Source organism: Vulpes lagopus, chromosome 5, assembly GCF_018345385.1.
Source record: "Vulpes lagopus strain Blue_001 chromosome 5, ASM1834538v1, whole genome shotgun sequence".
Classification (NCBI taxonomy): Eukaryota; Metazoa; Chordata; class Mammalia; order Carnivora; family Canidae; genus Vulpes; species Vulpes lagopus.
In genome coordinates, this window is record NC_054828.1 from 62151016 (window position 1) to 62204506 (window position 53491).

The 53491-nt window shown below is 41.1% G+C and overlaps 1 protein-coding gene across 1 annotated transcript; it reads left to right on the forward strand.

The window, feature by feature from the left end:
* Window positions 1–814: 814 nt before the first annotated feature.
* GNS (glucosamine (N-acetyl)-6-sulfatase) lies at window positions 815–53205 on the forward strand. Its single transcript, XM_041755394.1, has 14 exons — window positions 815–1147; window positions 6176–6235; window positions 7809–8015; window positions 10142–10207; window positions 10869–10967; window positions 12490–12657; window positions 14361–14443; window positions 16020–16138; window positions 17571–17674; window positions 24457–24558; window positions 45236–45343; window positions 46262–46372; window positions 47743–47903; window positions 50507–53205. The coding sequence occupies exons 1-14, from the start codon at window positions 959–961 to the stop codon at window positions 50583–50585; spliced, it is 1656 nt and encodes a 551-aa protein (XP_041611328.1). The 5' UTR covers window positions 815–958; the 3' UTR covers window positions 50586–53205.
* Window positions 53206–53491: the final 286 nt, after the last annotated feature.

Genomic DNA, 53491 nt, shown 5'->3' on the forward strand with positions numbered 1-53491 from the left:
TTGGAAACCAACTTTAAACTTAACAGGTGAGTCGTAGAGAAAAATCAGAAAAATTTAGTACAAGGCTACCTTTTTTTTTTTTTTTTTAAGATTTTATTCAAGAGAGACAGAGAGAGGAGCAGAGACATAGGCAGAGGGAGAAGCGGACAGAAGTGGGCAAGGGGAGGAGCAGGCAGGGGTAGGAGCGGGCTGGGGAGAAGCAGGCAGGGGTAGGAAGGGGCGGGGGCAGGGGGAGGAGGGGGCGGGGGAGAAGCGGGCGGGGGGGAGGAGGGGCAAGGGGAGAGGCGGGCGGGGGGAGGAGGGGGTAGGGGGAGGAGGGGGCAGGGGGAGAGGGGGGAGGAGGGGGCAAGGGGAGAGGCGGGCGGGGGGAGGAGAGGGCAAGGGGAGAGGCGGGCTTAGGGAGAAGCGGGCTCCCCGCAGGAGCCAACGCGGCAGTCGATCCCGGGTCCCCAGGGTCCCCACCAGGCCCTGCAGGCGTCCGCTGCCTCGGGGATAAAATCCGGCGGAGACGAGACTTCGCCCGCAGCCGACGTCGCGATCCGGCGGGTACAAGGTCGGCCGGCGCCCCCGCTTGCCGTGAACCGACCCTTCTCCCCACTGTCTCCTCGCACCAGGCGCCCAGATTCAGGCCGCCCGAGGACCCAGCCACCCGGACGCGGGGCCGGCCGCCAGCGCACAGCACCCCCGCTGCCCCCGCCCGGCGCCCACTTCCGGCTTCCGGCCGGCCGTCCCGGCCTCCCTCCCTTTCCGCCCGCAGCCCCGCCCCGCCTGCTGTCACGTGACCGCGCGGCGTGCCCCGCCCCCTGCCCCGGTTCACGTGACCGTGCTTAGGGGAGAAAGCGCCTGACCCCGGCCCCGGCCTCCGCGGGCGAGCCTCTTCCTCCGGCCGCCGTCCCTCCGCCGCTTGCCCTTCAGACGCCGGCGCCGCCGTCAGCTCGGGCCCGGAGCGCCGTCCGCCATGCGGCTCCTGCCCCCGGCCCCAGGCGGGCCGCGGCGGAACCAGCCGGGTCACCTGCGCCCCTGCGGCCCCGCGCTGCTGCTCCTGCTGGGCGGCTGCCTGGGGGCCTCGCGGGCGGCGGCGGGCTCCCGGAGGCCCAACGTGGTGCTGCTGCTCACCGACGACCAGGACGAGGTGCTCGGCGGCATGGTAACGCTTCTGCCCCGCCCCGCCCCTCCGACTCCCGGGCCGCCCCCCGCCCCCCGCAGGTGTCTGGGCCGCTTTCCCCTTCCCTGCCTCGGCTCCGCGGCTCCGAGGTCCTGGCGAGCTGCGCCTCTGCCGCCGCCGGCCCCGTAGGCGAGCTCCGGGGGCCGCGGGACTCCGTCTCCCCCTCCTCCGCCCTCTCCTGGGCGGACCCCGGTGCACGCACCGCGCCGAGCTTCCAGGTCGGACCTCGGGCTGCGCCCCGAGGCGTGGACGCCAGCTAGGGGTGGGCTGGGCCGCCGGCGCGCACGCCCGGCTTCTCTCTTGCACCAGCCCCGCCGTGTCTTTGAAGGAAGGACCTAGGCCGGCTCCGCGTGCACAGGGCTGCGCTGGGTATCTTAGAAAATAAGTGCTGGAACGGCCTGGTCCGGTAGGTGGTCGTCGGGCGGCTCAGGGTGTGCGTTGGCCGGACACGCAGCAGGAGAGTTCAGTCAGCCCGATCGAGCCCCTGGATGATGCTTGCTGCTGCTGATGCTGATGATGCTGATGCCGATGCGTTGGCTCCTGCGGCCCGTGTTCCATTTTATTTATTTATTTATTTATTTATTTATTTATTTATTTATTTATTTATTTATTTATTTTACTGTGTCTCAGGCTTCTTTAAGAAAGTGATGAGTGATGTGGGGATTAAAAACAAGAGCTTCTTGAACTTCACCTTATCTCCAACCAGTCCCGTTTTAAATGTGTTTTGTCAGGCGGCTTCGCTCTTGCCCAGAGTGAGCGTTGCTTCTGTATCTTAGAGTTCTGGAATTTATGACCTTCAGGAGCGCTCACCCAGGCTCCTGCTGATGGAGGCCCCGGAACGTGGCTTCCCCGAGGCGCTTAAGTAGTCGAAGCAGATAGGAATCCAGCAGGTGCTCTGATGCTGGGTCTGGCATTTCTCTTCTTTCAATATACAAGGGTATGTACACACACACACACACACACACACACACACACACACCTTGTTTCTTCGTTTCAGTTCTCTCTTTGCTTTCAGCTAAACGCTGAGTCTATGAAAACCCTTCCCAGAAGTTCCTGCTACTGTATGTGAACACTCTTCCTTAATGTCCTTCAGACTGATTTCAACCCATCCGTGAGCTGTGAAATCAGCTCAGTGAGCAGCTACCAGCATTTTTTTACTTTCCTGTGGAATAGAGTAGAAAATGTTGGTGTAAAAAAAAAAAAAAGAAAGAAAAAGAAAATGTTGGTGTGATAGATGTGGGACGTATGGTAAAGGTTCACGTAAACCAGATATGTAATTCTGGATTATGAATTAAAATGTAGTTCTGACTCAGGACTGTGTTCACAATTGTGAGAATCTTTTCTCTTTTTTTTAAAATTTTTTTTTTGTTTTTCAAAGATTTTATTTATTAATGAGAGACAGAGACAGAGAGAGGCAGAAACACAGGCAGAGGGAGAAGCAGGCTCCATGCAGGGAGCCCAATGTGGGACTCGATCCCAGGTCCCCAGGATCACGCCCTGGGCTGAAAGCAGGTGCTGAACCACTGAGCCACCTGCACTGCCTTAAGAATCTTTTCTAGTTAATGTTTAAGATGCTTGCATTTTGACTCCACGCTTCTTCCTGCCACACAGGCCTCATTGCCTTTTACCTTCTACTCCACCACATTGACATTGAAGAGTCTTGACTTAATTGCCCTCCTGGAATTTACTTCGTTTTTCCCGTTCTCATCACTACACTTAACTTTCCTCACAAAATTCTTTAAAAAAAAAAAAAAGGTTTTTGTGTGTGTGTGTGTGTGTGTGTATGTGGTCATTGAAAAGTGTTTTGTCTAGGGGCCCCTGGGTGGCTTAGTCAGTTAAGCATCTGCCTTCGGCTCAGGTCATGATCTCAGGGTCCTGGGATTGAGCCCCTGCTCAGCGGGGAGCCTGCTTCTCCCTCTCCCACCTGCTTGCATGTGCTCGCTTTCACTTGCTCTCTCACTCTCATAAATAAAATCTTTAAAAAAAGTGTTTAGAAAAAGCAAGCCATCTCATATCAAAAATTAGCAATAGTGACTAAAACAATTAAAAGGTCAAACTTTTACATTTCTGTTGAAAACAAAAATTTATCACTGAAATACCAGGTGTTCAGAACTGAGTTTCTTAGTTCTTAGAGATCGATGTGGTCTGTGTAGATCTGAGGTATCTTCCCCTTAACATGTTCATTGTATTTGGTTCTTTAAACCAGTAGCAGATTCTTTTTTATAGGTGTTTACACTAAAGAGAAAAACCAAAATTGATACTCGGGGACACCAGTGGGGTCATGGAAGTCCTTAATTTATATGTAATACTCTGTATTTTACCTTCATTTTTTGTAGAGAGAGTGAGGTTTCTGACCCAAAAAAGGGGGTCAGATTGCTTACTGATTGCTGCCATAGTTGGCAAAAGAAACGGTGGTCCAATCCACCACACTAGCTCAGGTCGAAGAATTATAAGTGTTTGTGTGATTGCTGCTTCTCATAGAATCTTTCAGTCACCTTTGAAATTGTCTTTGATGCATCATCTTTGTTGCAGGCATCATCTGAGGGACTTTAGTTTCTTGGCTTAGGGAACAGTTCCTATTTCTTGATTTTACTTGGATGTTTTCATGGTGGGATGGACACACTGTTCACAGAAGCACAGGCTGCTCTTTTTAAAATCATTCACTTTAGAAAAAGTGACATTTGGTCAAAACTTTTAAGGAAATGAGAGACGGAGCCATGATGAAATGTAGGGCAAGAATAGATGATGTCTTTGCCTAAAGCATAGTGATCTTTCACCGTTAAAAGAAAAATTAGCCATAGATTATTAGAATTGTTAAAACTTTATTTCAGAGCAGCTATATACATGGGAGCCAAAAAAGTAAATGACTCCTTAGGATTTTTATGGAAGGGATGTGCTTTGGATGAGTAAAGTTACCCATATTTGGGTGTTAAGACTGGCTGCTGCTTAAGCAGCGTTGCACAGCCCTGACCTGACCAGCCTTGCAGCTGTCTTTGCTTACATCTTAAAAGATCAATGTTAACGTTCAGGTTAGCATGGACACACACATTTTCAGTACACTGTGTTTTCTTGTATAAGATTTGTTTAAGCATAGATTATGGTTATCGCTGTCCCGGTGTTAGCAGTATGAAAATGACTGTCATTGATGTAGATTTCTTACTTACACTAAAATCTGTGTTCCCATGCAGCCCTGCATCATCTGCTGGCTCTTGCCTAACGCTTTGACCTTAACTCACCCCACAGTCTCCTTTACTTGCTGTGCTGCTCCTACATTTGCCTTTTTTCCTTTCCTTACGTGCGCCTCTTTCCTTCTCTGGCCGCCCTTGTCCTTGCTGTTACTCACTCAGCCTGGACACATCGTCTCCTGGATCTTTGCATGGCTGACCTCTTCATCATGTGACTCTGAGTATCACAGTTACCTCCTGAGAGAGGCCTCTCCTGACCACCTATCTAGAGTAGTTTCTCCCTCTCCTCCCACCAGCTGTAAGCATGGTGATGCATAGCTCATCCTGATTTATTCTGTTGATAGCACTTCACTGCCTGAAATGATTGTTTACCTGTTACTTGTTTAAATTCCCGAGTACAAAGGTCATGAGATCAAAGACCACCTGTTTTTTGCCACCTTTGCCTAGATCAGTGCCTGGCATACATTAAGTGGTTAACAAATGGGTTATGATCACACAGTATAGTCTTCTGTAAATCAGAAACTTCAGTAGTTTTGCCTATTTGCCATTTTGAGGATTAAGTCCCATATAATCAACTAACATTAACTCACTTTCCCCACTTACACTTTGTATTCTCGTTTCCCCTCCCTGTGTGTCATCATACCTCAGATTTTTTGGTCAAACCAGTGTTTCACTCAGCCTAATATTCTTTACCTAACGGTAGCACCCAATGATGTTTTGCGGAGTATCATAGTTGGTGACATTACTTGTGAAGATTAGCGAAGACCTTATATATCTACCTATAGCATCTCCTGGGAACCTATTATGGATCTATTCGTGAAATTATGAAATGTCTTCTTAAATAAGTTAGGATTCTCATCCTTTTGAGCTTAGGGGTTCCTTAGGTTTTTTACTATCTATATAAAACAGTGAGGGGAAGTCATTTATACAGTATTATAAATAAGACCCTTGTTAACATAGTTAGATACTTAGATTTTCTTTAAGGAATTATTGCACAATAAGATATACTTAAAACTGCACTGAATATGGTCTTAAATTTTTTTTTTTTTTTTGGTCTTAGATTTCAAAGGTACTTCAAAAATCATCATGAACTGATTAATATAATACAAATAAAATTAGAGTCTCTTCAGTGGTCCTTTGTTACTGTCTGGAATCTGAGTAAAGATTATTAGTGTTCACTTTATTTGTATTTAAACGACATTCTTCATACTTTTATCTCATTCTAGGATTTGAGGTCAGTTCTCATCTGTACTGTTTGCCATCTGGTTCAAGTCCTTACCTGAGGTGGTGATTGGTCTAGTGCACAGGTTTTGGGCATATAGTTGAAAACTGTACATTTGGATTCCACCACTGGATGTGTGATAATCGAGTTGTTTTCTGGGCCTCCTGACCTTATCTGGCTTTCAGAACCTGAGTGTTATTTCTGTTTTAAAGGGTGGAAGGCTCCTTTCATCTCTTATCCCACTTCCTGCTTCTAAAGATGAATTTATGGAGATTTGCCATATCTATCTTGTAAGGGGGCTAGTGACAAAAGAGAGCACCAAAATTTAGTTACTTTAAAATCAGCACTGCTAGAATAGTGCTGTCAGCTCTGAACTTTCCCTTCCTGCGGGCATTATGACCCTTTTGATCTTTTGCATGGGACATAACTAATTGTAACCAAACCTGTTTGGTTCATCTCCAGAATCACACAGGACTCTTTTGACATTTCTTAGTGTCAAATGGAGCTGATCATTACGAGTAAGATGCAAAAAACATGAGTTTTGGTCTGCGTGTTTTTGTTTATTGGAGGAAATGGATTAACACATAATTATTTATTTCACAGACACCACTAAAGAAAACCAAGGCTCTCATTGGAGAAATGGGGATGACTTTCTCCAGTGCTGTAAGTTTTGAAGCTGACTTACTTTTGTGAGACTTTCTGTTCATATTCCAAGAAGTAGCACTCTTTTTGGGGTAGTCTAGTGTAATCTGTATGGTTTTTTAATTTCCTAGTTAGATGCCTGATCTAAAGGAAGGACTTTATTTAAAGTGACTTAAATTCTTTTAATTGAAATATTAATTTTTACTAATTGAACCTTAATTGTAGGTATTTTCTAAGCCAGTTTGATTTATAGCTCAGAACTAGATAATTAAAAAAAAACAAAAAACAACCTCACTGTTTGAGGTTTGAAAATGGATTGTAAGAATTAAGTAACATTCATTTCTATGGAAAGACACAAGGTTAATCAGAATCCGAACAGGATTTTTTTTTAGGCCGGGTAAAGTGATTCCAGATTTATCTGGAATTAGAAGTAGGTTAGAACAATCAAGATAATTTCTTAAAGGAGGAAATTGCCTTTCCAAATAATAAAATGCAATATGAAGATACAGTAAACATTGTGACAATGACCAAAAAATAGGCCAGCAGACAAAAAAGCAAAAGGTTTAAAAGGGTTGCCAATATCTAACAAACTTTAAAAAGCAAAAGTAAAAAATGGCAAGTATTTGTAACATGACTGAATCCTTCCTTAACTCAGATTTTCAGTTATAAGAAGCTGATGCCCCAGGAGGAAAAAATATACAAAATGCATGAACAAATCATTCACATAAACAGTTGGTCAGTGTGCATGTGGAGAATGTTCATCCTCAACAGTATTTAAAAATGCCAAATCCAATTTGAAAGGCCAAAGAAATGCCAAGTATTTAAGAGGGATACTATGTAGTTTTGGCAAGAGCATGCTTGCATGAGCATTCCTTCCCTGCTGGTGTGAGTATAAACTAGTATCATTCTCCATAAGGTGGCTTGGCAACATGTACTAAGACCTATACAAATATCAGGTAGAAGGGGCTCAGCTATTTGAAGTGCAGTTAGAGTAGAAAAAAAATAATCTGTATCCAGTGTATTAAGTGATTTAGGAAATGTATAAAGCTACAGGTTTTCCTGAAAATGAACCTGTATCTCTCAGCTACATTAGATTCAAGTAGTATTCTTTATCTTTGGTTAAGACCTAGCTCCTAGGGGCACCTAGGTGGCTCAGTTGGTTAAGCATCCATCTCCTGATCTCAGCTCAGGTCTTGATCTCAGGGTTTTGAGCTCAAGCCCCACTTTGGGCTCCAAACTGGGCATGGAACATACTTTAAAAAAAAAAAAAACTAATTTCTACCACAAAAATATTTCTTTAGCAGATGAGATTGGAGTAACTCTTATTCTGCAGAAAGAAACCAACTGAAAAAGAAATCTGTTCTCTTGGTTTATCTGGTTTACTGTCTCCACTATGTGACTTAAAGCAGCTCTAAAGTGTGTCATATGTTACCAAAAAAAAAAACAAAAAACAAAAACGCAAAAAACTCTATTCCGTGGGAAACTAGAAATTCAAAGTTAGAGTATTAAGCAGCTTTGTTTGCTCTTTTTAGAAATGATGAGAAATCCATCTTTCTTGTGTAACTAGGTTTTTTTGCTTCTGTTCCCTTTGTAGTATGTGCCAAGTGCTCTTTGCTGTCCGAGCAGAGCCAGTATCTTGACAGGGAAGTACCCACATAATCATCACGTTGTTAACAACACTTTAGAGGGAAACTGCAGTAGTAAGTCTTGGCAGAAGATCCAAGAACCAAATACTTTCCCAGCAATTCTCAGATCGATGTGTGGTTATCAGACCTTTTTTGCAGGGAAGTACTTAAATGAGGTATGTTGAATGATTTAATTATTCCTTTAGGAAAAAAAAGCTTGATAAATGTGAATTAATATAATTCATGTCATTTTTTAATTATTATCCATTTGAGTCATGTTAAAATGTTTTTGGTGTATGTTTTCTCCTAATTTGCTCTTCGAACAATTTACTTACATGAATATATTTATATGATTTAAGTACTGTAGTTTTTCTTCCTCTAAATGGCCTCACAGCATTTATTTAAAAATTGTCCTGTGACTGCTGCTGTCTGATGCATCTTTCCCTTTTTCTTCAAGAATTTTGCATGTCATGTGGCTGTCGTGGTATCTTTTTCTCCATTTCCCCTTTATTAGGATGAGAATGAAGAAGTTTTTCCTCCTGCCACCTTTCCTGCACCATAACAGCTTAAGACTTCATTTTCTAACCTAAAAAAATGTAAAGAGATCAGTGGTAAAGGGAAAGCACCCAGAGCATGGGCTGTTTGGGCCATTAAAGCATATGGCTTAGTGGTTGATGTGCTGGCCTGTTGTGCATCTGGGTGGAGGGACACCCATTACAGCCCACCAAGGTTAGATTTCACCACACTAGCCCTAGCTTTTAGTCAAACTTAAGGGAAATAGTTTGAGAGTATCTAGGTTATATCTTAGAGTAAAATTGGGAATACAGGATAAAGATACACATTTTCTTATATACTTTATCCACACTTGCTAGAGATACTAATATCTGATCTGAATTTTCTGTTCATACTTTCTCTCCCCACAATAATTGGGAGAATTTGCAGCCTTGTGAGGTTGAAGGAAGATAAGTCAGTTTGAAAAGGATCATGAGAAATAAGTATAAATACTAGGTTATTGAGACAAGTCTGTGGGTCATAAACAGAATTTATACTACGCATCTGAAAGACCATTTAATGTGTATACAGAATTAAGAGAAATTCATTAAAATACAGAGATTTCTCATGGGTTAAATTCTTCCTTAAATGGGCAATACTAAACCTGATTGAGATAAAATGCAATAGTTCTGGGGTCACTTATTCATCTCATCAAATAAATTGAGCTCTAAAAGTAGAATTCATCATCAGGACAACTGAAGTTATAGGCTGAGAGCTCATAATCTGATTATTTTGGCTATCGTTAGGTACAAGGTCAGTTGGAGTATTCAGTTTGTGCCATCAGTAGCTCAGGAAATGAACCTTCTGGCCCAAGCCATGCAGACTTTTTCTGGAAGGGACTAGAGGTAAATATTTTGGGTTTTACAGGCCATACATCTCTTTTGTGATGACAGTAGTTTCCCCCTTGCCTACCTTATCCATGGGGGATACTTTCCCAAACCCTCAGTAGATGCCTGAAACCAAAGGTAGTACTGAACTCTATATATACTATGTTTTTACCTGTGTATTTATACCTGTGATAAAGTTTAACTGGTAAATTTGGCACAATAAGGGATTAACAACTAGTAATAACAAAATAGAACAGTTAAAACCATATAATGCAATAAAAATTGTGAATGATGTCTCTTTCAAAATATTGCACTGTACTTTATGTGATGGTGTGAGATGATATAATACCTACCTGATGAGATGAAGTGAGGTGAATGACAGACATTGCAATGTAGCGTTAGGCTACTACAGACCTTCTGACAGGAGTTCCTCTGCTTCTGGGCTACGGTTGACCCGTGGTTAACTAAAACCACGGGAAATGAAACTGCAGATAAGGGGGGATTCCTGTATTGGACTCTGCCATTGTAGCATGAAAGCAGTCATAGGCATTACACAAACCAAAATGAGTGCACCTGTTCCAAAAATCCCTCATCACTGAAATGCCAATTTCCTCTGTCACAAAATATTCCTCTATTGATTGCTGTTGTTTTTTTTAATGGTTGGGAAAAAAAATCCTTAGCTTGCTAACCATACGTAACAGTTGGCAGGCTAGATTTGGTTTGCTGGCCATAGTTTGCAAACTCCTGCTTCAGAAGTTCCTAGGATTATAGTGTTCTTTACTTGTTGACTGGGTTTTATGTGTTTGGGAAAATAGAGCACCTTGTTTCAGGCCCTGATCAAAAAGGATTCTAAAAGTTTCCTCTTTTTTTCTGATTTGGTCAAGTCTGAGTAATTCTGACGTCCTACTTGTCTTGCTTTTCAGTATGGAGCCCCAGATGCAGGTGGACTAGAACATGTTCCTCTAGGCTGGAGTTATTGGTATGCCTTGGTGAGTGATTATTGAAATCAGCGACAATTATACACAGCCCTGCAGATGTAAAATATGTTTACTCTCTAATTTAGCTCTAATTTTGACATGAGTTGCTTTGCGTTTATGATTAGCTATTTTATCTCCTTAAAGTCTATTGATCTGTGAGTCACTCCTCTGGGGGATGCTTTTCCTGCATCACATAAGGTTTAGTTACGTATTTTGCTGTTTTCTTAACCACTCATGGCTCTTCAAACTAGGACATATGATTGAAACTATGTTAGTAGTTAATAAAACTCTAGTCAAAAAATCCAATGCAAAAAAAAAAAAAAAAATCCAATGCAGTACTAACTTGAGTAATTATCTTTTTTTTAAAAATGCCTCCTTTTTTCTTTAAAGATTTATTTGACCCAGGGTTAGAGAGAGGGGTGGTGTGGGCAGAGGGAGAGTCTCAGGCCGACTCCACGTTGAGCGTGGAACCTGATGCAGGACTCAGTCTCATCACAATCCTGAGATCACAACCTGAGCCAAAATCAAGAGTCAGATGCTTAACCAGCCACTCCACCTAGGTGTCCCAGATTGTCTTGTCACTATTTAAACAGTATGGTTTAGCCCAGCATGATTTCTGACTTTTCATTTGGTATGCTGATCTCTTAACAAATCTTACTTTCCTGTCTAATAGGAAAAGAATTCTAAATACTATAATTATACGCTCTCTATCAATGGGAAGGCACGGAAGCATGGTGAAAACTACAGTGTGGACTACCTGACAGATGTTCTGGTGAGTTATCAAAGCTCTGTCCTCGCAGGTGTGGCTCACAGTTGTTGAAACCTCTGCCTAGAAACCTGTTGGACTTGGTCATGTTCACTAACGTGAATGAATAATAACTTCATTTAACTGCCAAAGAATATTTCCAACTGATTAAAGACTCCTGAGGGTGTTTTTCTTTGTATATAAGCTAGGCTCAGAGCTAATGTTCTTGAAATTCCACCAACAAATCCTTTTCCAAAGGCTAATCTCTGAGACTGTAGAGATTATTTTGAAGAGGTCTTACTTTAGAGGTTCTTACTCTTGACCCCAGTTTCACTCACAAGCTATGAGATGCGGCTTCACTGTGAGGGTGGGGAGCTAGGGACTGGGAGTTCCTAAGGCTTAAGATTTATATCTGAATTTTTATTTATATATATAAATACATAATAATATAAATTTTATTTATAAATATATATAAATATTTTTATTTTTATACATAAAAATTACTGAAACTGGGTGAATTTAGGACTTCCCTTTCCTGTGTAAGGTGTTCCTAATGACAGCCCTTCACAGAGTATTCATTCACCAAATTTTTTAGCACCCAGCATAGCAGGTGTTCAGTGAATGAAGTAAAGTCCCTCTGGGTGATCAGATAGAGAAATAAGACAGGGCATGGGAGTTACTTAGATAATGTTTAAAGAGGTGCGAGTGAGCTGTGTAGATCAAGGGAAAGGGTCCACAGAGAGAGCTACAGGTTGTGGGGGCACTGAGGCAAAAGTGTGCCCAGCATTTGGGGGAATGCACAGCTACTGACATTGCTAGAGTAAGCAGGTGGGTGGGATGGTGAAAGGAGATTGGTTCAGTCAGTATCCTTTGAGTGTAGTGATGGGAATAAGTGAAGCTGTAAATCAACTAGAACAATTAAACATGTAGCATGTGTGTGGGATGCTTTCATTTTGATAACATATCTCCAGATAAGCAAATGATGAATGTAAGTCGATATAAATTAAAATCCTGGTGTGATGGATTTGGATTTAGTTTAGCTGTTTTAGCTGGTGTAACTTGGGATGTCTACACTGCATGTATTTTTATAAGATTAAGATAACTTAATCCACTGGTCCCACTGGGTGAATTACATTGACTCTCTTTCTATATATTTTATATACTTTCAGGCATCAGAGGCAGTTGTATTAATGCAACCTAATCCTTAAAAGGTCAAATTACTATTTTTTCCTTTATGAGAAGCATTAACAATTGTTAGATAGTGTATAAGATCATTACAATCTTATTTGTTTTCCTAAGATTTTATGCTTTTCCCCTTTTTTTAAATAAGTTTTGCCTAAAACCCAAATATATGTTCCTACAATACACTTGTAAATAACTGTGATGTAGGTTGTGTTAATATTAAGATTGTTAAAAGTGGTTAAAATTTTTAAGATTGTTTAAAAGCGGATATGACCCTGTGCCGCCTCCTGTATACCTGAGAATGTGCATCTCTCAAGTTCTCCACTGTTGGGTAGAGTAGAAGATAACAGATCTTTGTGTATCTCAGGCTAATATCTCTTTGGGCTTCCTGGACTACAAGTCCAACTCTGAGCCATTCTTCATGATGATCTCCACACCAGCACCTCATTCTCCTTGGACAGCCGCACCTCAGTACCAGAAGACCTTTCAGAACGTCTTTGCACCAAGAAATAAGAACTTCAACATCCATGGAACGGTAGCTTCCCCTAATCCTTGAATGAAGCCATACTTGATATAAGTAACTGTATATTATCTTGTCAGGGAACCTTTGAGCCACGTACTTGATTTTCCTTCCAGACCTTCTAAAGGTAATTTTACCTGTCTTAAGTATAAAGATAGTATAACCTTGCTTCAGAAGTATAGATAAGCTTCCTGCCACACATCCAGTTAGCAACTAAGAGAGTCCAGAGGAAATATTAAAGCAGCGCCATCTTTCCTGACTACAGGCTCTCCTGCTAATCTCTGTGCTGGCTCTCCTCCTGCGTGGCGGTGGCTGACACCTAGGCCTTGGGGCTGAGCGAGGCCTGCAGCAGCCTCCTGTGGGTGGCCCTTGCCGTGCCTTAGGCATAGGAAAGAGGCAGTGACCTAGTGCAATATGACTGGAAAGGGAAGTTGAATGGAGAAATGAGCCAGAGCGGGGAATATAATTGAGGGCCACAGCCTAAATATTTGCCTCCTACACCAGTTACTTATACTTCCCTTGGCACACAGGGTGGGCTGTTCACTGATTCAAAAGCAGAAGTTCTCTATTGCCTCATGTGTGTTGCCCAGAAATCTTCATTGCTTGTGAGATGGTAGACAGAATGAGTCTGGGATTAGACTCAGCACTGCCACTTCTGAGCCGAGTGACCTGACCTTGGGCAAGATGCTTAACTTCTGCTTTTTTATCTAAAGTGAGAGATCTAAATAAATAAGATGGGAGGTCTTACTTCTTCGTACAGCTACAATGTGGACTAAGGAGCATAGAAATATGCAGCATGTTGCCTGGCACACTGTAAGCAAGTGCTTAAGTAGGATTTTAAAGGCTGAGAGAACTGAGTTTTGAATTAGAGGGCCTTTCTCTGTGTTCCAAAAGAAATTAATAGGATTTCCTATGAGCAAATAAGTAGAAATTTTAAATCAGTCACTCTGTTACAGAATTTCTTAGAGTTATTCCTGTTCCAAGATGAATTTCCAACAGGAGGATATACTGTATAACATTTCTCAAACAATACTAAGTAAGAACCCTTTGAGACTGATAGTTTGGGAGATGGTGGCTTAGGACTTTATGAATAGGGAGGAGAAAATTAATGATGTATGGGAATGTTTTTGGTTTTTTTATTTATTTATTTGTTTTTGGTTTTTTTAGAACTGCAAGTGATTTAAATGAGAAGAACCCTCTAGATTTGAGCTTGAGGTTTTAGGAAATTGTAATGATGAGTTTTTTCCCAAAGTTCTAGGACGATCAGTATCTTGGGCAGGAAAATAGAGGGTGATAAGAATGGTCGCTTATTAGGGCAATACTTAATGGAAGGTAAAATTAGTATTTACCCTTTTGTGGTTCGGGTAGTAGATCCAAAGCATAGACTCAATGTTAATAAACTTAGTCTCCTTTTAGCCAATAGTCCTCTAATATCTTTCACTAAATCTTTTAATGCTGATTAATGCTGCTAACAAGGAGCCCAGGCCTTGTTTCATTAGAGAGCTACTGGGAAGAACCTAAGAATGAATGATAATCTATAGAAAGTGTTTTTAGGAATATATGAAGCAGGGGAGGGGAGGTCTGAAGTTGTTCAGATGCTCTGGTGAATTCCTTTTTGGTAGAAGTATAAAATGCTGCTTTTCATTATGTATTCTGGTAGTAGTTTATTTGATTGTAGTGACTTGGTGCTAACATTTTTTTTTTCTTCTAAATTTTAGAACAAGCACTGGTTAATTAGGCAAGCCAAGACCCCAATGACCAATTCTTCAATACAGTTTTTAGATAGTGCATTTAGGAAAAGGTAAGAGCTACTTTCTCAATCTGGATGGATGTTAAGGACCTTCCAAGTCAGCCCATGAACAGGGGGACTGCACAATATGGTACCTTTCAATACCTTTGAAACAAAATCAGAAGGTAGCAGGTTGGTGGGAGAGACTCTTTGATTGGGAGTCTGCTCCCCCAGAGGTATAGGAGATGGTCTTTGGACTTCAGGACTAATACAACAATTCATTTGTATAACTTGTTAAAACATAATTGCGAACTGGAGCCATTTGGTACAAAAAATTTTTCCCTGTGTCTGAAGAAAAGATCACTTTGTGAAAAATCAGACTCAATATTTGTATAAGACCCAAAGGCTTAGGGCAGCCGTGGTGGCCCAGCGGTTTGGTGCCGCCTGCAGCCCAGGGCGTGATCCTGGAGACCCGGGATCGAGTCCCATGTCAGGCTCTCTTTGTGGTGCCTGCTTCTCCCTCTGCCTGTGTATCTGCCTCACTCTCTCTCTCTATGAATAAATAAATAAAATCTTAAAAAAATAATAATTAAATTAAAAAAAAAAAGACCCAAAGGCTTAGAATAGAACAGAATATTTGCACTTGCTTTTTGGAATATTAAGGAATTTCCTTAAGTCAGTTCTTAAAAATCCATTACACTCTCTTAAGATGTATTTAGATTATACCAGGAGTGAGGAAACTTCTATAAAGGGCCAGACAGTAAATATTATAGCCTGACAAGCCAAATGGTCTTTGTCACAGTTGCCCAGCTTTGCTGTTGGAGCAAAACTAGGCAATATATGAATGAACAATATAAAAACAGTGACTTATTTAATGGGTACAGAGTTGCAGATTTGCAAGACAAAGTTCTGGAGATCTGTTTCACCTTGTGAATATACTTAATACTAATGATTGTACCCTTAAAATTTGTTAAGATGGTAAATTACATCTTGTGTGTTTTTTACAATTTAAAAACAAACCTAGGGCAGCCCCAGTGGTTCAGCAGTTTAGCGCTGCCTTTGGCCCAGGGTGTGATCCTGGGGACCTGGGATCGAGTCCCATGTCGGGCTCCCTGCGTGGAGCCTGCTTCTCCCTCTGCCTGTGTCTCTGCCTCTCTCTCTCTCTCTCTCTCTGTCATGAATAAATAAATAAAATCTTTAAAAAAAATACAATAAAAATAAAAACAAACCTAAATAGTGGACAGGCTGTGGCCCATCGCTAATTGCTTGCCCACCCCTAGTTTAGATCCTGAAATGTAGTGTGGGTCTGTCTGAATTAATCTGTGTTAATCAGTACTGAATTGGCAGCTTTCCCTTCCAGTTGTTTCTGCTCTCATCACTCATTTTAGTAAAGCTAACTGGTTATTAAAAGCCTCACTTCTTTAGAAATGGTTAAATTTGGAATGAACTAATTGTGTTCTGGGATTTTTCTAATTTTTTTTCAGTGAGGGGTCTGAGGAAAGGACATTTGGGTTTTGAGCTTTCTGGGAGTGTGGTTTGGGGGCTTTTGTATTATTTTGATTTGAATTTCACTCCTGCTCTGTTGGCAAGATACATTCTCTCAGCCATTGTTTCTGAAGTCCCCTTGTCACCCTCTGTGTACATCCAGGTGGCAAACTTTACTGTCAGTTGATGACCTTGTGGAGAAACTGGTGAAGAGATTGGAATTCAATGGGGAACTTAACAACACATACATCTTTTATACGTCAGATAATGGCTATCACACAGGTAAGGGACGGACTGGGGTATTTCTGTGACCTTGATGATGTGCCTTTTTCACCTAGTCAGTAGCACTGGCAGGGAGCTCTAGTTCTGTTGTAGCGGTGGACAGACCAAAGGGAGGGTGCCCCCTTCAGGACCCCTGTGATTAGAGGGCCAACACATTCGCACGTAGAGAGACCAGGTTTCATTATTTGCTATTTCACATGCTAAATTACATGATGTTCAAGGAGTTGGGAGCAGAGTGAGCTTGCTAGATTGGAGGCAGGCAGAAGTAAGAAACTTAACTAGATTTAAAGGGCAAATAGACTTTATAGAATGGAGGTAAGAGATTTTTTTAAGTACTCAAAATAGAGACTGATAAAATAATCTCCATTATCCAGCTTCGATTTTCAGCTACCTATGGCCAGTCTTTTGAATTTTTCCTGCCTTCCCCATGTTTTTGGTTTTTAGCTAGGCAGTATTGGAGAAACTTCAGACATTGTGATTCTGTACATCAACACTGCATTGTCCATCTGACTAGTTTATTATGTATCAGAATCTAGACAAAGTCCACATCCTACCTGTTTTTTATGTTCCCTGAGGCTGTTACTGCCACTGACTTATTGGAAAAGGGGTTTGTTGTTGTTCTTTAGAATATCTCACATTCTCAAAAAAAAAAAAAAAAATTCACATTCTCGATTTGGCTAATCCCAGTCTTGTGATGCCTTGTGTACTTTTAGTCAGCATTTTCTATAGATTGATAGTTATAGTGTCTGAACAGAAATTCATATTTTCAGTGAGAATCCTTTCTTGGTGATACCAATTTGTAGTTCCTATCACATCACTTCATGATGGTGTCTGGCTGACCCATTTAGCAATGCTGCTATTAATTGATGGCTCATGTGGTGTCAGTCTGAGCCTGTCCTATGAACCTTTTGTGGCTGAAGCTTCTGTTGATGACTGTTGCTTTAATCCCCTATTCTTTCAAAAATGGCAAAATGTTGACTTCATAACTTTGTCCTTCCTTTTGCATTTATTAGTTGGAACTCCTTAGAGAAGAACTCAACTGTTTGGTTATCTTGAAATGCAGATATAAGAAAGCCTGGATAAATGTTTTTGTCCCTTTATTTACACTTTTCTGAGTAACCTCATTCAATTGTGGTCAGATTGAGTGTCATCCATAAATTATGTATTTGTGTTTCAGTACTTTCCAGTCATTGTTTTTGCCAAATTTGTCCTATCATAAACCAGAGGAATTCCCCTAGGCATTTGTTTAAAGATGATAAACTCATATCCTGCCTTGTAGTAATAAGAAACCCAAGCAATTGTAAACTTTCCATTAAGGCACCATAAATAGTAGAACAAAGTTGTTTTCATTCTTATTATCGATTAAATGAATGAATGTGTGAGTGACATTTCTATCCTGGCTCCATCTTTACCCTCTGTATTTTGTTTTCAGGACAGTTTTCTTTGCCAATAGACAAAAGACAGCTGTATGAGTTTGATATCAAAGTTCCACTGCTGGTTCGAGGACCTGGGATCAAACCAAATCAGACAAGCAAGGTAGGTGCCTGAGAAACTGATGGTGTTTACAGGTAGCACTTGCCTGAGAAACGAAGGCTGGAAAGGAGGCTGACTAGATTTCTCCTCATATGAGGATGACATCTGATTGGCTTAAGATCTTGTAAGTGTGTATGTATAAGCCTTGGAAATACTGGTTTCCTTTCTTATTTTTATTTTTTTAACCCTTGGCCACGTTCTATTAACTGTATTTCCCCCCTCCTCCCATATGTGTATCCTATCATATCAGTATAAGTATCATATCAGTATAAGTAGTTTTTACTTGACCTTGAAGCAGTGACTCCACCGTGGTCCTCATCAACATCACCTTCTGAAACTGTGAAAGGTTCAACATCCAGAATGGTTCTAATGGACTCACTTGGACTAAAATGGGGACCCAGCCTCTGCTTTTTTCCTTCAATCACAGATGATTCTGAGTGGCCACCCAGTTTGGTGCCTACTACCCTGTAGGTCAGAGCTCCTTAGGTGGATCCCCTTGGGTCCTTGTTAAAATTCAGATTCTGAGTCTGCATTTCTGACCTCCCAGCTGATAGCTGCTGCCGATCTGACTCCACTTTGAGTATAAGGCTATAGAAAGCATGTCTTCTGAGGATTTCATCCCTCTCTTTTGGGACTCTTCCTACTAATGCATTTCTGTTTTACTGATTCTCTCTCCAAAAGTATCATAATATACCACTTTTCTTTTGGAAATGTTGCCATTTCCATTTGATTTCCGTGTCTTTTTCCAAACTTATTATCTAATATTGAGGCACTTTGTTCCTGGAGATTGTGGGCACTCTGAACCAAAACACTTTGGTCTAATGCTTAGAAGATAAGAATTGATAAACTCTACTAGTTATGTTCTCTTTTCTGATAACACAAATCAGTCCCAGCTCTGTGAGACAAAAAAAATGAGCAAATACGTCATTTAAGCTAAAATTGAAAAATGGGCCAGACTTTCTGGGTATACTGGGTACTTCAGTTTAATTTTGGGGTTTAATGTTTACTTTGTTTAAAAGTCTGCAATTCACTTATATCCTTTTGTAATGCTCATGATAGAATTCTGTTGAAATTCTTTCAGAAAGGTAAAATGGCCTTCATAATTTCCCTTTGAGTTTTCTTTTTCTCTTAAGACCTGCTACAGGGGATCCCTGGGTGGCTTAGCGGTTTAGCGCCTGCTTTCAGCCCAGGATGTGATCCTGGAGTCCCAGGATTGAGTCCCACACTGGGCTTCGTGCATGAAGCCTGCTTCTCCCTCTGCCTGTGTCTCTGCCTCTCTCACTCTCTGTGTCTCTCATGAATAAATAAATAAAATCTTTTTAAAAATAAATAACCTACATTTCTAAAGCCAGTCACTTCCCACTATAAATTCAATACCCTGTAAATGGGCCTCTCCTTCAAAGGGCATAGGTGGGTTTGGAGGACCATTAAGTCTAAAAGTGTTATATTGATCTTGGTTTTGGGAGTTGACTCAAGAGAACGTGTCAGCAGCTCTGCATTTCCAAGGAGCAGGGCTACCTAGGGCCACTTTTAACCAGTGTAGGGAAGGAGGCTGAATGAGAATAGAATGGAATGTGTCAGCCAGCTGCCCATCGAACAGACTGTTCCTTTTGTCTTCAAGATAACAGTGGCATGTAAATGTTAACATCAGAAAAGTTCACCTATAAACAGTCTAAATAAAACCTGGTTCTTAGGAAACCATTTCAATAATAATATCTATATAATATTCAAGGCAGCCTGGGTGACTCAGTGGTTTAGTGCCGCCTTCAGCCCAGGGTGTGATCCTGGAGACCCGGAGTTGAGTCCCACGTTGGGCTCCATGCAGGAGCCCTCTGCCTGTGTCTCTGCCTCTCTTTCTGTGTCTCTCATGAATAAATAAATAAAATCTTTAAAAAATATATCTATATAATCAACAATATCAAAATATCTATTGGATGCTTAGCTTGTGACAGGTGCTGTTCTAAGTGTATTAGCTATATCAACTCATTTAACTTCACAACCGTATAAGATATAGGTACTGTTATCACCCTGCCCCCTCCCAAAAAGATATTGTTATCCCCATTTTACAGATGAGGACACTGAGGTACAGAAGTTAAATGATTTGCCCAAGATAATGTAGCTAAAAAGTATCAGTCTGGCTGCAGAGTCTATACTTAACCATTATAGTATAACTCAGGAAGCATTTAAGTATCTTCTTGTGCCAGCAGCCTTGGATACACAGCATCCAAAGGAGGATTGGTTCTTAACATGTCAGGAGAGCCAGATATTTTAGCTACAGTTGTCAGTGAAAGCCTCTGAGGTATTTGAAAGGAGACCTTGGTGTTGAGAAGGATTTAGTCCCACAGAGATCTGTGGGAGGGCATTCTGAGCAGAACAATAAATGTGAAGGCACAGATCTGAGAATGAGCTTGGCTTGTTCAAGGAACAGAATGTGGCAACTGCACTGAACTACTTTCAGTAGTTCACTTCTAAGGGAACCATCTCTCTCACCTGGCCTTTGTATGGCTGATTGCTCTTTCTGTTTAGATTGCTTCCCCTTCCCATGCCCCTTCCTCCTCACCGATTGTCCTTTAGAGCTTTGGTTGTGGGCTTCTGTCTGGAAAGTCACTACAGACCCCTGCCCCCACTTGGAGTAGGTGCTCTTCCCGTGTTCCTGGTGGGCCTCACACTTATCACACCCTACTGGGTTTGTGCTAAAAGGAATTCCTCAATGGCTAAGCTTAGAATACCCAGCCCTTAATAAACATCAGACATCCATGTTGCTTGAATTATCACCACTAGGGTCACATAGTGGCAGAACCAGGACTGAAAATTAAGAGTGTCTGTTCTCAAAATCCATGTGTGTTGCGCTGCTGTGCTGACAGATATAGCTTGAGAAGTGTGAAATGCTCGGCCTCCACCTAGCACAAAAAAACGTCAGAGATGGGTGAATCTTCATGTGTTGGCAGCATAGCCGTCTCAGCGCCAGTTGTCCTATGCGAGTGGCACGGGGTTATGAGTTGGGCATAATAAGCTGAGCTGTCAAAAGATGACAGCCCAAACAGGACCTGTTTTGACCAGCGGGCTTAGCTTTGTGTTAGCTGTTGGAGAGCAAAAGCAGGTGGTTTGTGTGGATGCCAAAGACTGGCTTATCGAGGTTTCCCCCCTGACTGGAAGTTAATCTAGCTTTAGATTTGGTGGTAGAAATTCTTCAAAAAGAGTTTTAAGAAAGAAAAAGGTTAGTAGGGAAAAAAATGACCCAGCATGATCTGGGTGAAATAGAACTGTACTAGGGGGCCAAGAAGACAGCATATTGGCTTTAAGACAGGCCGAATAAGCCTGGTTTCCCTATGTGAAAGTGGGAGAATGGTTAAGTGGAAAATTCTCCAGTGTAACTTGGTGACACCCTGGCTTCTTCCTTGTAGGGCATTAATCCAGGTGAAGTAGCCCTAGATGTGGGGAGTCCTCTGTCTTCTTATGCAGTTCCACTGCTTTTCACCACATGGATTTTCCGCTGTGCTTGGAGTCTTTCCTTTGATAACTCTACATGAATTATTATTATTTTTTTTTATGATAGTCATAGAGAGAGAGAGAGAGAGAGGCAGAGACATAGGCAGAGGGAGAAGCAGGCTCCATGCACCGGGTGCCCGACGTGGGATTTGATCCCAGGTCTCCAGGATCGCGCCCTGGGCCAAAGGCAGGCGCCAAACCGCTGTGCCACCCAGGGATCCCTCTACATGAATTCTTTAAGATCAAGGCTTAAATGTCTATTTGGAAACCTGATGTATCCTGCTGAGAGCAGTCTTATTTTTTTCTCAGTAATTCTGTAGCGCTGTCATTCTTCTAGAGCTAACGAGCAGCTCCAAGGCACGATATCTCTTGATATCATGCCCCAGAATTTTCTAAGAGGTTTTATTTGATGAGAATACCTACATACATAAATCCTGAGAACATTCCCAAACATCTGGGAGCCTGTGGTTTATGAAATAATTTACTTTTGGTCTTGTTAGTGCTTTTCAAAAAGTCCCAATCCATAAATGAATCTTTAAGTTTATACTTCGTGGTAAAAGCAGTACCATTTTAGGAACTTGAATTGCTAGTATTTCTAGAAGTCCTTATGATCATGGGTCTGTAGTATCCATTCTAATTCTTGTTTGTAAAAACCAGACAGTTAGAAATCTCTGAGTTATTTTTTTAAAAAGATTTTATTTATTTATTCATGAGAGAGACTGAGGGAGAAGCAGGCTCCATGCAGGGAGCCCAATGTGGGACTCGATCCCAGGTCTCCAGGATCACGCCCTGGGCCAAAGGCGGCACTAAACCACTGAGCCACTCAGGCTGCCCTGTGAGTTCTTATACTCCGTATCCACTAGAAGTCTCCTATCTTCTGACCTAGCATTCTAATTTTGAGATTCTTCTTATTCAAACCAAAGACTAGAAGGGAAGAGAATTTGTTATTTTTAGGGAAAATGTTATTATTGCAGATATCTGGGAACAAAGAGTCCTGGGATAGTGTTTATGGTAGTTGGGACAAATCTTAGTGATCTTGACTCGTACTGAAACTTACAGACCTTACCCCTCATAGGGGGGACTGCCATTGGAGAGAGCCTCCCATCATACAGCTAATGGCTCTTGAGGCAACTCCTAGTGAAATAGGCAGTCACCATTTTATGTCTCTGTGGGTTTTGTTATTTTGGTGTTTCCTTTTTTTTTTTTTTTCTTATAAAACTGCTTTGGACAGTTTGGATCTTAGTAATACCTGTGGATCTGGCCTCATTCATGTTCTAGACCTGACTGAAGATCTTTTAGCGACACATCAGGGTCTTATTACCTTGATCTGATTCTGGAGATTGTCTCTGCTTGTCTCTTCTTGCCTGTGTGATCTTTTCTGTATTCATACCTACTCTGTGAACTATATTCAAAGTGGCTCAGCTTGCCTGGGAGACTTGGAATTAGGAAGATATCTCTTACTCTGGGTCCTGTATAATCCCTAGAGACAACGTTTTTGTGGGGGTTTTCTCAGTAACTTTTATACTTAGTGATAAAAGCAGTACCATTTTAGGAATTTGAATTACTTACTAGTGTCTCTAGAAGTCATTATGATCATGGGCCCATAGTATCCATTCTAATCCTTTAATCTAGAATTAGAAATCTAATTCTAATTTTCTCACTTTTATCACTTAAGTATAAAGGTAAGAGAGGATTGCTTTTCCTGTGAGAGGCTTGCCACTGAATAATTTCTGACAGCTGCAAGGTTACCCTAATTGATTCAGACCCCAGATAAGTTTATTGTGCCTTATAAGAGCCATCGTAGCTGCCAGGAAACCTGACCCCTGATGAACAGTGCTCTAAAGATGTATTCTTGCCTTTTATGTCTGTGCTTTTGATTTTGTTTTTAAATGAAAAGTTCCTGAGTTAAGTTTTATTTTTTTAATCTCCCCTTGGCCTTGCCTAAGGTGCTCTGAGTTTTCTCAATAGTCCTGAAGACTGTTAAATCCTTTCAGTAAATGGTAGCTTTTCAATTTTAAGCCATTGATTTTGTTTCTGTTACTTCTCTTTCATTTCCTCATCTTTAAAATGGAAATACTGCATCCTAGGGTCATGGTGAGGATTAACGGATAAACCATAAGGACTGGCCCAGAATAGATGCTCAGTAAACATTAGTTCCCCTGGTTTCCTTGGTGGATTGTCTTCACCACTCTGAAAGCTTTTTTACTAACCTGTGATTTAAATGACTTTAAGTGTATGCTTAGGTCCTATGTATGTCTGCACTACACTATAGTGGCCACCAGCTACCGTGCCTGTTGAGCCAAAACATATGGGATAGTCCAAACTGAGATGTCTTCTAATTATAACATTCCAGATTTCAAAGACTTAGTTCAAAAATAAAAGATAAAATCTCATTAAGTTTTTTATATTGCTTACATTTGAAATAGTGCCATTTTTGACATATCAAGTTAAATATACATAGTGAATTTCTGCCCCTTTTTCTTTTGACTTTATGTGGTCACTGGACAATTTTAAATTACATATGTGGTCCCATTATATTTCTATAGGACTCTACTGGTTTAAGTCCCAAACAGGATTTGTATATAGAAGGAAAATCATCTCATAAATGAAAGGAATAAGGCCAGGTATAAATGCAGGACAGTAACCTTAATTTCTAGAGTTTATTTAGCACATCTAAATTTTGTGCTCTTTAAGGAAACTTTTATCGATGCAGTGTTGGAATGAGTTTTCTCCGGTCTCCAAAGCCATTTGCAGACATTTTTTTTAATCCTCCTCTTCTACCCGGTATTGCAAACATTTTTTAGTAGTGTTATTACTTTGAGAAACTAAAAAAAGGGCTAATATCCTCCTTGGTAAGAATCATTCAGCCTTCTAGGATTTCAAAAATATCAGGAGCCCATTTGAAATCAAGTTTAGTGAACTGTAGAAATACAGGCTGTAAATACTTTGTATAAAATAACTAGCCCAACATTTTCTCCAGATCCATCAGACTTCAGGCAGTCCCAAAGAAATTTCGAAAAATGTTTTGATCAATAACAGTATGGGTTGAATAGGTACACAACTTCCCAGGGGCATGTATTACAAGTCTTATAAACCTTTATGTTTTGTTTTTTGAATTACTATATTTGAATCAATGAATCAGTAACACCTCAGTAAGTCGGGACTGTACAAAAAAAAATAATAATAGTAAATAATAGTTTGTCTCATGGGGTGGGGGGAAGAGCTTTATTATAGATAGAAAAGGAAAGCCAGACCACCTGTGTATTAGATATCTTGTTTTTTCCACATTCTCATAGATGCTCGTTGCCAACATTGACTTGGGTCCTACTATTTTGGATATTGCTGGATATAACCTGAATAAGACACAGATGGATGGGATGTCTTTATTGCCCATTTTGGTGAGTATAAAGCCCTCAATCATGCCTGAGCCAAGACTCTGAAATAAATTCCACATTGTACAAATTTAGAATTAAAAATTTAAATTTTAAACTATGAAATTTGGGGAACAGAGAAAGAATTTTTCTCTGTGGTGGGAAGGAGTCTTCTAAAAGACTGGACCACATATAAACAGATATGTATCCTCCCTTCTTTCTCTTTACCCCTCCTAAAAACCTATCCTAAACAAAGTGAGTGCAGGTGACAAATGGGAAAATATTTGAGACATATATGAAAAAGGGTACTTGGTCATAATAGATGAGTTCCTAGAAAGCAAAGCTTAATATCCCAGTAGAAAAATGAGCAAAAAAGAAAGGAACTAATCAACTCACAGAGGATTTAGAAATGGCCGCAGTGAATGCAAAAAGAGCTGATCAAAGAAATGCTTAACTGAAGGAGGCCTTTATTACCTTCAGAACTGGCAAAGACTAAAAAGGTTTATACTCAAGTATTTGCCAGAGTCTGAGAAAATGAAAACTACTCAGTCTGGGTTCATTAAAGTGTAATCAGTATGAGCTATCAGGAGGCTAATTTGACAAGACCTTTCACTTTAGAATTCATATCTTAAGGGGCACTTGGCTGGCTCAGTTGGTAGAGGATATGATTCTTGATCTTGGGCTTGTGGGTTCAGGTTCCATGCTGGGTGTAGAGATTACTTAAAAATAAAATCTTAGGGGCGCCTGGATGGCTCACTTAATTAAATGACCAGATCTTGATTTCGGTTCAGGTCATGAACTAAGGGTCCTGGGATTGAGCTTGATGTAGGGCTCTGTGCTCAGTGGAAAGTCTGTTTCTCCCTTTTCCTCTGTCCCTCCCCCTGTTCTTTCTCTCAAATAAGTAAATCTCTAAAAAATTAAAATCTTAAAAAAAAAAAAGAATACATATATTAAGCGGTTCCATCTGGAAATTCATTCTAAAGAAAATTAACTCAGGAAATACTTGAGTATCTACTGTGTGCCTCGCACCGCACAGAACTAAGGATCTGTGAAAGGATCAATATTCACTTGAAAGGATCAATATTAAAATACGATAGCCTGGGATCCCTGGGTGGTGCAGTGGTTTGGCGCTTGCCTTTGGCCCAGGGCGTGATCCTGGAGACCCGGGATCGAATCCCACATCAGGCTCCCGGTGCATGGAGCCTGCTTCTCCCTCTGCCTATGTCTCTGCCTCTCTCTCTCTCTCTCTCTGTGACTATCATAAATAAATAAAAAATTTATAAAAAAAAAATTTTTTTTAAAAATAAATAAATAAAATAAAATACGATAGCCATTTATGGTGACTCATTATAGGTGACTATTATTGATTTGTCAATCTGTTAGAATTTATTATTCTATGTTCATGTTCACATGTTCACAGATGCCTAATAATCCATTGTATGAACGCACACAACTTAATTATCTGTTTTCTTGTCAGTCAATAGACCTTTCTGTTGTCCTAGTTTTGTTTTAGGAACAGTGCCGTTAGAGCATTTTTATACATGTCTTTCAGTGTACGTGTGTGTATACCGAGGTACAGGAACTGCACATTGTTCATTTCTACAGATATTTCCAAGTTATTTTTATAAAATGGTCATCAATTTACACTCCCACGAGCAATGTATGAGAATTCCCCTTGTTCTCTATAAGAAACTTTCAGACAACTTAATTTTTGCCCTCTAGCTGGTAGAAAAGACCAAAATTCCATTTGGTCCTACCATGCATTTCCTTGTTTATTGATGAGATGAATCATTTTAAACAGTTTTTAATTCACTTAATTCATACAATTCACTAAAGTTTGTAATTCAAGTAGTTTTTGACATATTCAGAGTTGTGCCACCGTACGTAATATGAATTTAGAATATTTTCGGCATCCCAACAAAAATCTGCAGATACATTAGCAGTCCCTCCCCCATTGCTCCCTCTCCCAGCACCAGGCAAACACTGATCTACTTTCTAGTGCTGTAGATTTGTCTATTGTGGACATTTTGTATAAACAGAATCTTGCATATCTGTAGCCTCTTGTGACTAGCTTCTACTAAGAATAAGGTTTGAGAAATCATCCGTGTTGTAACATGTATCAGTATTTCATCCTTTTTATTACCAAATAATACTCCATTGTATGAATATTCCACATTTGTTTATCCATTTCTCAGTTGGTAGGTTGTTTTCCCTTTATTGCTATTATGAGTAATGCAGCTGAGAACATCTTGTATACAAGTGTTTGTGTGGACAAATGTTCTCAGTTTTCTTGGGTACATAACCTATATACCTCATAGAATTGCTAGGTTGTATGGTGATGTATGTTTAACTTTTGAGGAACTGTCCGACTGTTCTAAAGCAACTGCACAATTTTATATATTCCCACCAACAGTGCACAAGAGTTCAAAATTTTCCACATCCTTGCCAACACTTGGTAACTGTCATTCTATTACATTGTAGTGGGTACAAGGTAGTATCTCATTGTGGTTTTGATAATGCATTTTCCTAATGAGTAATGATGATGAACATCTTCTGTGTTTATTGGACATTTGTGTATCTTCTTTGGAGATATATTTATTCGAATCCTCTGCCCATTTTTTAATTGAAGGTTGTTTTAAAGATTTTGAGAGGGATCCCTGGGTGGCGCAGCGGTTTGGCGCCTGCCTTTGACCCAGGGCGCAATCCTGGAGACCCGGGATCGAATCCCACGTCGGGCTCCCGGTGCATGGAGCCTGTTTCTCCCTCTGCCTGTGTCTCTGCCTCTCTCTCTCTCTCTGTGACTATCATAAATAAATAAAAATTAAAAAAAAAAAAATAAAGATTTTGAGAGAACAGGAGAGAGATGAGCAGGGGGTGGTGGGTAGAGGGTCAGGAGAGGAAGAAGCAGATTCCTTACTGAGCAGGGAGCCTGATGTGGGGCTTGATCTCAGGACCCCAATATCATTACCTGAGCCAAAGGCAGATGCTTAACTGACTGAGCCACCTAGGCACCCCTTAACTGAGTTTTTGATCAGTGAATCAGTTTTTCACTTAAGCTTTTTGTATTGCTTCCCTCGTGAAGTGCTGCTTATTGCCCATCCTGTTCTCCCTGTTTGTGACTTGTCTTTTCTCTACATTAAGATAAGAGAACACAGAGCACCTGGGTGGCTTAGTGGCTGAGTGTCTGCAATCCTGGGGTCCTGGGATCGAGTCCCACATCATAGTCCCTGCAGGGAGCCTGCTTCTCCCTCTGCCTGTGTCTCTGCCTCTCTCTCTCTCTCTGTGTCTCATGATAAATAAATAAAATCTTTAAAAAGATATGAGAACACAGGAGTTAAATGTATAAATCATCTCTTTTATGGTTTGTGTTCTTTGTATCTTGTTTATAAAATTGCTTCTGATCCTTGAGATCAAAAAACAATTCTCCTAGGTTTTCTTGGAATAGCTTTGTACTTCTACCTCTTACATGAAAGTTCTCGATGTATCTAGAAACCATTTTCTGGTATAGTATGAGTCAGAAATCCAATCTCATTTTTTTCTCCATATCTACTTGGTTGTCTTTTCTGTTCCACAAGTCTGTCTATCCTTTTTACCAGTATCATTTTGTCTTATTATAAAGCTGTGTAATTAAATCTTTATAAAGGCAAACCTCTCTGTCCTTGTAGGGATCCTGGCTACCATTCTTCCATATAAACTTTGAAAACAGCTTTTAAAATTAACTGAAAATTCATGTTGGATTTTTGGTTGGAATTGAATTGAATCTATAGGTCCAGTAAGAGGAAAATTTATATCTTTTAATGTTCCCCATGCAAATTTTATTCTATGTGCCTTACTTATTTCTAGTTAGGAAAAAAAATCTTCACTGTGGAAGTGAAATTACTATGCATTACACAGTAAACTACTATGCAGTTGATTCTTGAATGACATGGGTGTAAATTGTGTGAGTCCACTTACACGCAAATATTTTTTGATAAACATTGGAAAACTTTTTTGGAGATATGTGACAATTTTTAAAAACTAGCAGACATACCACATAGCTTAGAAGAATTGAAAAAATAAGAAAGATATGTCACAAATGCATAAAAGTAGAAAGTTAAAAAGTTAAAAAGTTAGTAGAAAGTTAAAACTTACACAGAATATACACGGCACTGTTCAGTCAAGAGAAATATAAATAAACAATGTAGTATTAAGTCATAACTGCATAAAATTAGCTGCAGTACATACTGTGTAATTTCCTAGCCGCCTCCAATTGCTGAGTTTAAGTGTTGTAGCTGCTTAAAATCCCATGTGATGCTAATCATCTCTGCATGAATGGCTTGTCTCTCCAATAAATTGGGGATCATGGTAAAAAATTATCTCTTCTGGTTCTCGTGTATTTTTCATTGTATTTTCTGCAATACCATGAGCCTTGAATAACACCATGGAACCCATGCAAAATGCCACTGGGGATGCTGGAAATGCTCCCAAGAAGCTGAGAAAAGTCATGACATCATAAAAAGTTGAATTGCTTGATATGTACTGTAGATTGAGGTCTGCCACTGTGGTTGTTCACCATTTCAAGATAAATTAGTCCAGCATGAAGACCACTGTGGGGGGAAAAAAAAAGGAAATTCAAGAAGCCATCACTGTAGCTATGCCAACAGGCGTGAAAACCTTACACTCTTTGCAAAATATCTTTTTATCTTGTATTGAAAATGTAGCTTTCATGTGGAAGCAAGATTGCTATAAGAAAGGCATACCTATAGATTCTAATATGATTTAAGAAAAAGCAGAGTCCTTATATGAGAACTTAAAGCAAAAGGAAGATGAAGGATCTAAAGATGGAGAACTTAATGCCAACAAAGGACGGTTTGATAATTTGAGAAAGTAGTTTGGTTTAAAAAATGTCAGTGTAACAGAATAAGCAGCTTCTGTTGACCAAGAGGCAATGGATGAGTTTCCCAGATGCCATTAAGAAAACCCTTGAGAAAAAAAAAAAGAAAAAAGAAAAAAAAAAAACCCTTGAGAGACGCCTGGGTGGCTCATTTGTTTAAGCATCTGCCTTCAGCTCATCTCATCTCAGGGTCTGGGGATCAAGCCCTGCATCAGGCTCCCTGCTCAGCAGGGAGTCCACTTCTCCCTTCCCCGCACCCCACCCCCCCAACCTGGCTCGTGCTCGCTCTCAAATAAAAGCTAGAAAGAAAGAAAGAAGAAAGAAAAAGAAAATCATTGAGAATGTCTGCCTGAACAGGTTTTTAATACAAATAGAAATTCCCTATTCTGAAATATCAGAAAGGGAGACAGGACATGAAGACTCCTAACTCTGGGAAACGAACTAGGGTTGGTGGAAGAGGAGGAGGGCGGGGGTAGGGGTGAATGGGTGACGGGCACTGAGGGGGGCACTTGACGGGTTGAGCACTGGGTGTTATTCTGTATGTTGGCAAATTGAACACCAGTAAAAAATTATTTTTTAAAAAAAGGAATTCCCTATTCTGGAGAAAAATGCTACAAAGGACATTTATTAGTAAGGAGGAGAAGCAAACATCAAGACTGAAGGCAGAAAGGGAGAGGCTAACTCCTCCTATTTTGTGCACATGCAGTTGGATTTATATCGGGACTACTGAGCCATTAAGGGAAAAGGTAAATACCAGCTGCTAGTCTTTTGGTTGTATAAGAAGACCTGGACAGTGAGGAACCCATTTTCTGGATTGGTTCCATCAATGTTTTATTCCTGAAGTCAGGAGAAAATACATTGCCAATAAGGGACTGCCTTTTAAAGTCCTTTTGACATTGGACAGTGAAGATGCCCACCCAGAACCTTGCCCCCAAACACAGTGTCTCTAATTCAGTTTCTAGGTCAAGGGTCATAAAAACCTGTAAGGCTCATTACATACAGTACTCTATGGAAAGGATTGTCAACACTGGAAGAGAAGCCTACTAGTAGAATATCATGAAAGTCTGGAAAGATTACACCATTGAAGATGTTGTTATAGAAAGCCATCGAGGCCAAAACAATAAATTCCTGCTGGAGAAAAGTATGTCCAGATGTGCCTAACTTCACGAGACTTAACAATAGAGGAAATTGTGAAAGAAATTATGGATATGGCAAAAAGTACATGGGGGTGTTAAAGGATTTCAAGATACGGATCTTGGAGAATTGACATCAGACAATCTGGCAGAAGGGTTTTGATTATTCAAGACTGCTTTTAACTTCTTTAGTGACAGGACCCTTCTATGTCAATCAGTAGAAGAAGAATTGGTACCATATGGAAACATTTTTAGAGAAATGAAAAGGCAAAAAAGACAAAAATTAGGATGTTTATTTTGTAAAGTTACACTGAGTGCTCCTGCCTCCCCTCCCTCCTCTGCCAACACTGGGACAGTGAGACCGACCCTTTCTTTTCCTCCTCAGCCTAGTCAACAAGATGACTAGGATGAGGACGTTTATGGTGGACTGTTTAATAGTTGAACAGTCATCATCTCGTACAGTTAATACTTAGGTCTGTGTCTTTGTGTTTAAGAATATAATAACTGGGGATCCCTGGGTGGCGCAGTGGTTTGGCGCCTGCCTTTGGCCCAGGGCGCGATCCTGGAGACCCGGGATCGAATCCCACGTCAGGCTCCCGGTGCATGGAGCCTGCTTCTCCCTCTGGCTGTGTCTCTGCCTCTCTCTCTCTCTCTGTGTGACTATCATAAATAAATAAAAATTAAAAAAAATATATAATAACTGTATGGCAAGAACTGTATCAGCAGCATCATTGCCCAGTATTCACCATGTAGAACACTGTCTACAAGACTTGTACGGAAGTGGATAGCCTATCCTTACATAGGCGTAAGGTAATTTTATATTTAATATAAAATTAATAATGTGTTAGTTTGCTTACTGTTTTTGCTTTCAAAGAATTACATTACTGTGCACTATGGCTCTCTTGCTCTCTCATAATTGGAGAAACTGAGAATCAGCCTATCATCACCGGTAAGAATTTTTTAATGTAATAATGTTTCCAGTGCTGTGTTATGAATATGACTATAACACTGTGTGCCATAAATTTCTTTTGCCATAAAAATTTTTATAACCATTCATTGAGCTAGGCTACCATGAAGCAGTTGTGTCACCTACACTAGGTTACCATCAAAAGCAACCATATTTCTGCTTCTTTGTTACCAGCACATGAATCATTCTATCTGTAAATAAACATGAGTTTCTTTTTCATGTTTTTTTCATTTTTAATATCTAGTGCTGGCCATATATGTAAGACGTGCAGTGCCTTGTATCATGTAGGACGGTATTAATGTAGGCACGAAAGAGATCATCTTGTAAACCAGAAGACAAACTTACCGGTGTGGGAAGTTACAGTACCGTAAATATATTTTCTCTCCCTCATGATTTTTAAGATATTTTCTTTTCTCTAGCTCACTTACTGTAAGAATACAGTATATAATACATACACCAGACATGTGTTAATCAACTGTGTTATCAGGGAGGCTTTCAGTTCACAGTAGGTTGTCAGCAGTTAAGTTTTTGGAGAGTCAAAAGTTATATTCGGATTTTTGACCACGCAGGGTGTTGTGACATTCCCTTAACCCCTGTGTTCGAGGGTACCCTGTAGTTAATTTCTCTGCACAGTTGTGGAAGTGCCATTAGGACTCGGTTCTTTTCCTTGTTCCTGTTTTGTTTTGGAAGTTATTCTAGTGAAAGTACTGATGTATTCTGCAGAGCAGCAGAGTCTGCATTGCCATTACAGCTCTAGCTCTGCCCTGGTTAGTAGCTACCAGCCACATGTGGCTATTTAAATAAACTAAAATCAAATGAAAAATTCACTTCCTCCATGTCACTAGCCACATAACCAGTGCTCAGAAGCCATTGTTTTGATTGCACAGATACAGAACCTTTCAATCAAAGTTTGGCCCTATGGGCCAAAGTTAGCCCACCCACATTTCCATAAATAGTGTTCTATTAGAACACAGTCACATTCTTCCATGAATATATTGGCTAGGCCTACTCTCCTGGTACAACTGCAAAGTTGAGTAGTTACAGTAGAGACCATATAACCATAGACCCTAAATATTTACTGTCTGGCTTTTGACAGAAAATGCTTAATGACCCTTCCAGACCATTAGTCTCAAACTTGGTCCCACATAGTATCATCTGGGAAACTAAAATACAGTAGTCACCCCTTATCTGTGATTTCACCTTCCATGGTTTTAGTTACCCATGGTCTGGAAGCAGATGATCTTTCTTCTGAAGTGTTGTTAGAAGGTCAGTAGTAGCCTGACATTACAGTGTCCGTAATACATCACAGTGTCTTGTGTCATCTTATTTCACATCGCAAGAAGGGTGAATACAGTACAAAATATACTTCAAGAGAGAGACACCACATTCACATTCCTTATAGTATAATTGTTCTATTTTATTGTTATTGTGAATCTGTTATGCCTTACTTATAAATAAGACTGTCATAGGTATGTATGTATAATAACAAGTGGTATACCTAGGGTTCAGTACCCTCCATGGTTTGCAGCAGCCATGGAGGCGGGTCTTAGAATGTACCCCCCACAGATAAGGGTGGGGACTGCTTACTTTGCCTGGGTCCCATTCCCAGGATTCTGATTAGTCTTAACATTGAATATAACCTGGCTCTGGGGACTTGTAAAGCTCCCCTAGTGATTTTTTTTTTAAGATTTTATTTATTCATGATAGATACAGAGAGAGGGAGAGAGGGAGGCAGAGACACAGGCAGAGGGAGAAGCAGGCTCCATGCCAGGAGCCCGACGACGTGGGACTCGATCCTGGGACTTCAGGATCACACCCGGGGCCAAAGGCAGGCGTAAACCGCTGAGCCACCCAGGGATCCCCTCCCCTAGTGATTTTAATATGTAGCAAGGTTTGAGACTGCTGCTCTAGACAGATAAGCTGTTCCCCGACTCCCAGCTTCCATGGCTCAGAGTTGGCATAGCGGGTACTTACAGAGGAGCTGTTGGCTTCTGAACTCTCCTGTGACTTAGATTTCTGAGCCCCTGACCTGCATGGGGTTGTTCAGGATTCACTATAGACCAGAGGTTAGGAGATGCATTCCTTTCTCTGCATCCCGCTTTCCAGGCAGCTGTGGCATTCCTAGGCCTTGTACAGGTTCTCCCTAATGCCTGCTGTGCTCATCAGATGAGTCCACTGACATCCTTAGTGCAGCTTAGCATTCACCAGAAACGGTTTCCCAACTCAACTAGGAATTAAGAATTTCCATTTGCAGTAAGTTTTCACATGATGCTAATGCTGCTGAGGGAGCACTTTGAGAACCACTGTTTCAGTGATGCTTCTCGCATTTTACTGTGCATATGAATCACCAGTGGATCTTAGTAAAACACAGACCCATTACCCATTAAGGAGAGAGTAGGGCCTGAGATTGTGCATATCTAACAAGCTCTGGGGGATTGCTGGTAGACTGCTGTTAAAAATCCAACTGAGTAAATTTAGAGATCAAATTGGCTTCATTTAGTGATTCATTACTTGGGCAGCATCTCATCTGGTGATAGAAAGGAGCTCCGCCAAGCTATTAAAAAACCAAAGGTTTTTAAAGGCAGAAAGGGAGCAGAAAAAATTAACAAAGAATGAATTGTTTCAGGCAAGGTCGCCTCCTAAGTGGAATGGAAGGGCCTAGTGGTCAGATTACCTCAGTAGTAGTGACTGGGTAATTCCAGCTTGACTGATTAAAAATTAAGGAGGAGTGAAGGGGGGGAGGGGTGGTGAAACTGTAATTAGGTTAGGTATTAAGTTTTGGTTTGCTGATGTGGGCTTTAGCACAAGTGACTCCATTTGGGGCCGATTATCTCTTTTAACAGCTTACTCCCTTTTGATCAGACTCTCAGCTTAACTGAGAGATGTGATAAGAATTTAAGGCATCAGTGTTGCTCTCAGCTTCTGCTCTAGTTCTCGCAGCTTTTGTCCATCCTTTGTGTGGTATGCACAGGTCATGACGTCTTTTGCTTATTATTCTGATACTCGCAAGCCATGACTTCAGGTTGACCATCTTTAAATCAGTCCTTCTCTTCATCCCATTTCTGACATTCCAATCTTGGGGAGGTTATTTGCTTGATGGTTAGTGGCAATGAACACACACTTGAAGCTTTTGAGAAAGCACAATGCACCAGGAAGATTGTTATTGTTATTATGAACAGGATTAATTCATAATAACTCATAATTAACTCCAGTGTTTGGAGTCCCCAAGACCCAGACCAATCAAAATCAGTCACAGGTGAAGGAGTCACCTTTTTGAGCTAAGTGGTTTACTCAGTAATCTTACACAACTGAGTTTCAGCTTCCCCAGAAGTGTTAATCCAGCACAGAAGTTGGTTTTGGGGGATCCCTGGGTGGCGCAGTGGTTTGGCGCCTGCCTTTGGCCCAGGGCACGATCCTGGAGACCCGGGATCGAATCCCACATCGGGCTCCCGGTGTATGGAGCCTGCTTCTCCCTCTGCCTGTGTCTCTGCCTCTCTCTCTCTCTCTGTATGACTATCATAAATAAATAAAAAAAAAAAAAAAGAAAGAAAAAAAGAAGTTGGTTTTGGCCATAGCTCAGACACCTCTGTGTTCAGCCAAAATATAATCAGGGGCTATTCTATTAACAAGAACAATTTTGGCCAGAGAGTCTAAGGATCTTTATTGGACAGCTTTGTCTTAGCTATGGATTCTGCAATATTTTTGAGTTAAGGAGAAGTTTCTAATCATATTCTAATTTATATTTTCTGAGAATAAGACAAGTATGCCCCTGCCAAAGGAGGTGAATCCTGAGTCATGAATGTCTCCTGGTAATTTCTTTCTAACTTGATGTATAAACCCAAGGGAGTCAACAAATGAGGTATCTTAGTTCATTATAAAAAGTTAGGGGCACAGATAACCTCAGACATTGCACAACAATGTGCCAGCTGTCTAGGCATCCATAGGCCTAAGAAGAGTGATAATCACAGAAAAAGACAAACCCTGTCTCGGTTAAAGTGGTCGTATTGATGGATTCATTTATAGAGTTTGTAACATTTACCCAATCAAGCCAGGGGTCAGTTAGGTTTTCAGCACAGATGGGAAGAAAATCTCCTAGCTTGAAATAGAGTCGTTCTAAATGCTTTGCAACGATGTGTGCTGTTCATGAGATCTTTGCCTGAAAAGGAACAGGTATGACCTACGTGATCATGAGAACGTGGTGGTGCAGGTGTACTAAGATTTACTTAGATACTTGTTTCTGATTGAGCACATAATAGTTATAAATGGAGAAAGGTAAAAAGGCACAGGATAGTCTCACCATAAGATTTGAACTTGGTCAAAGCTTTTTAAAGGGGTGTGGGGGGATGGGAAGTAACATTGGGAAGAGAAGAGAAATTGGTCACAGGGAAGACCATGGGATCTCTAGCCTCATGGATAGATTAGAATTTTTTATGATAAATCCAGCGGTCTGAAAGGTTATCTTCCTTAGGACTGGCCTGGGAGATAACAGATCAAAGGCATTATCTTTCCAGGCCAAGACCAGAGTAAAGAAAAGAAGAAGGAAAAAAATTTTTTTCTTTTCTTTTCTTTTCTTTTCTTTTCTTTTCTTTTCTTTTCTTTTCTTATTTATTTATTTATTTATTTATTTATTTATTTATTTATTTATTTATGAGGCAGAGAGGCAGAGACAGGGGAAGCAGGCTCCATGCATGAAGCCTGATAGGGACTTGATCCCAGGATTCTGGGATCATGCCCTGAGCTGAAGGCAGACACTCAACCAGTGAGCCACCCAGACGTCCCAAGAAAAAATTTTTCATGTTCAGTTAAAGTATGAAGTCTTGATCCAGGGGGAAGCAGTGTACTTTGATGTCACCTGCTTCTGTGCTTCCGCAGTTTGATTTGGAAGTCCCTTTTCAGCTAATTGCTACAGGTAAATGGAATCCTTATAAACACCTTTGGTAGCTGAGCATAGAAAGAGATGGTCTGCATATTGTAAAAGGATTGATCTCCCAGGGAACTGGAGGATAATGAAATCTTGATGGAGTACATGGGGATGAAAGGGACCTTGATGAATTCTTGAGGCATGCCTGTCCAGGTGTATTATTGATTGTTTCAAGTAAAAGCAAATTGATATTGGCTGTTTCCAGAGATGCTGAAAAGGCCAAACAGGACTCCCAACAGTGAACCATTTGAGTCTGGAAGAACTTGTGGCAAAAGGGTGTTTGCATTTGGAAGAACTGGGAAATAGGGAATAACTCAGTATGACTCTGAAGTCCCAGACAAATTGCCATCCCCTCACCATCATGTATCCAGACTGGCAAAATCTGCATGTTGCAGGGGCTGGAACTGGGGATGAGTGACCCTGGGGCAAGGTGTGCATGCCTTAATGGATATTGGGGCAATACAGGAGTAAGTTTAATCCTATCTGTCTGAATTTCTATAGGGTCTGCATTTGTTATTCTCCCAATGCCAGAATTTGAAGTGGCCCACAGATTTTTCAGGCATCTCAGTTAAAGTAAGAGATTTCGGGGATCCCTGGGTGGCTCAGCGGTTTGGCGCCTGCCTTTGGCCCAGGGCGCGATCCTGGAGTCCCGGGATCAAGTCCCACGTCGGGCTCCCGGCATGGAGCCTGCTTCTCCCTCCTCCTGTGTCTCTGCGCCTCTCTGTCTCTCTGTCTATCATAAATAAATAAATAAATAAATCTTTAAAAAAAAATAAAGTAAGAGATTTCTGTTGGAACAATTCTTCATCTGTGACAAAGATTATAAGGAACATCAGATCAGGTTCAGGTTGGTCAGGAGATTCTAAAGTGAGGTCACATTAGCAGCAAAATTTTTTAGCCCTTTTAATTTAGACAGATCTCTATACATTGGGGCTGTAATGCAGAGTGAAAAAGGAGGCTTTTAGTAAAAGGTCCCAAAGTCATTTATACTGATCAAGATAGAAATTCTGTCTTTATTAGATACCTCTAGTAATAAACCTTTTCACTCTTAAGGGATTTGTTGCTATGAGAGTGGGGTTTGTTGTTGTTTTTTTTTTTTTTAAGATTTTATTGATTTTCAAGAGCACATATGCAAGCAGGGTGGGGGTGCAGAAGGAGAGAATTCGAAGCCGACTCCACATTGAGTGCAGAGCCTGATGTGGGGCTCGATCCCACAACCCTGAGATCATGACCTGAGCCAAAATTATGCTTAACCTACCGAGCCATCTAGGTACCCCAAGAGTGGGATTTAAAATATAAAGTATAGCCCTGGTATCTATAAAAATTGAGCAAAGTACTTGATTAACTTTATTTTCCCCTTGGGTGCTTAAGGGTATTACTAATAGCAGTTTACTGGAGGGTCCCTTGGAGCCCTGTCAGTTTTGGGAATGACCCATATAGGAGCTCTTTCTTGAGGACATTGAAGATCTGTGTAGGGCCTTTGAGGACAGTTTCTCTAAAGTGCCCCAGTTGATTACAAATGAGATATTTGGCTCTGGACCAGCCATTTGATGATGGATTTTTCTAGAAGGGTATATAATGTGGGAGACCCAGTAAGGCCCTTAGATTGGCAGACCTTTGTTTATGATATTGGTCCAAATCTTTTCAAAGTGTTTGGCTGAGGTCACAAGTTCATTCACACCGGTGGCCTCTCATCCTGTTTTCTGCTTTTTTATTAATCCATTCATTTTAGGAAATAATCCATTTACAAACAGGGCAGCTTGAGCAGATTGTATGGAATCAGGAGTACATAGGAAGAACACCTCCAAACAGGCTTCAGATTCTGCCGCAGATTCATCTTTTATTTTCATGTTTGAATAACAGACCAGTGAGTGTAACAGGGAAGACTGTAGGAATGGCTGTTAAAATACCAGTCTGTATGTTTCCAGGTTTTTGTGGTCCATAAGAGGACTGTGTTGGTGATTGAGGATCTTGAATATCATCCTTAGGATTATGCCATTCTGCTTCCCAAATACATTTTTGGCCTTCATGAGGTTCTACCAACATGTGTACAAGCTGATAAATCTCTAGCAGCCTGGGGTCATAGACCCTCATAATGATTCTAAACCCCTCAGAAAACTCGGATTTTCTTCCTCAGGTTTAGGAAGTTCTTTTAGCTATGGCCCTTAACTCAGTCTTTGACCAAGAAGTGAGAGAGACCTGAGAAGGATCACTTGCAACCTCAGGTGGTTGTGTTTTGTTTTAATTTTACTTATGTGTTTGAGAGAGAGCGCATGCACATACATACGTGAGTGGGGTGAGGGGCAGAAGCAGACTCCCCACTGAGCAGGGAGCCCAACTCAGGATTCGATCCTGAGACTCCAGGATCATGAACTGAGCCAAAAGCAGACCCAACTGACTGAGCCATCCAGGCGCGCTCAGGTGGTTTTATTTGTTTTTGTTTTTTTTAGGTGGTTTTATTTGTAAAGGTAGCTGGTTAATAGTCTCCTCAGAGTGGAAAGGCATTTTTGACAGAACCAGTAAACACAAGAGTACTCACGTTAAGGAGGATAGAGAGGAGCATAGGAGTCAGTCCTATCTTTTATTTTAGATACCTCTCTGTCTTTCATGTTTCCTTGGTCTTCTGAAATGAATCTTTTAGTGAGGCTATTTTGGAATCTTGAAACCTTTTGGAAGCCTCTTTATACCGATTAAAATAGGTCTCCCATTCTTTTCATTTAATTCAGGAACCCTTCCTTTCAAGTACAATTTTTTTTAATTGAAATATAGCTGATGTACAATATTACATTGGTCTCAGGTGTACAGCATAGTGTTCAACAGTTACATAGGAAACAAAGAGATCACCACAGTTCATCTAGCTACCTTCCATCACCATACAAAGTTACTACATTAATAACTGTATTCCCTATGTTGCACACTGCATCCCTGTGTCTTATTTATATAATAACTGGTAGTTTGTACCTTTTTATCCCTTTCCCTATTTTATCCACCCCCTCACCATCCTCCTTCTGACAACCACCAGATTGTTCTCTGTCTCTAGGAGTCTGTTTCTGTTCACTCAGATTTTTTTAGATTGTGCATAGAAGTGAAATCGTATGGTATTTGTCCTTCGCTGACTTCCTTCACTTCTAATTTGAATGCCTTTTATTTCTTTTGCTGGTCTGATGTGACTAGGACTTCCAATCCTATGTTGAATAAAAGTGGCAAAAGTAGGCATCCTACTCTTGTTCCTGATCTTAGGAGAGAAGCTTTCCACTTATTAGCATTGACTATGACATTAGCTGTGGGTTTGTCATACATGGCCTTCATTATGTTGGAACGTTTCCTATATACCCACTTTGTTGAGTTTATTATAAATGGATGTTGAATTTCATCAAATGCTTTTTCTGCATCTGCTGAAATGATCATCTGACTTTGATCGTGACCTTAGCCAAAGGCAGACATTTAACCAACTGAGACACTCAGCACCCCTGATCCCCTGATTATTATCTTTCTTTTTAGTAATGTGGTATATCATGTTGATTGATTTGCGGGCCTTAAACCATACTTGCTTCCATGGATACTTGACCATGGTGTATGATTTTTTTTTTTTTTAATGTATTGCTTAGTTCAGTTTACCAATATTTTGTTGAGAATTTTTGCATCTATGTTCATTAAGGATACTGGCCTATAATCTGTGTGTGTGTGTGTGTGTGTGTGTGTGTGCGCGCGCACGCGCGCATGTGCATGCGCGCATGTGCATGCATGTACACAGGTATGGGAGGGTGGTGGTCTTGGTTTTTGGTATCCAGGTAATGCCAGCCTTGTAGAATGAAAAATTTGGAAGCATTCCTTCCTCTTTGAGTTTTGGAATACTTTGAGAAGGATATGTATTAATTCTTCTTTAAATATTTGGTAGAGGGATCCCTGGGTGGCGCAGTGGTTTGGCGCCTGCCTTTGGCCCAGGGTGTGATCCTGGACACCCGGGATCAAATCCCACGTCAGGCTCCCGGTGCATGGAGCCTGCTTCTCCCTCTGCCTATGTCTCTGCCTCTCTCTCTCTCTGTGACTATCATAAATAAATAAAATTAAAAAAAATAAATATTTGGTAGAATTCATCTGTGAAGCCGTCTGGTCTTGGTGGGAGTTTTTTGATTACTAACTCAGTTTCATTACTAGTAATTGGTCTGTTTAGATTTCCTACTTCTTGAATCATTCTTGGAAAATTTTATGTTCCTAGGAATTTACCCATTTCTTCTAGATTGTCCCTTTTAGTGTAACTTCTCTTTCACTTCTGATTATATTTATTTAGATCCTCTATATTTTTTTCTTGATGATTCTTACTAAACATTTATAAATTTTCTTTCTCTCTTCAAAGAACCAGCTTTTAGTTTCACTGATCTTTCCATTGGTTTTTAGTCTCAATGTCATTTATTTATGCTCTGATCTTTATTATTTCCTTTACTAACTTTGGGCTTTGTTCTTTTTTTAAATTTCTTTAGATGTAAGGTTAGATTGTTTGAGATCTTGGTTTCTTGAGATGGGCCTGTATCACTATAAACTCCCCCCCCCTTTTTAAGCATTTTATTTATTTGAGAGTAAGTGTGTGTGTATGTGTGTATGCGTGCACACAGGGTTGGGGAGGGAGAAGCAGACTCCCTGCTGAGCAGAGAGCTTGATGTGGGTGGGGCTTAGTCCCAGGATCCTGGGATCATGACCTGAGCCAAAGGCAGATGCTTAACTGACCAAGCCACCCAGACACCCCTAAACTTCCCTCGTAAAATTGTTTTTGCTGTGTCTCCTACATATTTAACTGTTTTCCTTCCATTTCCATTTGTCTCAAAGTACTTTTTCTTCCTCTTATTTCTTTGTTGACCCATTGGTTATTTAATAGCATGTTGCTTAGCCTGCATGTGTTTCTTCCAGTTTTCATCTTACTTTTGTTGTTTTTTTTTATTTTATTTTATTTATTTATGATAGTCATACAGAGAGAAAGAGAGAGAGGCAGAGACACAGGCAGAGGGAGAAGCAGGCTCCATGCACCGGGAGCCCGACCTGGGATTTGATCCCGGGTCTCCAGGATCGCGCCCTGGGCCAAAGGCAGGCGCCAAACCGCTGCGCCACCCAGGGATCCCTTACTTTTGTTGTTGTAGTTGAACCTATTATTAACCTACAATAATTTATTACTTTTAGGTGCATATCCTAGTGATCTGACATATATGTACATACACTGTGAAATGCTCACCATGGCAAGTGTAGTTACTGTCAGCATTCATGACAGTACTGACTACGTATATTCCATATGCTGTGCTTTTCATCCACATGACTTAATTATTTTATAATGAAGTTTATATCTCTTATTCTCCTTCATCAACTACACTTATTCCCCCACCCATTCCCCTCTGGCAGCCACCAGTTCTCTGTATCTATGACTCTGATTCTGTTTTTATGTTTGTTTCTTCAATTCCACATGTAAGTGAAAGCATACAGTATGTCTTTCTCTGACTTATATCACTTAGTATAATACCCCCTAGATCCATCTGTGCTGTCAAAAATGGCAAGATCTTATTTTTTTTTATGGCTGGGTAGTACTCCATTGTATATATACACATTTTCTTTGTCCATTCATCTGTCAGTGGACACTTAAGTTGCTTCCATGTCTTGGCTGTTGTAAATAATGCTGCAGAGAATAGGGGTGCATATATCTTTTCAATTAATGTTTTAAAGTTCTTCGGGTAAGTACCTAGAAGTGGGACTGCTGGAGAGTATGGTAGTTCTGTTTTTAATCTTTGGGGAACCTCCATACTGTTTCCCATAGTGACTACACTTCTTGTAGTTGATTTCTAGTTTCATACCATTGTGGTCAGGAAAGATGCTTGATACAATTTCAGTCTTCATAAAATTCATTGAAACTTGTTTTGTGGTATAACATGTGATCTATACCAGAGAATGTTCTATGTGCACTTGAAAAGAATGTGTATCCTGCTGTTTTAGGGCTAGAATGCTGTGTACATATCCATCTAGCCTAAGGTGTCACCTAAGATCAGTTTATTGATGGATGATGTATCCATTTGATGTAAATGGAGGTGTTAAAAGTCCCCTACTATTATTGTATCATTGTCCATTTATATCTTTGTTAATATTGGCTTTATGTAGTTAGGTGCCCTTATGCTGGCTGCGTAAATATTATATGATCCTGTTGGACTGATTCCTTCCTTATTATGTAGTGCCCTTCTTTGTCTCGTTCTAGCCTTTAATTTTAAAGTCTTCCCCTGAGGGGAAGTCTGAGGTATTGCTACCTCAGCTTTGTTTTAGTTGTCATTTTTGTGGAATATCTTTTTTCCCATCCCTTTGCTTTCAGCCTATGTGTTGTTTAGATTTGAAAGAAGTCTCTTGTAGGCCACATATATATGGTCTTGTTTTTATCCATTCAGCCACCCTGACCTAGGTGTGTTTTTTGATTGGAGCATTCAGTCCATTTGCATTTAAAGTACTTCTTAATAGATATGTACTTACGTCGTCATCTGTTTTCTGGTAGTTTTTGTAATTGTGTTCTTTCTTGCCCTTGTAATTTGGTGACATTCTTTAGTGTTTGTTCCTTTATTTTTTGTGTATCTGTTACAGGTATTTGGTTTATGGTTACTATGAGGTTCATGTAGAACATCCTATGTATATGGCAGTCTATTGTAAGTTGATAGTTATGTAAGTTCAAGTACATTTTAAAAGCACTACATTTGTAAACCTCCCCCCCCCGTGTTTTATATTCTTGATGTTATATTTTATATCTTTTTGTATCCCTTGACTAATTATTGTAGATCTAGATTATTTTACTACTTCTGTTTTTTAACCTTTAGGTAGGTAGGTGGTTGAGTCACTATCTTTACTAAGCAGTGAGATTTTGACACTCTTAACATACTAGCAGTAACCAAGAGTGATTTACTGGGGACTGGCCAAGAGAAGGCTGTGTGCACCACCAGCAGGTCCCAGTATGGACTAAACCACAAACTCCAGCAAACGGGGACTGGGGACTAGAAAGAGATTCCATATAACTGTGGAACTGCAGATAACCAAGGGCTGGGAAATTGAGTCCTGAATGGAACATTCTGCTAGCCCAAGGTGACCAGCTAAGCCCTAGACAGGAAAGCCAATTAGATGAGGATCGCAACCCACAGCCCTCAGAAATGGTGAAAGAATCGTGAACTCAAAAATTAGGTTTGTGAGGGAGCACCTGGTTGGCTCAGTTGGTTGAGCATCTGGTTCTCGAATCTCAGCTCAGGTCTTGATCTTAGGGTTGTGAGTCAAAAGCCTATGTTGGGCTCCACCCTGGGCATGGTGCCTATTAAAAAAAAAACAAAAACAAAAAACGGGTTTGCAAGTATCATGCCAGTGGTTCTCACTGTCCCAGAATGCTGTTAGAAGTTTGGTTGAGCTCCTGGCACTGCCACGCAATCTGTTAAAAATTTATTCAGTGATGAATCAGGCAGCTCCTCTACAATAGAAGGTAGCCTTTGCAGAGCTGTAGAAGAGGGAAAGTTTTTAAGGTAGAAAGGGGGTGCATAATGGAAATTATTAGCAAAGAATGCATTGTTTTGGGTAAGGTCACCCTCCTGAGGGGAACGGAAAGGCGTATGGGGCAGATTACCTCACTTGTGCTAACCAGGCGATTTCAAGTTAACTGGCAAAAGTTACATTCCTGGAGGATTAAAACTGCAACTAGGTTGGGTATTAAGTCCTGGTTTGTTGGTGTGGGGTTTAGCACAAGTGACTCCATTTTGGGCTTGCTGTCCCCTTTTTAAAACCACAAATCAGACTTTGATTAGTAAGAGTATAGACCATTTTAAGAGTACATTCTGACCTGATCTCCCTATCTTCATCTCTCTACTCCGTCTCTAGATTCTGCTACTAAGATGACCTTTCTAAAGCAGTCTTGAGTGTGTTCCTTCCCCGCTTAAAAGCCTCCCATTGCTTTCCACCATCTGCTCTTCTTTACAGAACAAGCAGCCACAGCAGCCTCCTGTCAGCACCTTTTTCTGTATGGTTACCACGTCTTTCTATTCCTTGTCTGACAGCTGGATTTCAGGAAACTTTCTACCAAGTGTTCTGCTTCCTTCCAGTGTTAGTGTTGTCCTTTTGATACAAAACTTCCTTTATTTCTTTAGCCATTTATGTACCTGTCCTGAACTTTCCCATCTCAAATGCTTTTGCTTCTTTCCTTTCACTCCACTAATGTACAGTGAAGAATAAATGAGTTCATGTGTGTATAGGTATAGTATCTTCATTCTAACCAGAAGAACTTTGAACCAGCCATGTTTAATTTTTGTCCTTGAATTAGGCTGTGAATTTCTTCATCAGAGTTTAGAAGAATTTTTTTTTAAAGATTTTATTTTAGAGGGGAAATGCCCGGGGGTGGAGGCAAAGATAGGGAGAAAAACCTAAGCAGACTCCACCCTGAGTGCCAAACCCAATGCAGGGCTCTATACCACAACCCCCAGATCAGACCTGAGCTGAAACCAAGAGTCGGGCACTCAACCAACCACACCATCAAGGCACCCCTGGAAGAATTCCCAGACTTTATGGCTGCATTGCCAACCTGCTTCACAGAAAGTCTTGGGAAGTAACTATTAAATGCTCAAAGTATTGGACGTAAGGCTCTGCACATTACGAAACGTGATACTCAGAAGCCTTTGCGTCAAGTTCTGCCATTCTCTTTAGCTACTTAACAGTCCAGTGAGTTTGGACTCCCACATCCCCTTTAGCAGTAAGAATATAACTTTGTGATCCTTATCACAGTCTGTATGCCTCACAGAAACCACTACTGCTCTTCCTTCCAGAAAGGTGCCAGAAATCTGACTTGGCGATCAGATGTCTTGGTGGAATATCAAGGAGAAGGCCGTGATGTCACTGACCCAACCTGTCCTTCCCTGAGTCCTGGAGTATCTGTAAGTAATGGCTTGAGTTGGCTTAGACAGCTTCCTTAGCAATAGCACAGCAAAGCATCAGTTTAGAGGGGTCAAGAATTAAAACCCTTAATCTGAGTCTCAATCATTTCACTTGGTCAGTTGACTGTAAAGATTTGTAGACAAGGCAAATTTAATAATCCTGAAAATGTTTCTGACCTATTGTCAGAATGTCCACCTTGACTTCTTCAGTTTCTGTAACAAGTTACATGTATCTACCCATGTTATTTATTCCCCGTGTTTTTGTACCCTTCCCAAAAGCAGTACCATTGTTTTTAAGGGAGGTTATCAGTAGCATGGAGTAGAGATGCAGGATTGCCACAGTTATATCCAAGTGCCATCATACGTGTCTTGCTTGGGGACAGCCAGGCTGGCCCCAGAGGTGGTAAGGGCAACGTTGGCCTCACTTTGGATAATGGGAAATAGCAAAGTCCGGGAAGCCTAATACCAAAGTGTAGGGAATAGCAAAGAACCAACCAAAAGTTGGTAAGGAAGACATGAAGAATTTACCTGCAGCTGATTCCACAAAGCTCACTTGAGCCTTTTTCTCCAGCCCGTTAATATACCTTAGACATGACTCAATAGGAGATTGCTTTGGTCTCCATCCATTTTCCAGTTGCTTGCTACAAATTCTTGTAGAATCTGTATTCTACAGATTCTTGTCAGGAGATCAGCAGACGGTCTATACAAACCACCACAAACATGGTCCTTAATCAAGTTAGCCACAAGTAAGGAACAAAGCCCACATCTATTTGTGATTGACTTCTCTGTGGAAGGTTTCCTCATTTCTGTCCAGTGGTAGGCCTGGCTTGAGCCAACTTGATTACCCCTGAAGGCAAGTGGTATTTGTTACTATAGAAGAATTTTCTTGACTTAACTTTTTAAATATCATCCCTACAGCAATGTTTCCCAGACTGTGTCTGTGAAGATGCTTACAATAACACCTACGCCTGCGTGAGGACCATGTCAGCACGGTGGAATTTACAGTATTGTGAGTTTGATGACCAGGAGGTAAGAAGGCCCTCTGCCTCCCCTGCCCCTGCGTGTCCTAGTGCCAGTGCTTTGTTAGCTGGACTTGGCAGCAGAAGAGCAATTCCATAGGGAAGATAGGTTTCTTATCTGTACTTCCACTCAGGCTTCCTTCAGTTAAGAAAATAGAGGGGCGCCTGGATGGCTCGTCGGTTAAGCATCCGACTTTTGGTTTCGGCCCAGGTGGTGATCTCAGTGTCCTGCAATTGGGCCCTGCACTCGGCACAGTCGGCTTGGGACTCCCTTCCTCCCTTCCCCCCCAACCCCCCCACTGCACACACACCCACGCCCTCTCAAATCTTAAGGAAAGGAAGAAAAGGAAAGAAACAGAATTCCACAAAGCCATACTACACCCCTCTAACTGTGCCCTTTCTGGATGAGATTTTCCTCACCCCCACTACCACCCAAACACGCTTTAAATGCACCATCCACTTTTGAGATTGCTACAGGTCTGGTCTGTTTGCTTCCCTGATAGTTTGGGATCAGAGTAAGACACTTCTACTCTATGAAGGTGAAAGGAGTTGGGACATTTGCTAGAAGGCTTACTGGCAACCAGCTTGTTCAGAACCTTAGGTCTCCACAGCATTGCAGTCCAGAGCTGCTCAAATAGATAAGCAGGGGGCATCAAAAGCAAGACCAGGAGGCCCCATCCATGTAAGAAGGTGGCTTTTAGCTACCAGAGATCAGTATGGATTGTCTGAGGATCTCATGCACCGCAGTCCCTTGTGGTTTCTACTCTTCCTCAGCATGTGCTCATCTGGCAACCCACGTCTTGCCATATGGAGCCGATGCTCATTGTGTTTCTCAGAAATGGACTCAACTTGCCACTCGTTTGTGGCTCATGAGCACTTTGGACAGCAGGCAGAAGAGCATCGTTCGGAATCAATTCTTGTTCCTCCTTCTCCCGTGACATTTACCTGTCATCTTCCTAGCCTATCACTTAACTCCAGTTTGGAGAACAAAGTACAGGGGAGGGGGAGAGAATAGTGATACTTTCGATATATCTTATGTCAGAAACAATGGGATTGTGTCCTTTCCCAATTGGTGTGGGACATCCAAAACTGCTTTTTAAGACAGGAAACTTCAGCATCTGTACAAGACAGGTTAGAGAACTTTCCATATCTAACTTAACAATTCTAAGGCATCAATAAACCTTCAAATGTCAACTCACTTCTGAAACAGTATTACCACCGAGTCTACTTTCTGTGACCTTGCTATTTGAGGGTCCTGCATTCTGTTCTTGCTCTTATAAGGTAGTTTGTCCTCCTGCCCCATTTAGACATAATCCACACAAGGAGTATTTCAACTATAATGCTTGCCCTTTTCTTTCCTCCATCTTTTCATTCTTATAGGTGTTTGTAGAAGTCTATAACCTGACTGCAGACCCAGACCAAATCACAAACATTGCTAAAAGTATCGACCCAGAGCTTTTAGGAAAAATGAACTACCGGCTCATGATGTTACAGTCCTGTTCTGGATCAACCTGCCGCACTCCAGGGGTGTTTGACCCTGGGTAAGTTTCCATCTTCTTCAATGGCTTTGCCAAGTTGTCTATAGCAGTCATGTCATTCTTGAAGACATGAAGGGAGCCTAATGGCCCTTCTGGCCTTCAGCTAAGCTGTGTTTCTCATTGTTCTGCTTTATAGTAGGAATGCTGTGTCTTAGTGCGTTACCTTTTGTGCTGGGAAGATTTTCGCTCTTCAGTGCCAGTCGCTGCTTTAGCTGCAGGCCTAGCCCTATTCCCTGCCATGTGGGACTCTTCTTCCTCCTCTTCTTCGTGTGACTCTTGTCATGGTACCAACTTGATTGCACTGGTGACTGTGGGGTTTCTTTAAACCAACCAAGTGCTACCCTGTTCCATAGCACTTCCAAGAGGGGGTATGCCTTCATTTCATTTCGGAGAAAACCCAATTAGACGAACTTGAATGCTTGCCAGTAAACTTAATATGCTAAACACACAAAATGAATTAGAAGCTCTAGACTCTGAAATGTTGAAATACGTAAGACCACTGTAGTATATGAAGGCAGAAAGGATTTTTATCACCTACTAGGCCAGCTCTGTTCCTCCCACTCACTCCTGAAATGGGAACTTTTCACCAGTGACATTGGGTCTCAGCACACCATACATTTGAGCTGCCTGTGGCATGAAACTTGTCAATTTGTGCTTGAAGATTATGAAACCTCATTATTTCAGTTCTTCTATCAATTATAGGAAAGAGGGGAAATTCGTGTCCTAAGCTGATGGAAAGTAGTAACTCAATTACTTAGCTGTCTTAGTGTGAAATATCCTCAGTACACATTAGAGAGTAATGTTTGTGACTGAGCAGAAAAACTGTGTATAGACTGTTAAATGTAGGGGCGCCAGGATGGCTCAGCCAGTTAAGTGTCCCACTCTTGGTTTCAGCTCAAGTCATGATCTCAGGGTCATGTTTTAAGCCCCGAGTGGGGCTATGTGCTCAGCTCAGGGAGTCTGCTTGAGATTCTTTCCCCTTCTCCTCTCGCATGCTCACTCACTCTAAAATAAATCTTTAAAAACAACAACAAAAAACACTTTTGCTTCTAAATGCTATAAATAGAGCCAAAGGGACATGGAGACCAGTAGACTACAATTAGGTAACAGTATAAAAAGACCACGTTTTTAGACTTTTTTTTTAGAAAATCATAATTTTCTATCACTTAAGGGTTTTTTAAATACAGATAACCCTGTTAATGCTATAATTGGTCAGGCATTCCAACTGCCCAGCTTGGAGCTTTCCTCCACATTAGTGAAATGCGTCATCTTATGCCAGTGCCAGTCTCTAAAGTAAACTAGTTGACACATGGTGATTTTGCAGTTTGCAACAGTTACTTTGCTCAGAATGTTTTACCAAATAAAATTAGAGGTGTAGAGCAGTCTCTGGATGACTCTTGGAAGAGGGTCAGGTCTTATACCTCTTGGTGTGGTGTTTGGCCACACGGTCCCTGCCCAAGCTGCTGCTAGAACACGCACCTACCTGCTCTGCGGCAGCTGGTTGGCCGGATGCGGCATCCCCCTTGGTTCTCCTGAGCATCAAGCCGCAAGTGTTAGGACTTAACCATAGAATTTCCATCCAGCCGTTAGAGCCCTTAGGCACATTTGTCCAAGGGTCACCCTGTCAGAAGAGATACAGCAAGACCTCCTGACTCTCAGGCAGGCTTCGTTTGTGGTAACTATAATTGTCTCGCTCATGTTCTAAGAAGCATATTACCAACACTGTAGGTGCTGGCTTCACTAATGTAGCCTCAGCTATTTAAACCACCTGATTTCTTTTTAAGCTCCTTAGCAGTCATTTATTTTTTCCCACCAAACACTGAGGTCTGTAGGATCCTTTGAAAATGGGGGTCAGCAGGCTAGATCCTACAGGCCCAATCCAGCCACCACTCTTTGAAAACAGCCACAAACATTCGTTTACATACAGCAACGAAGTTGAATAGTTGGGAAAGAGTGTATGTCCTGCCCTTGGTCTAAAATAATGCTAAATAATTTATCCCACAGATTGCAGGTAAAAGTAAAATACGATGTTGTGTCTAGCCTACACATGTAGCATATCTTTGCAGCCAATCTACCTTCTTTAATTTTACCACCCAAGGAAAAGAATAAATGCTGATACCTGACACTTGGCCAACTTCTATGATGTGCCAGATATTTTACGTGAATTGCATCACCTTACTATTTTCTTGGTAGCCAGAGCTTAATGACTTCTGTGAGTTCATAATGAGCCAGCTGGAAACATGTCTGGGGTGCACACCTGTGTTCTTACCTGTCATTCCATCTGAACTGTGAAAGAAAGCGCTTTGAAGCTGCTGGTAGGGCTCCAGCAAGGGCTAGAAAACTCCTCAAATCTTGCCTCCTCCTGATGCCTTGAGATTAACCTTGATTATTTTTCTTCTCTCTGCTTGTTACTGCATTGTTTTGTGCTCACTTCCTTGGATGGAAACGCTCTCACTTATGCAGTACTTCTGTTTTGTACTGCGGCCTTTACCACTGGATTCCTCTCCAGTGATTTAATTGTTCCTTTATCTGCCTTCTGCCATCCTTTCCACTGAACATTCTGAATGAAGTGCTCAATGTGACATCCTTTTTTTCTCCTCCCACAGATACAGGTTTGACCCTCGTCTCATGTTCAGCAATCAGGGCAGTGTCAGGACTCGAAGGTTTTCAAAACACACTCTGTAGCAACCTCTGCAGTTGGATCCCTGCACGCCTCTGTCTGATGAAGTGATTGTAGTAGGTATCTGTAGCTAGTCCTCAGGACCACGCCTGGAAAAGTTTCTGGACTGGCTCTAAGTCCTGTTTGAAAAAGCAACCCAATCAGCTGACTTCCTTGTGCAATGTGTTAAACTGTGAACTCTGCCCTTGTGTCAGGAATGGCTGGCCCTGGTCCCTTCATTCAGCTAATAAGGAATGCTCCTGAGGTCTTTGTCCTCAGAAAGGACAGAAAGGGTCCTGGGGTTAGAGTTCTTGATTATTCCCCATGAGGTCAAAGTCTGAATTTGTAAATCCATTCAGATAAATGGCAATACATAGGGCTGGGGGGGGGGGGGGGGGGTATTTTAGAGCTTGACCACTTCACTATCAAAAATACCAACATCACACAGCTTGAGTATCCATCAGAGCAAGAACAAGTACCACCATTTCCAGATTAGTAGAAATATATTGTTTATAATATCCATCACAATGTGATAAGGTCACAAATTCAAAACTTGCCTGTCAACCAAGTACAGGGTTTTTTTGGTTGGTTTTTTTGTTTTTTTCATCCTGGGCTGGTGCTACACTGAAATAGAACAGTAAGGTTTTGGTAAAGGCTAATTCCAAGTAGTTATTTTTTGGTAAAGACTAATTCCAGGTAGTTTAAAAAAAAAAAAAGTGATCTTTTTATATCTCCTTCCTGGTGGCTGCTAACCACAAGAAGGAATGTCTCTTCTTTCGATAACTACCCCTCCGAGATCTGCAAAGCAAAGTGGCTTAGTATCTCAGCAGAGAAAAGAACTTCCAGGGGTGGTGCAGGTCGCATTTTCTGAGGGCCCTGGTAGACAGGGCTCTCGGGGTGACAGGTGGAAGGGCTGTAGTTGGGATATAGTGAAGTGCCTGTCTCGCAGGGAGCCTGGGTTTGTTTTGACTCTCTGCATTTTGTTGACATTCTGTTCATTTGGTATAGTTGGTGCAAAGTTCCAGCTGCTTTACACCCTCCTTTCTTTCTTCCCTTTCAGAGTTGTGAGTGGAGTCTTGCATATTTTGGGGCCTCACTCACCCTTCCCCTGTCAAAGCCAGACGTTGTTGACATTTCCTCACTGTTCAGAACACCTACAGTTGTAGGTTTCTGGGCTCCAAAACCAATCCCGTTTCTATTGTTTTCTTCACAAGAAAGCTAATCTGTGGTGGGACTGCAGGGCGAGGAGGAAGAGCTGTGGTTTATAACCTGTTCAACTCAGGCAATACTGATTTTAGCTTTATTTAAGGTCTTAGGTTGAGCTTTAAGCACTTTGTAAGACTTGGCTGTAAGCAGCTTCTCTGTCAGAACTCCAGAGAGCCACGCTGGGTTAATAGCCATTGGGTTTGTTCCTTTACCTCACACAATCCCAGTTAACTGTGGTGGTATTTAGAGGTGAAATAGGCAAGTGAGATGAACACCTCTGCTGTGAATGTTTTAGGGAGAGAAATTCTAAATATTTTGTAACTGAAAGCCAACTACAATGTTAAATATGGGTATCATCTTTATTCTACACTTTGATTCTTAACATTTCTCAGTCAACTTCTACCTTCATGAAAGTTGACCATAGTTATTCCCGAATAAAAAGAAATCAACTCTTACCAGGTCGTATATTGTGATGTCCTATTATTCAGTTTTATGATGCTGGTTCCTGAGAGCAGGATAAAGTCGTAAGAGTGACACAAGTCAGCTGCCCGTAGTGAGTAACCCTGCCACACTGCTCGTCCATCCAGCGGACTTCTGCGTGGGTGGTAGGGATGGGATGCCTGCTGTGTCTACCTCTCATGTACTTGGTACATCTCCTAACTTGGGAATGGCCTATAATTTGACTTTCTCTTAGACTGGCTTTATTCTGGATATGGGCGATAGCTTAACAGACTGTAAAACACGCCGAACTTTTCCGAATGTGTATGTACAAGGAACACACTGCAAGAGACTCGGCTTGTTTCTCCCTTAATTGTACAAACTTGGATTTTGATTACTTTCTCTTTTAAGAAGGCCTGGTCTGGACTGGTTGTGCCCTTCAGAGTAGAAAACTATAGAACCATTAGCAGTGATCCAAGGCCACAGAATGAACAGAGATTTTGCCTTATAAGATGTCCTATTAAAAGCTGTCCTTCAAATACCAAGTGGGGGGAACCCCTTTTGAGCATCTTTGAATTTGACCAACCGTACTGTTCCAAAGTACATTTTAATTCACAATACCAAGGTTTTTGTACAAAATAGTAACCATAGCCATGGAAGTTATACCTTGGTCTGTGAGAAACTTAAGTTTATTTCTGGTGTCTAAGGATTGGTGCTTTAACAAAAGACGATGGATTGCTCCAGGGTCCTCACTAAGAGAACACAAAGGGTATTTCAGCTGGTGTATCACTGAATGAGATGGGAATACTTGGGTTCTTTACTTTCACCACCACTTAGGTCCCACTGACTTCTGTGAATTCCTGTGTTTGTGTCATTTGTTCCTAGAAATTACTCTGCCCTGGCTTTGTGTCATCTCAAGTCACCTGACTTAGAAAGTGCCCTTCAAAAAAGACCCTGTTCACTGCTGCACTTTTCAACAAATTAAAATTTATTTCTGTTCTAGTGGGAATGTGTCCTTTGTTTTAGTCCACAAGTAGTAATTTTGACAAGATGTTTTTTTTCTTTCTTGATGCTGGTTAATGTTTGCATCGGTCACCTAAGACTGGAGGATGGGCCGTTTTCTCCTTGGGTGCTATAATCTCTACCTGTAGCGTTCTTCTGTACGTGGTCTCCTACTGACCTGAATGCGTAACGTACCACAGAGAAAAATGTGCATTTACATTTTGCTGGGAAAAAGGGTCTTATCTTGGCAGACTTTTATTTTATTTTATTTTATTTTATTTTTAAA

Coding starts and splice junctions, on each gene's coding strand:
- GNS (XM_041755394.1), top strand. CDS start 959: ATGCGGCTCCTGCCCCCGGCCCCAGGCGGGCCGCGGCGGAACCAGCCG. Junction 45,344..46,261: donor CCCTGAGTCCTGGAGTATCT/GTAAGTAATGGC, acceptor TCATCCCTACAG/CAATGTTTCCCAGACTGTGT. Junction 47,904..50,506: donor CCAGGGGTGTTTGACCCTGG/GTAAGTTTCCAT, acceptor CTCCTCCCACAG/ATACAGGTTTGACCCTCGTC.